Below are 69,506 nucleotides of genomic sequence, written 5' to 3' on the forward strand. Positions count from 1 at the left end.
TGGTCATATCTTTACTTTCTTTGGAGTGGGTACTGCTACCTTGGCAAGACACCCCCACACTCGTAAGTATTGGTAGGAAGGACTTCTACCTTTCCATAACTCGTATGGACTTTTATCTTGCTTTTTCCGGGGCACCTTATTTGAAAAGTAATTTGCTGTTAGAACAGCTTCCCCCCACATGTTCTGTGGTAAACCAGAACTTAATAACAACGCATTCATCATTTCTTTTAAGGTACGATTCTTTCTCTCTGCAATGCCATTTTGCTGAGGAGAATAAGGTGCAGTTCTTTCATGTTTAATACCGTGTTGAGCACAAAACTCAGCAAATGGTGATTCATATTCACCTGCACGATCACTTCTTAGCACCTTAATTTTCTTGCTAAGTTGGTTTTCAACTTCACTCTTATATTGTACAAATTTGTCAATAGCTTCATCCTTACTTTTGAGGAGATACACATAACAAAATTTTGTGCTATAGTCAACAAAAGTAATGAAGTATTTATTTCCACCACGAGTTTGTACACCTTTTAAATCACATATATCCCTATGAATTATATCAAGTGGTTCAATATTTCTTTCAATAGTTCGAAAAGATGATCTTGTTAGTTTTGCCTCAACACAAGTTTCACATTTGTGTTGTTTATCAATTTGGAATGCAGGAATGCTTTTCATGTTAATTAGTCTACGAATTGTGTCGTAATTAACGTGTCCAAGTCTACCATGCCATAAACAAGAAGACTCAAGCAAGTAAGCAAAAGTTTTATCTTTATTCATCACGGGCTTAACAGCCATAACATTGAGTTTAAATAACCCATTACAAACATAACCTTTGCCAACAAACATTCCACTTTTCGACAAAACCACCTTATCTAACTCGAAGAAAATGCGGAAACCATGCTTGTTAAGAAGCGACCCAGACACCAAGTTCTTACGGATGTCAGGTACATACAGCACATTGTTCAACGTCAGTTCTTTTCCAGATGTCATCTTTAGGACAACTTTTCCTTGACCCTTGATTTTAGAAGTGGCGGAATTTCTCATGAATACCTTTTCCCAATTCATAGATTCATCAAGAGTAGCAAACATCTCCTTGTCGGAGCAAACATGGCGAGTGGCACCAGTGTCGATCCACCACTCCCTTGGGTTAGAACCCACCAGATTAACTTCTGATATTACAGCACAGAGATTCATGTTCGAAACCTCCTGAGAAATGTTCTCTACCACATGCGCCTCTCGGTTTCTCTTCGGCTTCTTACACTCAGAGGTCTTGTGACCCATACCATCACAGTTGTAGCATTTCCCAGAAAACGTTTCCTTCGAAATGCCTCCTTTAGGTCCCAGGTTCAACCTTTTGGAGGAGGAAATGGTTCTTTTTTTCGAGCTTTGACCATGCTCAACAACATTTGCTTTAGCAGCAATAGGAGAAAACAATCGTCTTTCCAAACTCTTGTTGTCTTCCTCGATGCGAAGTCGAACAATGAGCTCTTCAACATTCATCTCCTTGCGCTTGTGCTTCAAATAATTTTTGAAGTCCTTCCAAGCTGGTGGTAGCTTCTCAACAATAGCAGCAACTTGGAATGATTCGCTCAAAGTCATCCCCTCACAGTGAATCTTGTGAAGAAACACTTGGAGTTCTTGAACTTGGCTGATAACCGGCTTTGAATCCACCATTTTAAAGTCCAGAAAGCGGCCAACAAGAAACTTCTTGCCCCGGCATCCTCGGTTTTTTACTTTCTGTCAAGAGATTCCCACAGCTCTTTAGCCGTTTTCTTTTCGCAAAACACGTTGTAGAGCGAATCGACCAATCTGTTTAATACATAGTTTCGGCATAAAAAATCAGAATGATTCCATGCCTCCAACGCACTAACAGATTCAACATCTCCCTCACCCTCTGTGAGTTTAGGAGCATCCTCAGACAAGAATCCGGCCATGTTCAGCATCGTCAAGTAGAACAGCATCTTCTGCTGCCAACTTTTGAAGTCCACACCAGTGAACTTTTCATGCTTTTCACCGTGACTGGCTGGGACAGCAACCGCAGCAGCACGTAGGGTAACATGAGGGACAACTTTAGCCACAGTAGGGACAACATAACCAGGTTCCCTTTGCACGCTGGTTTCAGTAGCCATATCTGAAACAAACCACGTAATGAGTAATCTGTTTTAAGTTTGTTAGAAAAATTGCTAACTACAATAGCGTAGAAACGAATTTGTAGAGATAAAGCAATAATCGAAACAGCTGTGATGTTTACAGTATGACTATCGTGTAAAAGAAAGCAAAACCAAACCGAGACCTGTAGCATGTACAGTTTCCTTAAAACAGATTCTTCTCCTCCTGTATATGCTTCGAGGATCGTCTTGGACGTCTGTTTCCCAGGATACAATGGAACAATCAGCAGTGACTTAGCACGAGACACTACTACTGCGAACTGAAAACGTACCTTTACTTTATCACCGAGATTTAACGGAGTCCAAATGAAAAGCTAACAATATGAATGAAAGAGAAAAGATTTTCATGTACTTAAAATGAGGAAATGAACACCACTATTTATAAGTCTCAAAATGCACATCAAGAGTCATGCAAGATTAATTAACTCAATTAATCTTCCCATTAACTCAAGAATATGAAGAGTCAAAACTCTTCAATTAACTCAAGAATGTGAAGAGCCAAAAGATTCTCTCACATTCATTAGACATAATTTTTATTCATTCTTTTAATTTATTTTAAATTTCCAACAGCTTATCCTGAATTGGAGTCAATCCCTCCAGTAAAAGCTAAGTGAGCAGATCTTGAACATCTGGGAAAGATTCTAGAACTACTGATTAATGATAGCAAGTTCGGTGTTTCTAATAATCAAACTGATAAGAAAATTGCAGAACACGGATTGTTCGTTAGATAGATCATATTCATGTTGATCTTGTTTCCTTACAAAAACAATTCGTCCAATTCAAGGGAACTTGATTTATTCTAAAGCTATTATAGTGATTAATTACAATAAACTAGAAAACAGTCAGCAGAAGAATCATCAATAACTTTCTGAGAAGATTGATAATGCGTAAGACTCCTTCATTGCTCAGATCTTAAAATTATTTAAGTATGTAAAGGAGGTTTATGCCAAAAAGGTGGAAAGACCTGAAAATTCAAATGCAAGGGACGCCAGGAATATGCATCCTAATCCAGAACCCCCAGAATTATTTTTAAGATTGAGTTGTATTTGATTTCTAATGATTGGTTTAAAGCGGATTTAAATTATATTGTGCATAATTACGGCATCGCAAAAAAAGATGAAATTGTTAAGTAATTATAAGTTTTGGTTATGTGTCCTAAGTAAAAAAAAATGAGATATTAAAATTCATCAAAAATGAAATTTCATTAATCCTAATTTCACCAGACCCCACACACTTATTTCAGAAGATCTATTAGGGTCTACCGAATTCAGAAACACTGTTTTTTTAATGACTTATCAATATATTTTTGTTTTCTACTTAATAGCATTATTGGTCATTGACCGAAGATTTCGGTTGGAAATAAATATAGAAAACGGATTAGGTCAAATTATAGTAAATGGATGATGAGTTAAGTATCGATCCCACAAAGACTAATATTTAATTAGTAGAATTTTATCACTTAACTTAAGCTAGACAAAACAAATAATAAAAGATGATATATGAATTATTAGTCTAAACTATTAAATAAAATAATTGCAACCAAAAACGACGGATTCAAAAATTAAGGAGAGATTCAACTTCAAATAAAGAACTAAGACACACAACGGTACCAAACTCTACTATATTGACACGTGTGAAAATTCAATTAATTATTTAATTTTTTACAATTAGGGTGAAATCCTCAATTTATTCATTAAACGATTCCTCGAGTTAATAAACTTATTTAAATCTAACAGTCTAATTATTTTTAATTGAATTTAATTAGATCTGAATGCATTAGATCTTTGTAAAATTTCAATTTTCACCTAAAATCACACACTGAAATTGAATATTATTTTGTAGTCAATTTAACCATGTGTTGATGATGTATTTGTTGCTATATTTAACCAATCAGGGGGATAAGCTTCATCGTCGAGAGGGAAACAGCCAGGATCACCAGCTAAGGCCCCTAAATGATCGCTCAGTGATAAAGGAGGTAGGGGTGCAGAGACAGCCAGGAGGTTTGCCTAGAAGCAGCCACCCTTGAAAGAGTGCGTAATAGATCACTGATCGAGCGCTCTTGCGCCGAAGATGAACGGGGCTAAGCGATCTGCCGAAACGCTCGGAGTTCGCTCCCAGAAATATAGCCATCCATGCCCCCTCACGTCAATCCCACGAGACCATCCCCATGGGGGTGGGGAAGGGAGAGCCCCAAAGCCTGCGCGTGAGATATCCAGCATCGGATGTTTGTACAGCAGTATCCACAACCACATATCTTTCCGGCTAAGGAATGGGAAATCGTCCGGTTCATGATTAATCAACAAACATGTAAACAGTTGATCAAACTATTAACAAGAAATATTAAAATAACATTGATAAATAATTAAAATCAAAAAAAAATTTGAAAATAAACCAAATATCAAACAAATTATTGTTTGGCCCTATTGTGGTCTTAGTATAAAGAAATTTATTCCATAAAATTAAAACAAAGCAAAGACACAATATTTGAATTCATAAGAATAAAATCTACGAAGGAATAAGAAAATCTTAGCGTGATTGGCATAATTCTTCATTTGAAGTTGTCTTCCTCCTCTCTCTCAAATTCTAAATTTCTTCTTCCTCCAAGTTCTTAAGGGAAAGTTTTCTACTGTCTCCCGCGTAGTCTTCTGCTTTCTCCCTTCCATTCTCTCTCCTCTCTTTCACTATTGCTCACTTCTCTGCCTATTCTTCTGTTCTTCTCTTCTCTTTTCCTCGTGTATGTTCTTTTATCTCAACTTAATGGGCCTAACTCTCCAAATCTTTGAAGCCTATGTCAAATTCAAAATTGTTGATAAGATTGTATATATTTTATTTTTAAAATGTGAAGCTTCATCTTTATCAAGATGTGCACAGATTTTCTTCCAAAACTTCAATATTTTCAAGGTAATAAAATATGAGGTATTTTGTTGACTTTGAAGTCTTGTAAAATATCTTATCTCTAAAGCTAGACTTTTCCCTCTTTTATTCAAATATATTAATATTAATTCAAATAAATACATAATTAGGGATAACTATGACAGATAAACACAAATATTATAAAATTAAATCCCTAAAATGTCTATAAGATTTGAATTTATCAGTCGTACAGTATCACATTTGTTTCCTTAACAGGTGAATACATATTATCAGAATCAGAAAATCCAAATATCAGAGATGTTTAGAGTATACAAGACAAAAACTTATGACAGCTGGATATCAGTGTTCCAGGTATTTATTGATGCATAATATTTTTGAAATAAGGCAAATGACATGTGAGATTCAATATTATTTTTGTTATGGCCTTAGTACAAATGAATTATAGTCGTTCAAATACGAACATTGCAAATCATCTATAAAAAAACATCTCAAGATTTAGCAAATTTTCTCTACGCTACTATGATATGTTATCTATTCTATCTGAGATTCAAAGTTTTTCTGAAAAACTTAAAATCACGTGCATAAAATAGATATCCGATGTATTTCAGAGATGTTGAATCTTTACTCCCAAGTGTTTCAAAGTTTGTATTGTATTTATGTGAGTTTTGTATTTGAAAAGAGTTTTCTGTTCAGAATCTTGTCAAGTTATGAAAATATTTTGCTAAGACTTTCAATAGATAGTGTGTAAGTCATACTGAAGTATACCCTTACAAGTATTGTAAAAACAAAGTCTTCTATTTGAAATCTTTTGGAAACAGAAGGAGATAAGTAGAAGATATTCATCCTTCCAATTTCTATAAACAATCTTTGTGTTATTTACTTTCAGTTGTATTTTTCTTTTAGTGATTTGTTGTTCGTGGTTTACTGATTTTACCTTGGTTCGCAAAGTTCGATTGGACTTTTTCAGCACTGAATTTTCAGTTATCTATTGAACTTGGAAGACCAAAATCCAATTTCATCTACTAACACCAGTTAAGATCACTGTTATTCAGAAGAAAAAATTTTTTATGATGTGTTTATTCACCTTTTTCAAACACGTTCATCGATCTTAACACATAGCTTAGATTGCATTTATAGAATATTTTAACAATATTCTCATCTTTTAATCTTCGTCGATTCTATCCAGCTCGAGTTCATCTTGCCCAGTCACCAGCATGTATAAGGATAGAACACATCTCTGTCTGAGAAATTGTCTTATCCAACTCACTCAATTTTCCCCAGCAGTATCAAATAGATATATACACGCATATATGTAATATACTACGTTATTATGCATCAGTTATTTAACATAACTATTTTGGTAGTTTTGAGCGGATCGACAATAAAATCAGTATATTTAATTAACTTAAAATTAGTATATTTATAACTCACCTATAAACATTACATCTCAACATTCTTGTTTTTCAAGATTCTCGAAATTCAAAAGTATAAGACAATTCATTTTTAATATTAATCATATTAAATAATTAAAAATGTTAAGAATTAATTAGATTGAAACATATTGTCTGTAGATGACTGAATGTTTTATTACTTTTCGATGTACACTGAGTAAACCCATAGAATAATATAATAGTTTGCAAACTACGTTAATCAGATAAATCGCACTGGATAATCTGTGACATGCCATGTAAATCGAAATCGTGGGCAGAGCATTATTGGGCCACCGGCTGTGTGAATGGCCACTTCGTTCACTTCGGCTCGAAGGGACCTTAGCATGGTGCTCGAGCAAAAACGATCCACTTCATGTGGTTCGCAAATATTAAATTTACAACAGGACATTAGACGACACAACTAAAAGAAAATGAGATTAGCCATTTTTCTTATTCAAAGCCACACAAACATTAAACTTTTCAATTTTGGTTCTGATATCACCAAGGGAAATTTTACAAGCTAATTATCGAAAAGTTCAAGAGTCCATACTAAAACTGAGATCTTCTTGGACGATTTGTTCACATTTTACCACAATACCCTGTGCTTAATCGGCTGATATTTTGGATTCACCAACTTTAGAAGAGGTTGAAAAAACATGCCGTGTACAGATCCCTATTCATCTTTCCAAGAACAGAATGGAGGCGTCTCCGAGTTGAAAAAAGTGCTTCCCATGAAGGGACTTCTGTCTCCCTTGACCACATCAGCTAAAGAATCGAGCTCAGACATCTCTTGTTGAGTTAATATCACGGACAGAGATCCAAGGTTTTCGTTGAAGTTTTCGATCTTGGTAGTGCCTGGTATAGGGCAAACATCGGTTCCTTGGTGTTGTACCCAAGCTAATGCTATTTGTGACGGGGTGCAACATTTTCTTGTGGACATCACACAAATCCGCTCGTATACAAGCTTGTTAGCTTCAAAATTTTCTCCCTGGAATCTTGGAACATTCTGCATAATAGGATGTTACATTATAAACGCAGGTAGTTTTAGCTATTTAGGAGAGCTACCTTTATTCTTTAACACGGCCATGAAGAATGTAAAGAAATATGACATCAAGAATAAACTTGAAACATCCCACCACAATCAAATTGTAGATTAGACTTCCCCATCAAAATGTTGATGAAAACTCAAATTATCCCATCAAATGCATCATTTCATTGAACATGTTATAGGTCACAACACTAGTAAAATAATTGCCATGAAATAATGATTTATACAAGAGTTACTGCACCAAATCACCTTTACAGAGTACCCTAAATTATGAAGGGGGCTAATTCTCCCCATTACAGTAAGATATAGCACTGTCAGGCCAATAGATCGTGTACCTCCGCTGGGAATTCAAAATACGACAAAATGTTTTCTCTGTGCAGAAGACGGATGGATGGACTTCTTAGAATGGTTTCCATCCATTTTGGATCAGGAAAGTAGCATTATTATGAACATTAATGGGCCCCTCGACACTACCTCAGCGTAAAAGTATCAAAACGAACACTTCTTATTCTTAACCCATCAATTTGAATTTTTACTACCAAATCGTGCATTTTAGAAAGTTTATGAGGGATAAATCCATTTTCAGTGGGGCTAAATTGGTCTATAAGAGTTTAATACGCCCATATGTGACAGTCAGTCTACTGGTTCACAATACAATTTATAGTCATGATTCTTACTTAAGGTCATGCACTCATGTTAACTGAAGGATTGAGAAGANAGGAGCATGAGTTTGCTCATTCAAGTAATTAATGTGTTAAGATTTTTTCCATTCAGACTTGGAAGAAACCTTAATTGTTTACCTTGTAACAGTTTAGGAGTTTAGGAGCATCCTAAACTCTGTGAGTTTAGGAGCATCCTCANCCCCCCCCCCCCCCCCCCCCCCCGAGATTTCAATAGATAGATTTGGTTCCTTAGCAGTTAGCAGTTAACTAAGCATTGTGAATTCAAATGATTTAACAAGAAACAATAGAGAAGCTAGAATTAGGAACAAGTTGATGGATGAAAAGACCATGATTCTAGGAAAATTTTTAATGCGTAAATAATCAACAACGTCGTGGTTTTCTAAAGGGTCCCACAGTTGTGGGAATGCTCTAACCTTGCGGTAATCATTCTCTGGTAAGTTCTCTACCAATTTAGGACCCAATGAAAAGAAACCACGTCCAAGTGGACTGTATGAGACGATACCGATTCCCAGTTCACTGGAATTAATAAAACAGAGAGAAAACCAAATCAGGTTATTTTCTATACACTAGAACATTAGAAAATACGTGGACAGTAGCACACACAACATGTGTGTTTGTATCTGTGCGTGAGAGAGAGAGAGAGAGAGACGGGACTCACCGACAAGTTGGAACTATTTCTTCTTCTAAATCCCTAGACCACAAGGACCACTCATTCTGAACAGCGGTTATGGGATGAATGGCATGAGCTCTTCTGATTGTTGAAGCAGACGCCTCAGAGAGGCCAACATATTTTATTTTCCCTTCTTCAACAAGTTTCTTTAGTTCTCCCATCTTGAAAGGCACGCAAAAGGATATGATATCAGAGACCCGCCACAAGATACAAGGCGAATAAAGCTTGGCCATAAATTTCAAAACAAAACACTGTGATATCAAGTTAAATTACGGATATCGTATAACTTCAATTCCTTGACACTCGAATTTGCTAATCCAGGGCTATGATGTTTATGAGTGAATGTAGGCCTATAAAGCCAGATATATCCCAAGACTTTTATGAATCATAACCCATCATTATCTTGGTTATTTGTTCACACTTTCCATGGCATCAGTGAAACTGTGAAAACATGACTATCACGGGAAACAGAATATCGAAAAATGGAAACAGAACATATAATTGGCCATGATCAAAAAACAAACATAAGTAGAATTATTCCAAGGTTGTGGCTAAAACAGGCAAAGGTTTTTGTTCATCCCCAAAAATTATGTCGTAGCTAAAGTTGGGTACTCTGAGTATAAACTATTGGGTCTACATCTCTTTCACTAATTATTTAGCCCCAAACACATACAACATCTTGAATTTCTTCATTATGCTATTACTTCGGCATATGCCAATCCTGCTTAATGCAAGATTTCTGTTCTTCCAACAAATCCAAAAGCTCAATCAGCGTACCGAAAACTATCAACAAAAAACACATAACTTGGAGCAAATCATCTTACTTACAAGTATATATAACAAAAAAGTACGGAGAGACAATAGTTGCACATTATACTTGTAAACTTTCCTCTTAAGATATCATCTAGTTAACATTGCTCACCGTGACTTCAATAGGCAAACGGGTATCAATCCGATGAACATAATAGAGATCAATGCAATCAATATCAAGACGCTTCAAGCTCGCTTCACATGAGGCTCTAACATATGCAGGATCACCACGTGCTTCCATCTTCCCATCCTTGAATGTTATCCCAAACTTGGTAGCTATCTGCACTTTTTCCCTCAATACTCCTTTCAGAGCCTACACTTGTTAAAAATGCTCAATTTCAGACAATTTATGATTCAGTCAAACCCCAAAAAAAGAAGTAAGTTGGGCAACACTGCGTTTTTAATCTTGAAAAAAATTATCATAATATTCTATGCAGCAATCTGCACCACTACAGTTTAAATCATACAAAAAACGGCAACTTTGAAGCCTGGTTGTGTCACAAATGCAAACCAAATATATACCAAGCTTTTCAAATACCAATTGGTTAGTAAATAACTCCATTGTTGAAGTAAACAACTCTCTCCCATTTTTCAAATTGATAGCCAAACCTAAATTATATACGCAAATTGATGATAATCCCACAATCAGACATATTAAAAAATAAAACAAACCCAACACCATGTGCTTTTCAACAAACGAAATAGCAAAAACACCAAAAGCGAAGGAAAGAAGAACACAAAACCTTGCCGACCAGAATCTCGTTCTTGTGGGGGCCATAGATGTCTGCGGTATCAAGAAACGTGACGCCGGAGTTGATGGCATGGTGGATGACAGAAATCATTTCGGGCTCGGCCTTCGGTGGCCCGTCACCAGATGACATTCTCATGCAGCCCAGCCCTTGTTTGGATACTTCCAATCCCTGTGAACCCAGCTTGATTTTGTCCACAGTCCCTGCCATTAGATCTCTCGTCCTTCGCTGGGAAGAAATGGGATGACTGAGCTATGGAGTAGGCGGAGACAGAACCCACTTCCTCTTGAAATATATATTTGTCTCTGAAGAATTGTTTTCATCGACCAACCATTTCATAGGTTACAATGACGTATATTCGAGTTCGATAATCATTGGAAGCTCAAATTTTTTAATATTTTGGATCGTATTCAATTTGATTTAAGATTAAGGTTAGGTTCGAGGTAGATTCGAAATATTAAAACATGTTCTATTTGAAAATAAATAAAAACTTAAATATATTTATTTGAGTCATCTCTGTAAAATTCATTTCTCAATTCGAGTCAAATTCGAACAAAAAAATATTAAAATTTTCATTCTTTTAATCAAACTCGACCTCCATTTTACCTAAGTTTAGCCTAGTTGGATCCTCAAAACTTTATTTATATTCACTTAGATTCAATTCGATTACGCATTACTTAGGGCATCTCCAACCGTCCTCCATAAGAGGAAGAAATCTTCTCCAACCGTGCTCTATTTGTTTTCTCTATTTTAGATTATGCAACAGTGATCCTCTATTTATTGAGTATCACTGTTCATATAGAGGATTGAAAACGAGTGAGAAATAATTACAAAATAGATATTTTAAAAATTGCAATATAGTCCTTTTGAAAAAAAATTGAAAAAATATCATTGTTCTCGATCGACTGATGGCTTGAAGAAGAAAAGATCGACCAACACACAAACTTGGTCGACTCACACACCCACACTTAGGTCGACCAAAATAGATTTGGTCATGCTTTGGTCGACCAACCAAAGCACCATCCCAGATGTTGAAATGGCACGTGATGAGCATGCTCGATTTCAAGAGTTTCTTGCACGCCATCGTAAAATAAAAGATAAATCGGCTCACTGTGCACTCCGAGATGCTCTTATTGACCATTTGTGGGTGGAGTACAGTAATTCAGAATATTAGTAATTTTAATGGTCAATTTGTGTGTTGTTCTTTAAATCATATGTGTCGTTTATGTTTATCTTGATATCTATTTTATGTCCCCGTATGATGAATGTTGTCTCTTGTTTACAATTTGATGAAAAAATAAATGTATTGTTTTAAATATATCAAGTCGAATACACATGTAGTTGTGTTATGTTTAGCGAATTAATTAAGTTTAGTTAAATAAAAAATTATGAAATTAATTAATTATATGTGTGTGTATGTGTATTCGAAAATGAAATAAATTAAAAAAAAGTATTTGATAATATTTAGAGGATATCGGTTGAAAATGAAATAAATTAAAGAAATAGAGTATTTGATCATATTTAGAGTATATGGGTTGAAAATGAAATAAATAGAGTATTTGATCATATTTAGAGGATATGGGTTGGAGAAGTTTTTGAAAATAGAGATCATGGATCTCTATTTTGGATGATAGAGAATGAAAAATAGAGAATATGGATTGGAGATGACCTTAAGCATCTCATGTGAAATTATTCTAATGCATGCTTGAAAATTGGAATTTTTATTTTCATTCTCAATTGGTCCAAAGATGTTTCAATATAGACAACGAACGTGAATGAATCGAGCCATCTCATGATAATAAAAAAAAATATTTGATTTATTATAAAATAAAAAATTTTATGAAATCGTCTCACATGTATATTTTGTGAGATGAGTTTACTACCTAAACCGATCTATGAAAAATATTGTTTTTTTTTTTTATGTTAAATGTGTTGCTTCACATATATATATATATATGTTTTATATATTTTTATATATTATATTATATATATATTTTTTATATATATATATATAAGTGAGTTCGCCTCACTTGAGCCCAATGATTAATTAAGAGCTAAGTGAATTAATTAAGATTTTATTAATTGAAATTGTCCTAATATTTGAGATTTGGTCGAATGATAAAGGAAAATGGATAGTAGTAGACACGACGGCCCTGAAATTTGGCAATCATTTGAGGATAATTTTGGGATAATATAAAAGTAAATATTAGAGCTAAAATAACCCACAAATATTGAATCATACTGGACTGGATCAATTTTAGTAACTCGCATTGTTTGGATCAAATTTATTTAAATAAACAATTGGAGTTTATTACTTCAAAAAATAATCAAGGCATCCTAAAATATTTTGGAAGTTGATATCAACTGAGATACAATGATAATGGACAAAGAAAAGCTCGGAAACAAAGTCAGAAACATCAAAATAACGTTCGGGTTGCCCAAGTAAAAACTCGGACAGTAACCCAATCTCAACCTTTTTTTTGGTTGAAGCACGTTTTGAGACTCCAAGTCAGATCCCATCACATTCGCCCCATCGAAATTCAGATACATGTATATATTGTGATCCTAGCCAAGAGAGCTACGTTTTGACCAAGTATTTCAAGAAATTATTGACTTCTTGTTATGATCGAATTAAAAATGAATGTGATCTAGAAAGGGTGAATATACTGTTATTAAAAATCAAGGTCTTGCACTAATGTTTTATACTTAGCTGCATGGACTCAAGCCTATCTAGAACTCTTTCTATAAGGTCGATTGGCTTGGACTCTCCAATCCCTTGTGTCTTGAGTCCATCACAGTGGTCTCATCATAATCTTCATCGAGAAACGATGTTACCGATGTAATGAGTTTAAATAGCTCGTTATTATGATGTAAAATCTATTTCTGAACCACTTACTATATTTATGACAATTGTCTATTTTGGAACACTTTCACGTAATTTAGGTGAGTGCACTCTTTATTATAAGTCGTACTTACTCTTTGAACTTCCATGTTAGGATCAACAATGTATTTTCGCAGCAACAAAAGTTATCTTAGTCGTGCTTGAGTGTCGTGAGTTAGCAAATATCTTAATGTGCAGAGACAAGCTCACTGAACTCGGTTGAACGCCTGTTATTCGTCCTTCAAAGAGTGAGTATACTCTCATAAATTCCTTCACAAGCTAAAATATTTGATCAGTTCAAACTTCAATTACCAAATTCAACTCTTTGAATTTGGTTATCTCAACAAGAACATGGAAACTAGAGCTTGTGTTATCTTCGATTGTTTAGAGATACAGCTAGTTGTGGGTACATGACTGTTTGTGATTTATAACAATATTTGTTACTTATACGAGCTTACCCTAATCAACTTTGTTGGCCAAATAAATTTTCGTGACTGAACAAAAAGGCTACTAAAATAATAAGGATATTTAATAAATAACATATACGGACGAATTCTTAAGAGAAAACTGAAAACTCATGAGAAATGTTTTCCCAAACAAAACTGAACTAAAACGTAACTGATTATTGGTAGTCAACTGAATATCAAATGTCACTGATTCACAAGGTCTAATGATTGCTCTATCAAACTGAATCAGTTAGGCAATTCGACAAACATTCTCTAAAGTTTTTAGAACTTTCCTTTTGAGGATCAGAGCCCAACTGACATCATCAGATGAATATCCTCCGTACTATAACATCTTTTTAATCGATTAAAATGTTAGATTTCATGTTTACTACTAGAATTAACCTTTTGTTAAAAAGGACGATGATGTGGCACAACATTTACTATATCTGAAATGGATATCTGATTTAAAAGTTCGACCGTTAGATCTTTGACTGTAAATAGATTAGCTGCGTGGACATTCAGACTCTACGTTTTTACACGAGCCCGGTATAACTTGTAAATTATGTGATCTAAGTTTTCAGAGCCTAACTAATCAAGTATATTTTGAAGAACAAAATAAGTGTTCATATCCCATCTTTGAGAATCGATTGTGCTAAGTGTTTTTTGTTCGAAAATACTTGTAATTGACAGTAAGAGTCTTACTGACCAGATTGTATAACTTGTGAAATTAGCTAGGAGTTTCAGTAAGCCAAAGATAAACTCTTCTGAAGTGTGTTGTAGTAAAGTGTTTTAATGACCAAAATCTTCTAGTGTTATCCTTTCGAAAACGAAAGAAGGGGAAAAATATAATTATTTAATTCTCCGAACTTCCATAAATAATTGTGTTGCGTATTTTATTTCAGTTTTCCTATCATTACTATCTTTGAGCATTATCGATTATATTTTTCAACCAATTCAGTGAGATTACTTTTGCACAGTTATTTTACTTCTTCCTTAAGCCTAAACGACAAGAATTAAAAATTCAAAGTATTTCTAACCCAACAGAATTTCGAAGATTTTGTGTAGATTTCTTATTCACCCACATCTAATCAATCTCTTGATCCTAGTAAGTGGTATCAGATAGGTTAATTCTTGTCTCGAAACATCAAATATATATAATGGTCTCTTCAAAAAGATTCTCATGTTCTAGAGAATATTTCGATGACTAGAAGATAAGGATGCATACTCATTTAGTTGCTCAAGATGATGATATATGGTACGTCATAATAGACGAACCAATGAAGATTTTGGTTGTTGCAATTATAGAAGGTGCGCCAAAGATGTTGAAAAACCAAGGATGGAACTGACCATTGAAGAAAAGAAGTAAGCCAATTTAGATAATGTGGCTAAGAACATTCTATACAAGACACTGGATAAGAACACATTCATCAAGATTAAAATGTGCTTAACTACCAAGGATATTGAGAAAAGGTGATTCAACTATGTGAGGACAATGATCAAATGAAAGAGAACAAACTTTCTATTGCAATCATTAGTTTGAAAATATCAAGATGGAGAACAAACTTTCTATTGCAATCATTAGTTTGAAAATATCAAGATGGAGGTCGGTGAATCAATGTTTGATTTTTATGAGAGATTCAGTAGCGTAATAATTGAATTGGATTCACTAGGAAATAATAAGGAAACATGGAAATAACCTTGAAAGTTATGATGGCACTCCCAAGAGAATGTGATGTCAAAACAATGGTCGTGTGAGAATCAGAGGATTGAAATAAGCTAGAATTGCATGATCTGTTTGCATTTCTTAAAGATTATGAGTTTGGACTTGAAATCAAAACTAATGGTGAGTCCACTTCGAATGTGACTAAAGCACTTGTTGTCGAAAAAATCGAGTCTCTTGTTTCAAAAGAAAATCCGTAGAACAACTGAGGAATGACGTCATGTCATTATTCATAAAAATTTTGTCAAGTTTTTAAGGAAGAATCAGGGCAACTTTCAGAGTTCTAACCAAAAAAATTGTCACCAGAAAGAGCCCACTTAGGAGGACAATGTTTGTTTTAACTGCGGAAGCTGTCTGCCCCAAACCAAATAAGGACAAGAAGAGGTCAATTGAAAAAGACAAGAGGTCCCATGAAAAAAAAAAAAAAGAAAAGATACAAGGATGACAAGAAGTCATTTTGAAAGAACAGGGATTAGAAAGTGTTGGTGGTAAAGGAGAAAAAAAAGTAAGTGGACAAACTCTGTGTCTGATTCATCTGAATCAGAGAGCTCCAGTAGTGGCAGTGATGAAGAAGATGTCCAGTGCCCCATGGAAGATGCCGAGACAGAATCCACCATTGAAGAGGTAAATGATTTTAACTCAACTAAATTTACACGAGATGACCTTATTACAACACTTCATGATATGGTTAATGAGTATAAGAGGCTATCTCAATCGTCTGAGAAAGTTAAGGCTATACGGAGCCTTACTAAGAACAAATATGGGAAGTGTCAATTCTAAGGGCAGAAGTTGCAAAGACGAAAACCGAGATTGAGTGAGTACAATTTGAGCATCAACAACTAACATACGATAATAAGAAATTAGCTGAACTGATCAAAATGTGGAACAAGTCTTTCGTCAATCTTGAGAAAATGATATAATTACAAAAGTCATCTGGAGACAGGGCATGTATCGGCTTTGGTAGTAATGACAATAACCTCACTAACAGTAAATCTCAAGTGAGTATAGACAAAGGCTAAACAAAATTCATTAGTTTTGTAAGATCTTATGCAATATATGAACATTAGGATCCTACTTCTCAACTTGAGAAACCTGCTGGACTAATGAACATAGGTAGAAAGTTAGGTATTGGATATACACCTGAGAGTTCTTTTACCAAGTATAACTGGTCTGGTTACAAGTACAGTTTGGCAAGGTATAGCTCCACGAATGGCAAGCATCACCAATACTATAACAACAAGCCTGTTCAAAAGAGATACATGCTGGAAAATGAGGCGAAAAAGGTGAAACAACATTTAGTCAGTAACACAGACAGAGCACATCACGAGCGTATTTATGCACAATCATTTGTGAACAACTAGAGTGGTCAGTCAATTAGGTTGATTCAAGTGTGTGTTCCAAAAAGACTAATACAATTTGAACGCAAATATGATTGTACTAGTTAATAATATTTTTGTCCACAAAAAAGGAGAAAATTCAGTCTGATACTTGGACAATAGATGTTCAAGATACATGACTAGTCAAGCTCAAATGATGATTAGATTTGATCAAATGTGAGGGACCCAAGATCACTTTTGGTGAATGTTAAAGGGTAAGACCGTGGGTAAGGGTAAGAATACTCACAAAAATGTTGTGATTATTGTTGTTTTACTTGTTGAAAATATGCATTATAATTTAACCATTATCAGTCAATTATGTGATAATGGTTACTTAGTTGAATTTCATAAAAATAACTGCTTAATTAAGAATGCTAATAATCGAACTTTACTGACTCCAATCAGAAATGACAATACATATAAAATTGATTGGAATATCGATTATCTAGTTTCACCGACTTGATTTGTAGTTGTTAATAATGATAAACGGTGGTTATTACATAAATGACTTAATCACTTTAACTTTAAATAAATTAATAATTTGTATAAGAAAGATTTGGTTATTGGTCTGACAAATATCAAGTTGTAAAAATAAGGTTAGTTCAGCTTGTTAGTTAGGCATGCAATTCAGATATTGTAGGACCAACGCTTGCCACTTTACCAAAAGCTATAGCTGGTGGTAATGGTGCAACTCAAATCTTTTAATCCGCATAGCAGCTCAAGCACCACAGTTCGATCGCTCTACCAAGTAGGGACAATTATTGCACCCAACAATCTCCCTCCCAATAATTGCACTCCTTGCAATCAATGAGAATCGATCTCGTGACCTTGGCTCTGATACCAATTGTAGGACCGAGCGCTCACCGCTTTACCAAAAGCTATAGCTGGTGGTAATGGTGCAACTCAAATCTTTTAAACCGCACAGCAGCTCAAGCACCACGGTTCGATCGCTCTACCAAGTAGGGACAATTATTGCACCCAACAGATATATTTTTCAGAACAAATGGAGTAAACTGACATCTAGATGCTTAGAACTATTGCACATGGATCTTGTCGAAACCATATCAGTACTAAGCTTATGAGAAATGAAGTACACTATTGTTATTATTGATGATTTTAAAAATTCACTTGGGTAATCTTCCTAAGCGGTAAAGATCATGCCAGTGTCCAGCTGAACAGATTTCTAAAACTTATTCAAAATGATAAATGTTGATAGGATTTGAAGTTATCACGACACTGAGTTTACAAACAAAATTCTTGAATCTTATCTAGATGATCTGGGAATCCAGCATAAGTTCTCTGCAGCTAGAACCCTTCAGCAAAATAGTGTTGCTGAGAGAAGAAATCAAAATTTGAAAGAAGTTGCTAGAACAATCTAGTTGATTCTGGATTTCTCAATGGTAATGGGCATAAACTGAAACGTCTACTAGTGTTAAAAAGTGGGGAAATTTTTTTTTAAAAGCTCGCATTTTCGAAATATCATTTAAACGTTTCGCATGCATGCGCTCTACAAAAAAATATAAGATTTAAAAATGATCTTAAATATTTGACAGTAAAAAAAGCGCATTTTAAAATAACCAAACTCGTCCAAAATCATACGTAAATATAAACGTATAAAAATATTAAAATCATCAACGTAGGAAAATGTTCGTATGCTCTCAAAACTCGTATATCATAATGCGGAAAACATGCGGTCTTCGGGTCATGTCACCGCACCAGAGCTGCCTACTCAGAGTTCAGTATCTCCAGTCTCCTCAGCATCAAGCTCACCTGCATCACACACGTCTAGTGAGTCTAAAGGCTCAATACACATGTACCAGTAATAACAAGTACATATATGTAGCACATAGCAGTGAAAAATAACATAATCAACATACATTTCGTGTCTGCAGTAAAAATCGTATAAGTAAACGTGTCCTTTCAACACATGGTAATAATCATAGCATGTATCATCGTGTCAGCATATACGTGTTAAATCATGTCATCTCATGTCATCATAAATGTATACATTTTATTTTAATTGAATTCAGTTCATTAGTTATGACTTTCATATCAGCTCTATCGTATTCGATGGATCCATCTATAAAACCGTGGTGTCCGACGATGGGGACATCAGCGACATCATTACCTATCCACTGAGCCTTGGTCTCAGCTCATCATATCTCATGTCATCGTATACATATATATCATCAGTCACAACCAACTCTCATCCTTCAAAAACATCATCATATTCACCACTTAATAAAAATATTCATATACGTAATTTTTCCTTTAAACCAAGCATTCAACGTATCGTAATTACATAAAAATCATGAACGTGATGCATAAACATTTAAATCATGATAAAATATGCTCAGGGCGCTGCAGGACCAAAATTTCACCCTGGGCAAAATGACCATTTTGTCCCTGGAAACTCAAAAATTACCGTTTTGCCCCTAGACGTAAAATTTCACATTTTTGACATTTTATTAATTTCATTGACTCTAACATGTCCCAAATAATTATTTAAGCCAACATGAATTTTTCCATATTTTTATTTGGATTAAATCGATGACTTTTAAATTAATCTTGAAATATAACATATTAATATGTTTTACTCTCGAATTAAACCAAACCTTAGTATAAAATTCTCAAATTAAAAACTTAGATTTCTAATAATCATCTGAGCTTAAATATAATTTTTTGTTGAAAAATAATATTTAAAATGTGTGTATTGAATATTTGAATGTTGAATATTTGAATGTTGAAAATTAGGTAAAATTAGGTGTTGAATATTGAAATTTGTGTGTGATGATGAAGGTAATGATGTAATTTAATTTTGGATTATTTGTAAAAATTTTCTATAAATAGATCTCTTATTTGTGAAGAAAATCACAATTGAGTTGAGAGAAAAATATTATAAAGTGTGTAGTGTGATAATTTTGAGAGTTTGAGATTTTTACTTTTTACCGTAAATTTTTACTTTTTCACAACACGTTATCAGCACGAAGCTCTAAAAGTCCTCCATATTTTTCCAAGCTCCAAAACAGAAGAAAAAGGTAACAAAAGTAATAATATTTATTTTATTGTTTATTTATTTATTGTTTATATATTTACTATATAATATAATGTTATTATAAATAATAAAAATAAATTTTTCAAAAAACTTGTTATAAATCCTGGGAGGATGTTAAGACGACATCCCACACTCCCGGTAAGGGATACGACAAGTATAAAAGTCTATAAGGTTTTTAAACAAAATATCTTATGACACCTCATTATAATATTGTGATATGATATACATAATTATTTAAAACATTACTAATATTATATACACCATATTATTACCATAAAATTATACAAATACATACATTTATTTTCTTGTACACCAACGGTCATAAACGGTAACAAAACGGCTAGTTTTTGCCCTATAAATATGATCTCACAAACACATTCAATCACTCCAACTTTCTCTTCTTCTCTAAAATTATTCTTCATCAAATTTTTGAAGAAAAAAGAAGATGGCTTTCACAAAGTTATTTTTAATTATTTTGGTTATAATACTCACGAATCTTGTACTTATCGGAGAATATCCTCCTCATGTGTTTTCTTTATTTTTACGAATGCTTGTATTTGTTGTTTATCCATTACTTTGTATTGCAATATTCATTAACTAATAAAATGCATCATAATTTTTTTTAGTACCACCATGTCAAACTTGACAAAGCTCGAATTTGTTGCACTCGACATTACGGGGAAAAATTATATGCCATGGACTCTCGATGTAGAAATGCATCTTGAGTCATTGGGTCTAAGCGAGACCATTAAAGAAAATGGTATATCTTCATCACAAGAAAAAGCAAAAGCTATAATATTTTTGCGTCGACATCTCGATGAAGGTTTAAAATGTGAATATCTCATCGAAAAAGATCTCATGGCTCTGTGGAAAGGATTGAAAGAAAGATTTGAACATATAAGGGAAGTTATACTTCCGACCGCCCGTGATGAATGGAATATGTTAAGATTCCAAGATTTTAAGAAAGTCAGTGATTACAATTCAGCGATGTATCGAATAATCTCGCAGCTAAAATTTTGTGGACATGAGGTCACAGAATCGGAAATGCTTGAAAAAACATTTTCCACGTTTCACGCATCAAATATAACTTTACAGCAACAATATAGAGTGCGTGGATTTGCGAGATATTCTGAGCTCATCGCCTGTCTTCTTGTGGCGGAAAAAAACAACGAGCTACTAATGAGAAATCATCAGTCCCGACCCACTGGATCATCAGCATTTCCAGAAGTAAATGCTGTAAGTAAAAATGAATTTAAACCTGGAAACCAAAATCAAATTCAAAGACAAGGTTTTGGTCGAGGTCGAGGTCGAGGTCGTGGTCGTGGACGTGGACGTGGACGAGGAAGTGGTCGTGGTCGTGGACGCGGCCGTGGTTTTGAAAATAATCGAGATAGTTATTTCTATAACTCATCTCAAAATAACGTCCCAAACCATCCACAGAAAAGGCATCAAGAAAACATGAGTGTTAATGAAAATCACTCGAAAAGATTTGAAAGTTCTTGTTTCAGATGCGGTACTCCAGGACATTGGTCTCGTATTTGTCGAGCCCCTGAGCATCTTTGCAAACTTTATAAAGAATCGATAAAGGGGAAAGAAAAGGAGACCAACTTCACTGAGCGAAGTGACCGTTTGAGTGATTCAACTCATTTTGATGCTGCTGATTTTATGAATGATTTCTCTGGAAATGATCAATATGTTGGTGGGATAGAAATGAACAATATTGATGCTGCAGATTTTCTCAATGATTTCTCTGAAAATGAACAATATAGTGGTAGAATATAAATGTACAATAATTTATTTTTCATGTATTTATATGATAATGTTTTATTGTACAATTATGATATGTGTTATATTTAAATATGTATTGTCATTAATTTTTTTTCATTGCATATTTTTTGAAGTTCAAATATGGAAAATGCTATGAGCAAAGCTGAAGTTTGCATACCCGATAGTGGTACAACGCACACTATCCTCCGAGATAAAAGATATTTCTTGGAACTAAAACCAACAAAAACAACGGTGAATACAATATCAGGTCCTGTAGACTTGATTAAAGGATGTGGTAAAGCACAATTTTTGTTACCTAATGGTACAAAATTTTTGATCAATGATGCTTTATATTCACCACAATCGAAAAGAAATTTGTTGAGTTTTAATGATATATATTCCCATGGGTATGATACTCAAACAATGAATGAAGGGAATGAGAAATATATGTGTCTTACCACATATAAATCAGGAAAGAAATATGTGATTGAAAAACTACCAATGCTCCCTACTGGATTGCATTATACACATATACGTCCCATTGAATCAAACATGGTAATTGATAATTCTTCAATATTAACCAATTGGCATGATCGATTAGGACATCCTGGTTCAACAATGATGCGAAGAATTATAGAAAATACACATGGTCATCCATTGAAAGACCAGAAGATCTTTCAGAATAATAAGTTTCAATGTAAAGCATGTTCTCTTGGAAAACTTATTATAAGACCATCACCAGCCAAAATCCAAACTGAATCACCAATGTTTCTTGAACGTATTCAGGGTGATATTTGTGGACCAATCCATCCACCATGTGGACCATTCAGATACTTTATGGTATTGATTGATGCCTCCAGCAGATGGTCACATGTATGTTTATTGTCAACTCGAAATGTTGCATTTGCAAGATTACTTGCTCAAATAATAAAATTGAGGAATCAATTTCCCGATTATACAATCAAGAAAATTAGACTTGATAATGCTGGTGAATTTACTTCCCAGACTTTCAATGATTATTGTATGTCTATGGGAATCATTGTTGAGCATCCTGTTGCTCATGTACATACTCAAAATGGATTGGCTGAATCATTGATTAAACGTCTGCAAATGATTGCTAGACCAATGATTATGAAAACAAAGCTCCCTATTTCTATATGGGGACATGCAATTTTACATGCTGCTTCATTAATTCGCATCAGACCAAGTGCATATCATAAATACTCCCCATTGCAGCTTGCATTTGGTAAAGAACCAGACATTTCTCATCTGAGAATTTTTGGATGTATGGTGTATGTGCCTATTGCACCACCTCAACGAAAGAAAATGGGACCTCAAAGAAAGATTGGAATTTATATTGGTTATGATAGTCCATCGATCATTCGATATCTTGAACCACAGACAGGCGACGTGTTCACAGCACGTTTTGCTGATTGTCATTTTAATGAGGAAATCTTCCCAATGTTAGGGGGAGAACAGAAACATACCGAAAAAGAAATTACATGGTATGTATCATCATTGTTACATCTGGATCCAAGAACAAAACAATGTGAAAAAGATGTACAGCAAATTGTGCACTTGCAAAGAATAGCAAATCAAATACCAGATGCATTTGCAGACACAAAAGGGGTAACTAAATCATATATACATGCTGCAAATGCCCCTGCTCGAATTGAAATTCCGAAGAAACAAATTGAAGATAGTCATGATGTCATTAAACGCCTGAAGCGTGGAAGGCCAGTTGGTTCCAAGGATAAAAATCCTCGAAAAAGAAAATTCATAGAGAAACACAATGATCACAAAATAGAGAATGATGTTCCTGAAGAAACACATAATGATCACAAAATAGAGAATGATGTTCCTGAAGAAACACATGATGATGAAAATGTTTTGTCAGAACCACAAACTGACGAGAATCATGAAATCTCTATCAATTATATTAATACTGGAAAAATATGGAACCGAAAAGATATAGAAGAAATTGATGATATATTTTCTTATAATGTGGCAATCGACATCATAAATGATAATGAAGATCATGAACCAAAATCTTTTGGTGAATGTAAAAATCGGCAGGATTGGATAAAATGGAAAGATGCCATCCAGGTTGAATTGGATTCGCTAAATAAACGTAATGTTTTTGGACCTATAGTCCTTACACCTGAAGGTGTAAAACCTGTTGGATACAAATGGGTTTTTATTCGAAAGCGAAATGAGAAAAATGAAATAGTAAGATATAAAGCTCGACTTGTTGCACAAGGTTTTTCTCAAAGGCCTGGAATTGATTATGAAGAAACGTATTCTCCTGTGATGGATGCAATTACGTTTCGGTATTTGATTAGCTTGGCAGTATCTGAAAATTTAGAAATGCGTCTTATGGATGTTGTTACAGCCTACTTATATGGATCACTTGATAGTAATATATATATGAAAATCCCTGAAGGATTTAAGATGCCTGAAGCACAAAGTTCAAAACCCAGAGAATGTTATTCTGTGAAATTACTAAGATCATTATATGGGTTGAAGCAATCCGGCAGAATGTGGTATAATAGGCTAAGTGATCACTTGATGAAAAAGGGATATGTAAATAATTCAATATGCCCTTGTGTTTTCATTAAGAAAACAACATCCGGATGCGTAATTATTGCTGTATATGTTGATGATTTAAACATCATTGGAACAAATAAGGAAATTCAAGAAGTTGTGTCATACTTGAAAGAAGAATTTGAAATGAAGGATCTTGGAAAAACCAAGTATTGTCTGGGTTTACAAATTGAACAAAAAGAATGTGGAATATTTGTTCACCAGACAAATTATACAGAAAAGATCCTTAAACGTTTTAATATGGACAAATCAAATCCTTTAAGTACTCCAATGGTTGTTAGATCATTAAACATAGAAAAGGATCCATTCCGTCCATGTGAAGATGATGAAGATATTCTTGGTCCAGAAGTACCATATCTAAGTGCTATCGGTGCCCTTATGTATCTTACAAATTGTACAAGGCCTGATATATCTTTTGCCGTAAATTTATTGGCAAGATTTAGCACATATCCAACAAAGAGACATTGGAACGGAATTAAACATATATTCCGTTATCTACGAGGAACGACAGACTTGGGACTTTTGTATTCAAAAGATGCTAATCCAAGTATAATTGGTTATGCCGATGCTGGATACTTATCTGATCCACACAAAGCACGTTCTCAAACTGGATATGTATTTACTCGTGGAGGCACTGCAATTTCTTGGCGTTCACAGAAACAAACACTTGTAACAACTTCATCAAATCATGCCGAGATTATTGCACTACATGAAGCAAGCCGTGAATGTGTGTGGTTAAAATCAATGACTCAACATATCCAAATCTCATGCGGATTATCATTCGACGAGAAGCCTGTGATACTATATGAAGATAATGCTGCATGTGTTGCTCAAATGAAAGAAGGATACATAAAAAGCGACAGAACTAAACATATTCCTCCTAAGTTCTTCGCATTCACCAAGGAGCTTGAGAAGAATAAATGTATTGATGTTCGTCACATTCAATCAAGTGAAAACTCATCAGATCTCTTCACAAAGGCACTTCCTACGACAATATTCAGAAAGCACATATATAATATTGGGATGCGCAATCTACGAAATTTGTGAAGAATTGTTCGTGTCAACATGAGGGGGAGTTTACGTGACTGCACTCTTTTTCCCTTACTATGGTTTTTATCCCAATGGGTTTTTCCTAGCAAGGTTTTTAACGAGGCAGTATAAAAACACGTAATGAAGACAATCATTATGATCATCATCACAAGGAGGAGTGTTGAAAAATAATATTTAAAATGTGTGTATTGAATATTTGAATGTTGAAAATTAGGTAAAATTAGGTGTTGAATATTGAAATTTGTGTGTGATGATGAAGGTAATGATGTAATTTAATTTTGGATTATTTGTAAAAATTTTCTATAAATAGATCTCTCATTTATGAAGAAAATCACAATTGAGTTGAGAGAAAAATATTATAAAGTGTGTAGTATGATAATTTTGAGAGTTTGAGATTTTTACTTTTTACCGTAAATTTTTACTTTTTCACAACATTTTTCATAATTTTATTAAGCTTAAATCTATGCGTTTCAATTAATTCTTTAATTAACGTTTCGTGTGGCGATTAAATCCCAGATAAATCCAAAACTCATTATTTTAATCTGAAGCTTACCAAACTCTTAAAAACGTCCCAAAACATATTTAAAACCATTCTTAAACGTAAACCCGAGCCTATTTCATAACTTAACCGATTCGTTTTAAAACTTGGATCGATGTCTCGATTTTATGACTCGAACTTCCCAACTTAAAACACCACTTAATAACACCAAGGTGGCCCTAAAACTCCCGAAATTCGACCCACCCAATACTCCTGACACTCCGCTGCACGCTGCTGAAATTCCAGCACCTATTCCTACAAAACCCATTTGCTCAACTCGGTCCTAACTTGCTAGCCACTCCAACCAGCCCCGAACCAATCTACTAGGGACCAAGACCAGACCCTAAGGGACCCACCAGACCCACACAACCAGCCCCATGCAGCCTACACGGCGGAAACGAGCGCTAGAACCCGAAGGAACACTACCGCGACCGCTTCTCATTAACCCACACTCGATCGCCTACGGGGCTTGTTCCAGCAGCGCTCGAGCCTTCTTAGGCCGTGGCCCAGACCCACCAAGGTCTGGTCCATGCCTGGGATCGGCCCTTGGGCCGCTGGTTCAAGCAGATCAGCCAAATCTCCTCACCAACGAGCCTATGCTTCAAGGAACGCGCTCAATTCCTTCTTGATTCAACACAACCTAGCATCCAGCTTACACTCCCTTCTTCCTCGATGATTACAGACCTACAGCATCACCAACCAGCAGCCCTTTCACAACAGATTATCAAGAACGTGAGTGAATAGGAAGAAATACATAACCGAAGCAAAGAAAACCGAATATCCTTCATGCATCAAGCTGGATCGAAAATTATCATGCATAAACACATTCATCAGCATATAAAACGTGTATGATGCGTAAAAATGATACAAAACATGCTTGATGATGATAGAAGAGCAAGATCGAGGCGAGGGAACCCGGCGGGATTTTTTTCTTTGCAAGAAAAGTGATGGCAGATGAAGTTTCAGCTGGAAATGATGAAGTCGAGAGTGAAAGGTGGTGGGGGAGGGAAGTGTCGGTGGTGGGTGGAGAAATAAGTGTATGATAGGTTTAGGTTTCGTTCGTAGTGTAGGTTAATTAAAATGTATATTAATGGACCTCAATTAAAATAAAAAGGGTTTTAAGCTCAATTAATTTAAAACTAGGCTCATTAAAGCCAAACATACTCACAAAAAATATTTCGTGTTAGAAAGTTTTTGAAAATATTAGCCGAACCCTCAAAAAGTCCTCTGATTCGATAAAATTTGCGTACCGTTAAAAATTAAAATCCTACGGATAAAATACCCCAAAAATCCTATTTTGAAAAATACACTTAAAAACACCTTATATTAATTAATAAAAATGAATCATGTAATTAAAATAATTTTCTTGAAAATTCTCCGGTCTCTGATCCTCGTTTGAGCGCGAAATAAAACTTAAAAATCTTTAATACATAAACCTTTAAAATTTCTTGAAATAAATTCTATCATATATGAATTATGCATAAAATGCATAAAAATAATTAAACACATAATTTATGAAATAAACATACATTTAATGCTTTAAAACAAATTAATAAAATACCAAAAAAATTTAATAACTTGTATGTATATGGTTCACGTGAACTTTCAAATTTTCGGACACGTTACATAAACAATAAACACTGACACACATAATAGGACTATGTTTGTGGGCTCCCCTATCATAACAACACTATTATCAATTTAACTTAGAGTATTGGAAGCGCGTATCATCCTTAACTTTATAAAATAAAAAAAATACGAATTTAATATAAAAGTCACAGTCTTGATAAGCCAGCATTTCAATTCTCAATTTCCATCCTATTCGAAGTCTTGAAATTATGTATATGGAATTTAAAATAAATAGAAACAAAAAAAATTAATTCTTTGGAGACTTATGAGGAAATAAACTGGGCTTATATATAGTTAACAAATCAAATATTAATATTTCAGTGCAATTTTTTAATATGAGATGATATTTATCAGTAATAATGTATAGTCACAAAATATCTTGTCAAGTGAAATGAAGTGACTTTTCAGGACACTGAAAGTGAATATCATGTGATAAAGAGGTGTCTCCCACAAACATTCGGTATATCACTTTTCTTACGTACTCAATTAGGATCCGTACAATCGATCATTTACAAGCCAAGTTGAACTCACATTTCGGGACCAAATTAATGTTGTTCAGAAGAACCATATACCAAGTCTTAAACACGTTGTTCATTGGACTCTCAATTTCAGGTCGAAGTTGTGTTGTATAGTGAACTACCAATCCGAAACATATACCGTTGTCCTGGGCTCCAATCATTCCGTCACTTAGTCATTTAGTTATTCAATCATAACCAACCAGGAATCAATAAGTTTAAAATTTCAATATGAAATACAATATGACCAATAAAATAAAAGATGCATGATATGATGCAATAGATATGTGAATAAATAAGTAGTTTATGAAACTTTATTGTAAATTTCAAGACGAATGCTAAAATAGCCATAATTGAAGAAAAAAGGGTAATAAACTTGACGGTTGAAACCTTACGATGGAGAAATATAACCTTGGTAGCTTACTTTCTTCTCGGTTTCAATCCAAAGCCAAGATAATTTCCTATAAATTTAATTTTAGAGATTTGAAAATCGTTCAAAAAGGACAAAACTTGTTGGAAGTGGCTACTTGAAACAAGTTTCAGGAATTTTTCCAAAAACTATTATTCGTTGATCTTGATTTTTTGAGCAAAATAGTTAATGATTTTGTTATATCACCTACACACGATATTTTTTGGATGAAAGAGGATTGTTGTGTAAATGTTTCGGAATTTTTGGAGATGATTTGCTAATTTTCTTCTTCTATTTTCTCTCTTTCTTCCAACGTGAAACTGATGTTGCACCTATGTGACGCTTACGTAACTCCGACATGATAAAAAGAATAAAATTGTAAAAAATTAAAATTTACATGAGTAAAAGTAAAATTAGACAATAAATAACAAATAACCAAAATTGCAGTTTTCTCACTATCTTTTAATATTATGAATATCCCGATGTCATTCCAAGACATCAATGAAAGAGACTAAAAGAGAAAAAAATCAAGTGACCAAAACCAAATTGATAACTTGTGGGATTAAAATTAAAAGCAGACAAACTTTTTCCCAATTGAAAATTGTGTATATGCTGAGTTATGGTGTGGTTGATAAAAATTAAAAAAGTATGATGAAACAAAAAATTATCAACCAATCATCATAAAAATCATTAAAATTAATGGAATCAATCAATCCAGTCGTCATTCAACTTTTATTTGATTTTTAGCAAAATCAAATCCTTTGTATTTCATCATATTTCGTTAGTTTTTTTTATTCTCAATCTCTTGTTATAAAAATGTTTGGTGTAGATAATATTCAAAACAAACTAGTCGAGCTCGAACTCGGGCCACATAAACGAGTCAGCTTCAGGTCGAGGTCCCAAACAAACTCGTGAGCTTACGAGCTAGATATCTTTAGCTCGAACAAATTTACTGAGCCGAGCACTGCATAGCTCTCGAGCAACTCGACCGTTTAGTTCCTAATTGTAATTATAATTTTCCAGACTTTTGGAAACGACGTCGTCTTTGCTCTAAGTTGCCTCCAGTCAAGAGGAAACTTCAAAGAAGATTCGATAGTTCCTATGTATTCAGTATGATTTATTAGGGCCAGTTAAAAAAGTAGGAGTGAGATAGAAAGTATTTAAAAAATACGGACTTTGACTTTTTTTTAAGAAATAAGAGTTGACTTTTGATTATTATACTAACAGCAATTAAACTTAATTAATTCTCCTTTTTTTCTTCTCGATCGACACACATCTTCTCTCAATTAAAATTTACGAGTATTTTTCCCCAAATCGAGATATTGAATAGACTCAACAATCAATGGTCGACCATGAGTCGACCATTAAGCTTTGGTCATGGTCGACCAAGCGGTCTTAGATAAATCCAAAAGTGGATAGATGGTCGATCTAAGTTTGGTCGATTCACGCTTGTGTCGACTAAAACGTTGTCAAAATTTTCTTTTTCAATCAGTCGATCGATCAACGAAAATAAACAATAAATCGAAATAAATGTTAATATTATCAGATTATTAGTCATTACGTCGATTTGTGTTGAGAATTATAATCAGAAAGGAAATGAAAATGGGGTCGACGGAGAGGATTTAAGTTAAGTCGACTGATGAGAATAAATTACGTATTTAAAATAAATGTATATATATAATCAAATTTAATGATATATTTACAGTTAAAACACAAGAACATTTAAGTAAATTGAGTCATAATAGATGCTTTTTTTTAAATACTTCACAATGCACCCCTTTTACCCAAATTTCCTGATTTATTATCCATCCCAAATTTTGATTTTTCTGTGATTTTCAGTTTATTATTATTAATTGATCGATAAAAGAATCGATCAAAATCGCCTCCCATAAGCGTTGAGGATCAAAGAATCTGAAAATTAACCGAAGAAGCGAGTAGGGAAAAGGGGGAAGATGTTGGAGAAAATTGGGTTGCCGCCGAAGCCATCTTTGAGGGGGAATAATTGGGTGGTTGACGCCTCACATTGCCAGGGATGTTCATCGCAGTTCACTTTCATCAACCGCAAGGTCCCTTTCGTTCATCTTCCTTGACCCCTGGGCCTTTTGATTTTCTTGTTTTACGTTCTTGACTTGAGTCCCATGTGATTCCTTTCGATGATTTTGAGTTTTGTGTGGTTTTCGTATATTCTGATGGATCAAAGTCTTCCTTTCTTGTGGTTTTCTCGGATACCCATGTCTGAATAAGTCTTTTCCTGCTGGGGTTTAGTGGTTCTTGGTGTATGGAGATATCATTTATCAGAGGCTGGTTTAGTTTTTTTCCCCTAGCTGGTCTAGGGGCAAATCTAGATCCGTGGCCAAGTGTGCGCAACCATGGATTGTATTATCACATCATACAATGATATTTAAGTTGGAAGTGGATTCGAAAAGGTCTTGTTATCCCTTGTATATATTAAACATGGCAAATTTGATATAGCTAGGTAGCTACCTAGTATCTCTATAATAATACATACAAACACCTGGCCACCAAATTATTTCTTCTGGGTTCTGTTGAATGATCGCAAAGTGGTGATCTTCATATTTTTGCTTAATACTCGGTCATGCGATGTTCTGCACTGGGCTCGGTGGTAGAATTTTGTTGTTGAGGTGAACTATGCAATCATTCATGGTTGCTGAACTTTTTCTGATTTCAATGTTTTCTTATAGCATATATTTTCGAATATCTTGCTAAATATAATCTAGCTTGACATATATTTCCAAAGAAGTTGGTTTAATGTACTGTAAAGATCACATAACTTACTTTGATGTCTTTTAAAGCGTGTTATTATTCTCCTTTTGTAAGAAATACCCCATGAATAATCTGAATTCCACTCAGTGTTAACTATTGAAGTTCTCAATGAATTTCCAGCACCATTGCCGCAGGTGTGGGGGCCTGTTCTGTAACAGTTGTACCCAGTCAAGAATGGTGTTACGTGGACAAGGTGATTCACCGGTGCGTATTTGTGAATCTTGCAAAGCATTAGAAGAGGCTGCACGATTTGAAATGCGCTATGGATATAAAAATAGAGCTGGGAAAGGTATTTTTTCAAACTTATCTTACTTTATTCAAGGTTGTGATATCTGTTCTTTGATTATTTTAGTGCTGTAATTTCATGTATCCACTATTGGCCTTCGATTGGGGATCTTTTTTATATCAATTTTTATGGAAAATTTGACTCTTGTCATGGAGGTTCTCCTGTTGATTTGTTGTTTGTCCTTGTTTTACTTGCTCTGTAATTTATTCCTTGGATTATAGCTCTTTATATTACGAGATTTATTTTATGTTAAAGCATAAGATCATTTCTTGAATTTATTTAAACAAATGGGTTATGTAAATGGCATAATATATTCTCTTTACACCATTGGATCAGTTTTTGAATTGCTATTTTCAATACACTTAACTGAGTAGATTATTTTTTTGCTCTATTACTATAGAAAGTTCTTGAAAGTGATGCAAATTATTGTGTTTCTAAATAAATTTACTCCATGATTGTCAGTAGATGACGTAGTCTAATCTGTGCTAATGATTTTGGTCGAAGTTTAGTCACATGAGCTCTTTTTGTTACTTGACTGGGGCCAAAGCGACTTTCTAATTCTTCTACTAATTTAATTACTTTGACTGTTAGATGAGAAAAGTTCCAAATATTTTTTAGATTACTCATCTTTCAAATTTATGATAAAAGATTTTGTTGAAATCTTTTGTCTTGTGAGTAAAACTGGGAATGAATTTTGAAAACAATGTATGTCTGCTGTTCTAGATTCCTTTCAGCTGATGAAATAACAGAAATTAAGTACCAAATCTTTATGTCTATCCTGAGTGGGAAATGGAGTTGTCAAGATTTTTTAATTCCCAGGTTGCAGTATATGCTAAATCTTGCAGATTGTATCTCATTGTACTATGTGTCTCTCATTGCAGGAGGCTCCAAACTCACTTCAAAGAAAGAGGAGGAAACATTTAACCAAGTTCTGGGTGATGACAACACGGCTCCATCATGCTCGAACATACAAGAAATAGTTTCTCAGGTTGAAGGAGATATAGTTAGAAATCTCTCTCTTGAGCAGCCTGCTCGATCATTTTCAGATGTTGGAGCAGCTACCCCTGAAGACTTGCGTCACCAAGCTCTGGTTGAAAAGAATAAATACCGAACTTTAAAAGCTGATGGAAAATCTGAAGAAGCAATGAGAGCCTATAAAAGGGGAAAGGAACTTGAGAGGCAGGCTGGAGCGCTGGAGTTATCTATCAGAAAAAATCGCAGAAAGGCTTTATCTTCGAGTAGCATGGATGATATTCAGCAAAATAAAGATGATTTTAAAGCACCTATTGAAAAGAATAAGTCTGTTACACGGATTACTAAAGAAAAAGATGATCTTTCATCCGAACTCAAAGAATTGGGATGGTCAGACTTAGATCTCCGTGACACTGAAAAAAAGCCTGTGGCTTTGACTTTAGAGGGTGAGCTTTCTACTCTCATTAAAGAAGTCTCACAGAAACCTCATCGAGAAAACCAAGCTTTGAGTGTTGAAAAGTCTCAGGTTATTTTTCATAAGAAAAATGCTCTTGAACTGAAGCGTGCGGGGAATCTCGTTGAGGCCAAGGAAGAATTAAAAAAAGCAAAAGTTCTCGAGAGAAAGATAGAAGAGGAGGAACTTTTGGGTCAGGCTGATGATTCTGACGATGAACTATCATTACTGATGCGTGGTATGACCACTGATGAAAATGATGATTTTTCTGCAAGATTTAAATCTGATGCTAATTTTGATTTAGATCAGTTTGTAGTCCTTTCCGATGATCTTGGTGTTCATGGTAATTTTGAAGTGACTGATGAAGATATGGATGATCCAGAAATGGCTTCTGCTTTGAAATCACTGGGTTGGACTGAAGATACCAATGGTGGGGATTTTCTGGACGATAATGTGATTTCTAACAGGGAATCATTAGTAATTGAGGTTCAATCTTTAAAAAGAGAGGCTGTGATACAAAAAAGGGCTGGTAAAACTGCAGAGGCAATGGCACTGCTAAAGAAGGCAAAAGTACTTGAGAAGGAACTCGAGGGCTCTGATACTCACGGATCTTTCATAGTTAACCAAGGTTCTATCTCCCAATCCGTGGGTGAACCATCCTTTTCAACCAAGGAAACTGTCGAAAATTTGAACCCCTCGAACAATACCAGCAGTAGTAAACTGGCTGTCCAAAAAGAGCTTATATCCCTGAAGAAGAAGGCTCTATCTCTCAGAAGAGAAGGCAGATTCGATGAGTCGGAAGAAGAACTGAAAAGGGCTAAGGTTCTTGAGGAGCAGCTTGAGGATATGAATAAAACTCCCTCTATCACACTGCCAAGTACCGGAAACAGGCAGATTCCTGACAAGGGGAATATGACTTCCGGTGACAGAGATGAAGAGGAAGTGACTGATCAAGATATGAATGATCCGTCTTATCTCTCTCTTTTGAAGAACATGGGGTGGGAGGATGAAGATAATGCGAAAGTTCCATCTGATACATCTAAAGAAAAAAACAAGGGCTCAAAGTACAGGAGTGGATCCTCTATTATAGAATCTATTTTTGATGTCCAAGCTGAGAAACCTAGAAAAAGTAAGAGTGAAATCCAGAGGGAATTGCTAAAATTGAAAAGAAAAGCTCTCACTTTGAGACGCCAAGGGGAGAACGAGGAGGCTGATGAAGTGCTGAAAATGGCAAAATCATTGGAGGCGCAATTGCAAGCATATGAAGAACCAACACAACCAGAAGTTTCATATGGAAATAATGAAGGAAGTGCATCCGTTGATGCCCTCCAAAATACCGTATTATCGCTTCGGGTCGATCCGCATAAGAACAAAATTGGAGATTCAAGAAACCTTGAAAATGTTGGACATGACAAACCTGAAGAGATACCTCATGAGAATGAAGAGTCATTTACTCATGAATTGACTTCCTCTCAGGCTGCAGATACTCAACCGCATTTTAGTTCCCTCCAAACAGAAATCTTGGCTCACAAGAGGAAGGCAATCACCTGTAAAAGAGAAGGAAAATTAGCTGAAGCAAAGGAAGAGCTTCGGAAGGCAAAGCTCTTGGAAAAACGTGTGGAGGAGGAAACATCTCATACAAGCACTAAATTTAATAATCCTTCAATAACTGAAGTCTCTTCCTCGGATAAGAAAGAGGCTAATACTAGTTCCGCAGTGAAACCATTATCCAGTCGTGAACGGTTTAAATTACAGCAGGAGTCCCTTAATCATAAGAGACGAGCACTGAAGCTTAGAAGGGAAGGAAAAACAACAGAAGCTGATGCTGAATTAGAATTGGCGAAAGCCCTTGAATCTCAGTTGCAAGACTCGGAATCTTTGGATTCTTCTAAAATTTCTGAACCAGTTGATGATGTTAGTGTCGAGGATTTCCTTGATCCTCAGCTATTGTCTGCTTTGCGGTCACTTGGATTGGAAGATTCCCAAAATACATATCGTGATGCAGAAAGACCAGAGCCACCCATGTCTAACGTAGATAATAGTAACAGCGAGAGAGATCAGTTAATGGAACTGTGGAAGGCTGAGAAGGTAAAGGCAGTGAACTTGAAACGTTTGGGAAATCAAGCTGAGGCGTTGGATGCCCTTCGACGTGCCAAGCTTTACGAGAAGAAGTTGCAGTCCTTAACTTCAAGATGATGGATTGTTGGTATTTCTTTCAGCGGTAACAGTCCAATTTATTTGGAGCATTACTTTAAATATGAGCTTGAGTTAGCTGCGGTTTGTTCTTATTCCAGAAAATAGATCTGAAATGTGCTTTAAGCAATTTGTGCCATGTATTTCGTGAAGTTGTATTATAGGAGACACTGTATTCTTTTTCACGATCATGAAAGGATTGTTGTTAGCTAAAATCTAGACATGGATTCCACGTTGTGTTTTTGTTTTGAAAAATGTGTTGCCTTTTTCTTCTTTGCATGTAGAGTGTGATGTTCTTAATATCGATTGAGGTTGTGCAAGCTAATTCACCTGCAATGCCTAAAGCTTGAACTTGTGCACTGAATCTACCTGCTGGGGTAAGATGTGGACTTGTAGCTTCAGTCATCTAATTCTTTTATGTTCGACTTTAATATGTATTTATAAAAGACGTGCCAGTGCACGTTGCATGTGAAGAAAGAGAAACACACCCCCCCCCCCCCCCCCCCCCCCAACTATGAACAATACAACTTGTGCGATGTAGATGCAGAAACTAAGCAGATACTGTAAAAACTCCCATCCACGCTGCCTACTCAATGGTCCTGTCCAGATTGGGATAAACATCCCATCCCCGAGCTCAATACAAATGTTTAATTTTTGGGATGGATTTTGAACCCGTAAAAGGACAGATGACCGAGTGAGCTCGCAATGCTCAGTTTGTTTTCAATCACTACTATACTTCTTCAGAAGCTCCATTGGTATATGATTAAAAAGAAAAAAACAAAAGTTACATTGGTATACAAAAAGAATTGGTTTAAAAAATCGATCAGACCATCAAATAAAAAAATTACATCGAAACATATAGCTGAAGGGGAACATATAATTTTTGACAGGCCTTGGTAATCAATATTATAATACATCCTGAATGAACATGCAAATATAAATAACAAAATTAATAGAAACCAGAAAATCAAGTCGAAGATTTCTTGAGTTCTTAATTGGAGCTATTTTTTGATGTCATATTTCTTGAATGTGACTCACTTGGTGATACAAACACAATTGATTGTCTTGACCTTCACGTGAGCTCATAAGGTAATGGTACCATGCATGTCTGCAACATAAATAGTTTTGTTTTCTTTTCACAGAGTGATCAACTTGAAGATATTAAGGCGACCGAAAATTCCAGTCTCTTGTTAACAAATGTTGCATGGTATTCTCTTCTTCTTTTCATTTCTGATCCTAACAACTCTGCCATCCAATAGATTTCCTTACACATCGAATGAGACTTATCACCCGACGAAAATCCATGCAAATATGCTGAATCATCGACATGGTCGATGTCTGCCCAACTAAAACCTATTTCTTTTGTGACTCTCCTATCTCTCATCGTGGCCCTCAATTTTGCTACCTTTTCCCACTTCCCTTTCTCAGCAAATAAGTTAGACATTAATACGTAAGAACCAGATTCATTGGGTTCCATAGCAATCAAAGCATCGGAAACCCTCGTAGCCATCTCCACATTTCCGTAAATCCTACAAGAACCTAGCAAGCTTTGGAGCACAGATAATCCTGGACCTCCAGGAATCTGATTCATGAACTGTTCAGCTGCATCCAGCCTACCTGCTCGGCCCAACATATCGACAATGCAAGAATAATGCTCAGGAGTAGGTTCGATAGAATGGTCATTGATCATTGAACTGAAAATTTCAAGCCCTGAATCAACCATTCCATTCCGACTACATGCTGTTAACACTGAGAGGAATGTGATTGAATCAGGCTTCACATCTTCCATAACCATTTCTTTGAAATGATTCATGACTGATTCATAGTCCCCGTGCCTACAATAGGCTGAGATTATTGCAGTCCAAGAAACTTGACTTCTCTCTGTCAACTCACTGAAGATCTTCTGGGATTCACATATGTTCCCACGCTTTGCATACATATCGAGGAGTGCACCAGAAACGACAGGATGGGTATTCAATCCTAGTTTTCTTATAAAACAGTGACAAAGTTGGCCCTGCCTTAGAGAAAGTGATTCAGAAGAGGCAATTGCGTGCAAGACGCTTCCAAATGTATAAAGATTTGGTCTTGACTCAAACGAAACCAATAAAAACACCTGTAAAGCTTCTTGATACTTTCCATTTAGCGAATACCCGGATAATAGAGCATTCCATGATATAATATCTCTATAGTTGAGCTCTTCAAAAACCATAATGCATTCTTCCATGAAGTTAAACTTACCATACATAGTAATAAAACAATTTGCGACATTCAATTCTGAGAGGAAATTTGACTTGATACATAATCCATGTACCACTTGGCCTTCTCGCACCATACTATTTGTTGTTATGGCATGGATTAACCCAACAAAAGTAACATCATTTGCATAAATTTCATGTCTTCTCATCTCCCTAAATATGTTCACAGCATCGGCCTCATTTATGGTAAGCATTGTGGTCCACGAAACTACATTCCGGTCAACAATATTCTCAAAGATCAATCGGGCATCTTCAACAATCGCACACTTTGAATACAATGACATCAGAACATTACAAACCGAAACATGTGTTCTGTACCCTCTTTTCATTGACAAAGTATGCACTTGCTTCCCAAAATCCAAGTTTCCTTTCTGGCTGCAAGCTGTAATTACGCTAGTGAATGAGACATGATCCAGAGAAATGCCCCCTCTCACCATTTGAACAAATGCTATAATGGCTTCCGATCCGTAACTCCCCTCCTGAGCATAGCCCGAGAGGATTGAATTCCAAGAAACTAAATCTTTGTGAGGCATTTCAAAGAAAACTTTTTCAGCTTCCAAAAGTTTTTCACATTTTGAGTACAATGTCACTAGTGCATTTCCAACAAAAATCTCATTGTTCAAACCAAACTTGAAAACAAGACAATGCAGCTGAATCCCAAAACCCAGCTCATAACAATCAGCGCAATGCGCAAGAACACTAGTATAAGTTATTGCATCAAAGCCAATAGCTGCCGAATGCATATCACAAGCAAAAACCAGTGCATCTCTGCTATCTTCAAACCCTGATATAACCGTATTATAAGAAACAGTATCAGGGTGCGCCAAGTCCTCGAAGATAGATAAAGCCTTGCTCAAGTCCCGCGATTTACAGTACATATTCATCAGAGAGTTACACACAGAGACATAAGACATATAACCAGAAGCTGTAACAAAACCATGGATTTGCGAACCAAGTTTCGTGTCCCCACGACAAGCCTTAAGGGCGACAGTAATGGCAACTTCGTCAATATTGGAGAGACCCTTTTGATTCTGTTTCTTGAAAACACTAATCGACTCATCATGGCGATTCTTGTGTATGACATTGTGAAAAGATGAAAGGCATGGCTTCGGAATTTCATCAAGCAGGTAGTGCCCATGATAAAACAAGCCAAAGTTCTTGCGACATCCAAATCCTTGTATCGGTACTTCGTTGAGGATTTTGAGTTTCAGTTGGCGGGGTATCATCAAAATCTTCTGTTCTATGGTCCAAGAAAACTTTATTACATTTTTCAAAATATATTTTGTATAAAATCTGAAAATTTATAATTAGTAATTTAAAGCAAATAAAAAATTAACGATGCCCTGATTTGATTTTAAACTAATTTCATTTGGATCTAACATAAGCAGATGAAAAGAAAAAAACATGCGGTTCGATGAAATTTAAAGGAGAAGTGAATAATAATAATATTGAAAAGAGACGAAAAAATGTATTATCAATAATTTACGTAAAATTAAGACAAAAAATTATGCGAGACGGTCTCACGGGTCGTATTTGTGAGAAGAATCTCTTATTTGGGTCATCCATAAAAAAGTATTACTTTTTATGCTAAGAGTATTACTTTTTATTGTGAATATGGGTAAGGTTGACCCGTCTCACAGATTAAGATTCGTGAGACGGTCTCACATGAGACCCACTCAATTTATCAATCAAATAATTTTAAAAGAGTAGGTCTCATGTGAGATCGTCTCACGGATCTTAATCTGTGAAACGGGTCAATCCTACTGATATTCACCATAGAAAGTAATACTCTTAGCATAAAAAGTAATACTTTTTCATGAATGACCCAAATAAGAGATCCGTCTCACAAATATGATTCGTAAGACTGTCGCACACAAGTTTTTACCATTTAAAAATATATTTATTTTTACAGAAATATTTAATATAAGGAAATATGTACTTTAAATAGATGTAATATATCATATATGATGTATATTACAACTTTAACCGGAATATATTTTAATGGTTTTTTAATTAAAATATTATAAAAATCAAATAAAGTATATCAAAATATGACAAATTGTATGCTTTTAAAAATTTATATAATTCCTTCACATATTTATATAAAATTTATATTTTATATGTTTTCTGGTTAACCAGTTCAAATTGAACAAGTTCACTCGAAAAATAAATTTTAAAAAATAAAAAAGTTGGAATCCGAGAAAAAAAATATATCGGATTCCAAGTCATTTTAAGGGCAACTTTGTAAAAAATACTTACTTTTTTTTAACTTTTTCTTTACTCATCTTCACTTCTAAACTTAGTTTTTACTCCCCATTCTTTTAAAATTCCCAATAATGCCCTTATCTTTTTTTTTTTTAATGGTACATGACATTGTTTTTCCTATCGAGCCTGTTCTGAAAGGCATGTAGCCTAAAGATATACAACTACGCAAGGTTTCCAGCTTATATACCTTATTCATATGATCGAATTTTTTTAATGGTCATCATGCTCCCGTTAATAAATTGAACAGTTTATCTCTTTGACCAGAGTGCCGTCGGGTTATATCCATTGGGTTTACAGACTGCTCCTCACAGCCTAATCACGCAATCGCAACATATGGTTCCTGACGCAGATTCCTTCAATAGCCCTTAGCACAACCCTGTTTCGTTTCCTACCTGATGTATAGTAAAGTAGTTCAATTTGCAATTAATACATGATAGGAGCAAAACCTTAGTTCTTTTATTCAAACATAACAAATTATTATTACATAGTAACATTTTTTTTTTAATGAAATATGATTTCCATTAAATGGTAAAAAAGATAAGTTCGGTACAATAATAATGAATGAAACACAGACCCTACTATGTCGCTAAATACAATACACAGAAACATGGGGTATACCCCAGATCCTAATAGAAGCACTATATCAGTGAGACGAGCATGCATCATGTAGTTTTGTTTGTTCGAGGGCACCATTGCAGCAGAGAGTCTGTACTTCGCAGGCACATGGCACAAATAACTAATAAAGGTTAACCAGAGCATACACTGAGAATGCTATGTCTCCATCTCACTCAGCTCTAGATTGAAAGCAAACTTGAAGGGTGTATTATATATGAAAAGCAGGTAGAAAACATGTGAACAAGTACACGGGGCATACCCCGGAGGCCAGAACAACTACACGTGGCATACCCCGGCCTATAACCAAACGCAGAACACGACACCCATCACGAACCCAGTTGATAATGAATTAGACAACAAGGGCAAACGCCACAAACCATAAGACTGAACAAGAGGTAAATCCCACCGAGCATCACAGCTTGAGAGCCACCCCCTAGCTTTGGACTTGACAAGATTAGTATCCAGAGAAGGATTGGCCAGATCCCAAACATGGGCGAGAGCCTGGAGTCGATTGTGAGTATCCATCCCACTCAGCACATAATCAAGACTTATCGTTAGACCAAGTACACGGGGCATACCCCGGAGGCCAGAACAACTACACGGGCATACCCCGGGAGTCTAAACTCAAAGAAATGTAACAGAAACACAGACATAAAAATAGCAACAACTACAAGGGCACACTTCTTGAGTCAACACAAATGAAAGGCTAAAACCCCAGATTCTATCAAGAATTGTAGATAAGAAAATCCATTAGTGTTTTCATAATACGAGCAACGAAGCCTACTGAACCTGTTAACTCCGATTAAACAATGAACCGAAGACCAGCAACATAAAAAGTGCAATCTCCAGAACTCTTTGTGTCTTAACAGAGAGGAAAGCGCAGTAGTCGCAGCATCGCAATAGAATCCAAGCGAACTGAGCAACCCCACTCCGAGTAATGTCGCTTCATCTTCTAAGTATCCAAGCCAACCTAGCCATCTTCCATGGAGTCCCCTGCAAAATGCAACAAAACAAAGCCAGCACCCATTCCAAGTAATAAATGAAATACATTAAGCATTGAAGAAGGGACATGGAAACACAGTAGGTGTCACGAAAGCCAAATAAGTTATCCACACACGAAGCCCACCCCAACGCTTAACAAAATTGAGTACACTAAAAGCACTTGGCCGCTGTCCCATAACATATCCAACAAGACAATATCCAAATGTTTTTTCTACCGATTCAATCTCCCCACATACAATAACGACCTCACCAACTGGAGGTTCAATATATTTCAGCAAGGAAGATTCAACAGGAGCTCTATTGTCCTTGAATAGACTAGCAAAAGATTAGCTGAAATTAAAACACACATAAAGTAGATAGAAAATATTATAATGTTTTGAAAGAAAATGAAGAGGTTGAATGATGCATTCATCTTCCTTCTGTCTTATTATTTATAGATGTCTTTTGCGGATTTGTTTTTCGGACTTCAAACTTTTTTCCATAACTTTTCTTTAATGCTTTCTAGCTGTGTTTGACACTATCTCTTGAGTGGGTCGAGTGGGTAGTTGAGTAGTCCCTCCACTTTTCTTGAGTTATCTTTTTCCTAGATCATTAATCTAGAAACAGCTTGTTCTTTCAGTTTTATCTCCTGGAATAAATAGTAAATATGGGTCTGGATCATATCAGCTGAGATTTCATTACCCGCTTCTTGCAGAAGTTTGTATATATCTTTGAAAATTACTAGTTGCTTTCTTGTTGCCCTAATCCGTCTTTTGGAAACCTTGAGATATGTATAATGTAACGTCCGAAAATCAACCTACGTAAACCACATGCATGCAAATTATTTTAATTACTTAATTGTTTTATTTAATTTATTTTAAATGCCAGCATGATATTTACTATATGATTAAAGGTATGATTGCGTGATTAAATGATAATATGACATGATTACATGAAATTTGAGGATTTTAACCGAATATTCGATAATAGACAGGGAAAAAAAGACCGAGGACAACCAAGACTAGAATAAATATTTTTCACTAAATATTTTCAAGGATTCCTAATATGATTAAAAATGATTTAATTTTTTTAAAAATGTTGGAGTTCGAATAATTTTACGAGTCGAGCTCGATTTTTTTCGAGAAGCCGGTTTTGGGCAAACAAGAAGTTTTAAAAGATCAAAAATATTATTTTTAAGAAACTAATTTTATAAAATTTTATGTTTTAATTAAATAAGTGTTATTGGACTCAATTTAATTATTTAAAGTAGGCCTAATTGCTCTTAAGCTTGGAAGCCCAAAACCAAAGCTCATTTACGGGAGAAGGCCTCAGAAGGAGTCCATTTATGAGAAAAGGCCCCAGAGAGAGCCCGTCTATGGGAGAAGGCCCCCGAGAGAGCTCCGATGATCGTATTTTCACGATGAAGCCTACTGCCCACCCCCATGGATCATGTGGAGCTGAAGACCGATCAGTCGACCAAAGTATAAATGCTAGTCACTTTCGATGATCAAACTTCACCCAAAATGATAAAAGATTGAATGCTTTACGATTAAATGATTTTATGATATATGATTTATGCTTAAAAGATATTTAAATGATTTTATTATGCTTAAATGATGTTTAAATGATTTTAAATGGTTTATTTATGCTCAAAAGCTATTTTAAATAAAAGTATGATTTTTAAATGCTTGTGATTGTATATGTATTATTTGTTACTCATGTTTAGAACGCGCCGAATCATTAGACTTAATAGGTTTGTATGATGCAGGATTTGATGATTTGAGGAGGCGCTGACGCTTGAGTGGATCGAGTGAAACAGTACACTCCTGAGAGACCCTTTCATTTTTCGCACTAACTTGATAGATAAAAGATTTAAAGGATTATTTTTAATGATTTTATTAGAGATTTTTATGCTTAAATTTTATGTTAGTTGATCTTTTTAAAGGTCGACATAGGATTTTTAGTTAATTGATGATTTAGGGATGTTTTGTTACACTTGAGATTTCATATGTTAAATTATTATTATTGTTATAAATGTTAAGTTATTTTAATTAGTATTTTCGAGTTTAATATTTATTTTTTTTTAAAAAAATAGAGGTCGTTTCATATAATACATTTTCTTTAGTTCCAAATTTCGTTTTAATTATTGTGTGATTTTCTTGTTCCCAAATACCCTATATTTATAGGTATCTTTGGGTCCAAGTCCTTTTGTTAGTGGACAAATCACATGCCTACTTTGCTTTTGTCGGGGAATCTTTATCTTTTGTTATCCCCATGGAAAAGTTATTAGGGTCACATGTCTACTTATTTTTGTCGGGGAATCTTATACTTTTGGTGTCCCCGAGGAAAACGTGGTTGTGGTCCTCACCACTTAGTCCTGTTTCTGCAGGATGCTTCCTGTCTGATCTAGGTCTCAAGCCCTTGCCAAATTCTGGCTCCTTTTGATTTGAGCATTCTGGGCAGATTTGTTCTGACCATCTTCCCACACGAGCCATGTTGCAGAATTTTCCGATGAGTTTCTTTACTCCCCGGCAGCTGCTATTAGACAAAAGATTTATTTTCTTTTCAAATAGATCTTCTGCAAAACTTGTTGTTTTTACTGTCATAGTGTTTAATAGGAAAGATCCGTTTACTGAATTATGATAAAATTTAAACGAAAACCTGACTTTGTCCATCTCGGTTAGATAGACCCATAGACCCCATGTTCTTCTGGTGGAAATTTCATATTTAGTTATTGAAGCAACAAGGGGTGTTTCTTCTGTCGGAGGATCTTTAATGAATTTTTGAACATTAACATATGGCCTTTGTATTACATACCATAGCTGAGTATAAGCCTGTAGATATCCTGTGATTCGATCAGAGACAATTCTCTTATCGGCTTGTTGTAGTCTACCCGCAACTTCTGCATTTAGGGAAAGTTTATTGAACTTGTTTTGAAGCATTTCAAGGTGTTCTCTCAAATGCCTCTGCATTTTGATGATGACATCGATATCACCGCTGTTCATCTCTTGTTAAAAAATCTGTAAGAATATTTTCATGAGATTTTATGATCACAATATCAAAAATATAATTTTGATATAACGCTTACCATCTTAATAATCTGGTCTTCTCGGGTTTAGATTTTATTCTATTCCTCAAGAAAGCTTTTACATGTGTATTATCAACTTTTAAAGTAAATTTCTTTGCAAGTAAAAATAATGGTCATTTTTCAAAAATCATTTTTACCGCATAAAATTCTTTTTCGTTGATATGCAATCTTATGACTTCTGCATCTGAGAAGAGTCCACTGCTATATCTGCATGACTGTTCTCCTTCTGGTGTGAACTTTGTTAAAACTGCCACCCACCAGTGATCACTGACATCTGTATATAATACCAGAACATCCTCGTCCTGATGAATAGCCATTTTCGGAAGATTTTTACAAATCTCCTTTAGTTGACTAAGTCCATGCGTGTGTTCTTTCGTCCATATAAATTTTGCATCTTTTTTCAGTAATGGAATGAACACTTTCATGTGTTTTGTTAGGTTTTGATAAACATCCCAGCAAAATTAACAACTCCTAGAAAACTTTGAAGTTGTTTCTTTTCTTTTAACTCGTTTTGAAAATTTTGCACTTTTTTTTACTATATGATCTTGCAAAAGTATTCCAAACCCATCGATTTCTATTCCGAGAAATTCAATTTTTCTTGTGGCAATTTCTGCTTTCTTTTCAGATAGAACCAATCCTTCTTTTCTACAAACATTAAAGAAAATCTCTAAATGCTTAATATATTTTTTTTATATTTTTAGATCCTATTAAAACATCATCAATATAGACAAATATAAATTTGAAATAATCTTTAAATAGATTATCCATTTTTCTCTGAAATATCTGAGGTGAATTAGCCAATCCCATTTGTAATACCTTCCAGATATAGTGTCCATGTGGTGTGGAGAAAGCTGTGAATTTCTTGCTTTCTTCCTGCATCGGAATCTGATAAAAACCAGACTTACAATCAAATTTAGAGAATATCTTCGTATTGCATATGCAACTAATTAGATGTTCTCTACTAGGTATAAAATACACATCAAACTCTAGAATCTTATTAATTTCTTGGTAATTAATAACTAATCTGAGTTTGTTACTTTTTATTTCACAATGATTTCTTACAAGAAATCTTGGGCTACTGTATGGTGAAATTCCTGCTTTGATTAAACCAAGGTCCAGATGTTCCTTGATTATAATCTGCATATCCCTTTGATCTATTATATTTATTGGGATAGGCTTGCATCAGACAAATTTATACTCTTTTCCTTCCTTAATTTTAAAGCAGGCTTTGAGTTGATTTTTATCCCACCATGCCAAGGGATCTTCATTGTAATTTTCTTTGATCTTTTTATTGACATCTTCTAATGATACCCTTGATTCAAACCCTACCTCATTCTGATGCAGAACTATCTTGAGGCATTTTATTTCTTCTGATTGGAGCTGCTTATCTGCGCTTAATTGGAGCATTGTTTCTCTAAACCGTCTAGAATCTTTCATTTTTGGGTTCAGAAGCTTTCCTTCATCACCACGCTTGCTGCGAATTTGAATTGGAAATTTTCTGTAAAATGCCTCTCTTAATCGCTGAACTATGATTTTGTGATCACAAAGTGTTGTGAACACTAATCTTCTAATCTCATTTTCTTGCGTATAGGACTTAAACATTTGTAGAAAATTATTTTCTAGCAGAATGTCAGCTCATGTATCATGAAAATAAATCGGTGGTGTTTTTACCTTATACCAAGGCGTTTTTCCAGCACCACCGATAACGATTCAGTCATCTTAATTCTTTTACATAAGATTTAGATTCTTTTGGAGAAATCTCTTCCTGCAATCTTTGGTAATTCTTCTTCCAAATTAGTTGAGAAAACTCCTCTTTTTACTGTACAGATTCCAGCACCTGAATCAATATAAGCAGAAAAATGTTATGCCTTATATTGTTCGTATAACATTCTTACTGGAATGTATATCGAGAATGAGCTTGTGGTAATTGAATTTTCCACATTTTATCCTCAGCCATAAACTACATTCCATATTCTAGACGTTTCCAAGGTTTATGTTCCTCAAGAAACTCTAGCCCAAGAACCAATCGATCTGATTCTTTTACTGGAATTCCTTTTATATGAACTTTCAATTCTCCGATATTGATCATTCATTAGTAAGTTCTTATCATAGGTTGTTCTAAATAGTATATGGCATTACAAGGAAATTGATTCCTTTGTTTCTTAATATCAAATACTATTTCTACTTCCTTCCACCCTTCTAGACATCTAAGCTTTCCTATTGTAAAAAATCTTTTTAGTGTCTGTTGGGTTTCTTGGACAGTTGTTTTTCCTCACCTGTAGCTCGTAATTCTATCTCTTTGAAAAGATAGTATTCTTGATTCCAATCTAAGAATTTGATTCCTCTGTAAAATCGGTATTGTCTTGTATTTGGATATCTATTTCTTGTATTAAAGGAAACCCAATTCTTTCGGGATAAATAGTCTGGTCACTTTTTCAAATATTTCAGGTATTTCAATAAACTCATTTCTAATAAACAATTCTGAAGGATATGTATTAGATAGAGCATATGAAATTTGATAAGTAATATAATATGGTCTATTACCCTCTTTCATCAGCTTTTTTTCATTGAAGTTCTGATGCAACGTCAAAGCTCAGCTGAAGTCTCGATCTGTCAGGTTGTAGGTAATTCTTGGATAAATTACTCTTACAATTTTTCCTGCACAGAGATTTCCTGAGATTATTCCCAATACTGAATCTTGAAGGTTACCCATTCGTTTATCGCATTAGCGATATCAATGGGTGAATCTATTCCTTCTTTAAAATTAGCTTTTATCATAATCTGGATTGCTCCGATATGAATCCAGGACATGGTTCGTGCTACTTCTATCTTGAGTTTTTGTAATTCCAACTTAATTTCTTCGGAAAGAATTGGTTGTATCTCCATTCTATTTCCTGTAAGTTCCATCGGAATTGCTATTTCCCTTCTGGAAACTTTATAGATTAGATGATGCTTTCTATTTCTTAGGCCAAAACTTCCTAAGAATTTTTCTACATGTCCTGCAGAGATTCTCTGATATCTCTGAAGACTATGATTTTCTCTCATGATCCTTTAGACCATGTTATGGGATATTGTTGTCTGGCTAAAGAAACCAGACAAATATTCATGTGTTTCGTGTCGAAATACCTCGTCTTCAATCAGATTCTGATTCTGTTCCTTCAGATCCTCCCTGACTTAAGATTTCTTCTTCTTCATAAATACTTTCGTCATAGGCAATATCCTCGAATTGGTATACTTGAATAAGATATTGATAATAAAATGCTTCTTCAATATCCGGGGTTGGATCGAAGTGTTTAATACCTCTTTTCATTTTCTGGACTTTTGGTTGAGATATGACCTCTTGCTCCACATTTCCGGCACTTACAATCTTTAAAACTTTCATTAGCTCGAGTGTAAGCTCTTCTGAAAGTTTTCTTTGTAGGTGTTCTTCCTGTGCTTCGACATGTACTCGATGCTTGAGATGATGTCCTACTTCTTGATGGTCCACTTCTTTACCCAGATTTGTAGGATCTGGCCTTTTGTCTTGACCAAACTGTTCTTGGTTTCCAAGAACTTCTTCAACTTCTGGCATAAGGATGAGATCTAAAACCCTTCCTCTTTTTTCTTTGTGGTTTACTTCCAATAATTGTTGGAAGATCATTTTCTTTACAACACAAAGAAGTACTTTTGTTAATATTTCTTAAACGTTTGTAATTCTTTTGTAATGCTACCAAATGACACCATTCTGCCAATTTTTCATTAAGGAAAGAGGCTCTTCATGTCAATGTATCTGGATTGCCAGAGACATATTCCCTTATTATCATTTCTCTCCAGGGACTTGGCATTTTGGCGAAGAAAAGTTGCATTACTATATCTTCTTCGACCCCTGAATTCCATCTATATTTAGTGAATAACATAATATATTCATCCCCTAAACATATGTCATGTAATATAAGACTATACAGAGCTTGAGTATATTTCTTTTTCTTCTCTGTATCTTGAGTGTTAAAATAATCTATCCCTATAAATTGTGCTTTAAAAAGGGTAGTCATTCTTCCGGCTATCTCGCTAAGAGATTCTCCGGCTAGGACTGATGCTTTGGTTTCTACTGAAGTCATGTACCAAGCAATTTTAACTGATCCCATAAGACGCATTTCCAATAGTTTAATGAATCCTTCTCTATTGAGATCGAGTGTACCTGTTGCGATTCTCATAGTGGATGTCCAATCATATATGAGATCTTCTCTGTTTTTAAAATATAATACATCTAGGTTAAGCATAACCCCATAAGGATGTAAAGGTTCTAAAACAGATTTTCCATAGGGTGTTTGGTGCAAAGGAATTTGATTCTTCCTTGACTTTGTTCTTGCTGGGTGTGATTCTTCACCAGTGTAAAAGTCTGTTTGCGATTCTCTCATATTTATATTCTGTGATTCCACACTTTCTCTTGGTGGTTCTTGCGAAGATGACCAGGTTATGGTGGGTTGTTCGCCTCCAGTTGTGTTCATCTTTAGATCTACAACCTTGAGATTTGTAAAAGATTCTACAAGGTCTTGGAGATCCTCTAGACCAATCCTTTCTAAAATTGTTATCAGATTAATTTCTTTTATGAGACTGTTTTGATTAGATTGGTCTTTTTTTCTTCTTCAGTTAACGGTTTTGGCATCAATTTGGCCTTCTCTCTTTGATGTAATAAGGTTTTAGTACCAAATGATGGTGGTAACCTTCCTTCTGATGTCTTTTTACTGAACTTGGTTGTTGTTCAAGGTTTTGAAGTCTTGTTTGAATATCCTTAATATTTCAAGAATTTCTTCCTGGTTCTCAAGAATTTTTTCTACATTTTGTGGTACATAATACAATATATTACTGTCTTTTGAATTTCTCTAAGATCTCTGGAAAGTTTAGAGGAATTCGGTACTATTTCTAGGAACCTGTTATTTTCAATCATAAGTTTACCTTAGGACTCTGATAATTTCCCCTATTTTTATGATATCTGACCTTGGTTAGATCTTACTACTTCGAATATTCCAAAGATTTGGAATATGTCCTGTAAATAATTAATCTCGAACCTGTGTTTGGATTCATGTTATTTGAGAAAATTCTCCTCCTCAAATATTTAATTACTTTATACTAATAAATTTGTATGTTTGAAATAATTTTATCTTGACTCTGATGTCATTTTTGGCCTCAGGAAAATCAATCATTTGAAATTAACACGTATAAGGGTGATATTGTCTTTTTTAATGGTTTAGGGGTTTAAACAAAGCTTCTTGGGTGTAGGTTGTTAGGATAAAGTTGAAGTTGGGTTTCGGGATTTATTTACAAATTATCCTTATTTTAATCCGAACCTAAGTATAAATATGATTTATTCTAAATAGTCAACTAAAAAAATAAGTTAAATTTTAATTTTTTGATTTTGATACATTGATCACTAATTTTTAAAAATATTCTTAATTTATTTTGATTATTATTTTTTTCTAAAAATTTGAACATGTTTTATGTGTCGTAATTTTTGAAAAACTACGTTTTGTTATATAATTTTAAATTTTAGTTATTTCTGAATATATGAATTTAATTTTTTTATCTGAATCAATTAATTTTAGATATTAGTATTAATTTGATTATATTTTATTTAGTTGGAAAAAAGGTTTGTGCTTTGTATACTTAAACACCTAAAAATAATATTGTTAAAAAATTATTATTACCCAAAAGTATTGGTGATCGACAAAATCAAAATAGCACTTGACTATTTCAGGAAACAACTGCAAAGTTTCATGTATAGCAGGTAACGGTTCAACCGCTTACAGAGTTCAGACCGCCTATCAGCTCAACCGTTTAAAGCTCTCAACAAGCTGTTCGAAGAACGTTATGTCGAAGTCATTAAAGAAGTCATTTATTGCTCACTTAATGAAAGACATTCTCTGACCGGTGCAGAACACTCAAATAGGTTTGTACCGCTACAAGTCAACCGTGTTATTCACAAGTCTCAAGATTGATCTGCATTTAAGTCACTATCCCAAAAGAGAAAAATTACTTATGTCCTACAAGTTCTGATGGTAAAAACAGTTGCTATAAAAGGACACCCAGCAGTAACTCTTCAAGGAACGAGATTCAAAGCTGTGCTAGCAAAGAGAACATTAAATGTATTGCTGAAGAACATTTAATGTAGTTGCAGCTGATAGTGACACATCATTCCAAGGTTTCAGGTTAATGTTGCTCATCTTTTTCTAACCATTGGATTGACAGCTTATATAAGTGAAGCTGGTAGTATGCAAGACTAAGACACGATCACAACGTGAGACATAACCATCAAGCTTTCAAAAGCGTGAATCTTTCAAGTCTTCATACTTTAAGTATCTGAGCGCAATCAAAGATCACACATCTCTATCGCTCAAGGACGCATTCAACAGAAAGATATCCGATCTCTCAAGGATCATATTTCTTCCGCACATCATGCTTATGAGATATGAATGTTTTTGATATTTTCATACTTTGTCTTTTTATATGTTGATGGTCCAGCAAGAGTTTTGGAAATATTTTTAAATGTAGTAATTTTTCAGTATGGAATTCTTCTTATTTTAAAATGTGTGAGTTTTAGCAGTTATTGCATGCATGCATTTAAATGTTCATTTTCGAGAATTAGCTTTCAAAAAAAAAATAAAATTTCTAGTAGCATTTTAAGTAGTAGACGTTTCATATTCAATTATAATGAATTTTAAAAATTATAAGTATATTCAATAAAATTATGTTTTTCTCTACCTATTTTTTAATTGTTAGGAACAAAGATGCGTTTAGAGTGAGTAAATAAACATTTTAAATTTTTTTATTAAACATTGCCAAATAATGTAACCGGTCTTGATAGGATTAGCTATACAAGACCTGATTTTACAACTCTTAAGAAACGGCCAGAACACAAATTGTGAGTAAAACAGTCTGATGATTTTTATGAATTTATACCTTCAAATATAGCAAATAAGAAAGATAAGTAAATTCAGTAAAGGAAATGAAAAAAAAAATTTGTGGATTTTCGGAGACTCAAGCTTTTATGTCATCCCTTCTTCTACTTAAAAAGGATTGCACTGAAAACTTTGACTTTATAACTCTTTGTAACAATCCGATTGTTAGGACATAGCACTTGTCGCTTTACCAAAAACTATAGTTGTTGGTAATGGTACAACTCAAATCTTTTAAACCGCACATCAACTCAAGCACCACAGTTCGATCGCTCTTCCAGCAGGGACAATTATTGCACCCAAAAATATCCCTTCCAATAATTGCACTGCTTGCAATTAATGAGAATTGAACCCGTGACCTTAGCTCTGATACCAATTGTTAGGACCGAGCGCTTGCCACTTTACCGAAAGCTATAGCTGGTGGTCATGGAGCAACTCAAAACTTTTAAACTGCACAGCAGCTCAAGCACCAAGGTTTGATCGCTCTTTCAGCATGGACAATTATTGCACCCAACACCGATTCAACCTTAGGACTTATCCAATGCATAAGTTGAAACTTCAAGTTAGCTCAAATGGTTGAGACACACAGTCGGACAACCAATACAACACAAATGAAACAAAGAAGTGAATCTTCAGATTCAAAGTATCAAACAACTATTCAAACATTCCAAACAAAAACAATCGATTAGTTTGACAGAAGTCCTTGATGATCTAATAAATAATATTTGTTGCAAGAGCTGTTGAGCAGCAGTGAATATCAAAGTGATGAGTGCTCAAAAATCTTTTTAGAGAATGCTTAGAGTGTCGTCTGCATCTTCTTTTCTTATCATTGAAACTCTTCTTGGAATTCTATTTATAGTGTTCTTTGAATCTTCCTGTTCAATGTTTGACTGGAGCTCATTAAATGAGCATTAATGCAAAAGTAGTGTTGTCGTCGTCCTTTCCTGTACGGGCCACTGACAGCAAAAAGTCACTAGCTCTACGCATATATTTTTAAGAAAAACAATTTTATCTTCTGATATCTTTTTTGTCGTGCATTATCAGTGTACTAAATTTTCTCATAAAATAGGTGAAATACTTGTAAGACATGTGGCTTGAATCAGAAGATGACTTACTCAACCGTTTATAAATGTACTTCGATATGGTGAATGACCGAGTAATTTTTTTGCTACAGACGATAAAGCACTTAGATAACTTTGCATCTCGAGATCGGTTGAAGAATTCTTCTGAATTTTCAGTGAGCAGTCGAGTACCTAAAACACATTGCAAAAAAAAAATTGATTTAATACAATGAGTTATTGTTTATTATCACAAAAAATAAGGGATCTAAAAATAATTTTAAAATCATTGTTTTTAAAAAAAGGACAGACCTGTTCGATCGAGAACTGGCTACGGATCCAGTCCAGACCTAGTCTAAAAATTATTTTTATGATCAAATCAATCAGAATCGGTCAAAAATGGTCAATATCCAATTAGACAAATCAAAAACTGGTGAATATGTTAAAACCCGTCCGACCGGTTCACCAGATTTTTTAATATATAATTATAATACTATAATATGGATAAAAAAAAATAATATTAATTTATTATATATTTATAAATATGTTGTAAAATATATTATATTTGAGTTTATTATTTATCCGTTGGAATATAATTGTATTACTTAATAATTCTAATATTTTAATACAAAGAGCGTGATAATTATTTATCATAAAATTATTTTTAAATAAATATATTATTTTGAAAAAAAATTAATCAATAAAATGATTTTTTTAATAAAAATATATATCTAATTGAATTTAATAATAATTGGAGTTAAAATTAATTTATGTTAAAGGTAAAATTAACTTTTTAGTTGAATCATATACGAATTAGACTATTTACAATAATTCATGTATCAATTTATTCATAGCTAATGTGTCAAAATAGTTTTTACTCATTCTTAAACTATTTTAATTTTAAGTAGGTCTCATGTACAACGGTCTCACGGTTGTATATCTGTTAGACGGGTCGATTCGGTACATATCTATAGTGAAATGTTATATTTTTAACTCAAATCAACATATATTACACAATATTTTTTTTAACATAACTACAAAACATTCGTCGTTACAATACAAAAATTGTTATGAATTAAATTATAAGATATTTTTTTAAATAAAAAATGAATATTTGTGGATACTGTGCACTGAAAAATTATAATTTAGACATAATAAATAATATATTTTATGAGTCGGATCAGATATCTATCTCATAAAATTAACTCGTAAGAAGTTTCACGTGATTTTTTGTGCATAATTTTATAAAATAATTAAACATATGTAAGATAATATGAAATATATTTAAATTTTGTTTGAAAATTTGCACCTCCCAATTGAGTCTTGCCTTTGCCAGACATGCACAAACTTCCTCCATATTGCTGCCTCAAGAGAAAATCAACTCGACTCCTAACTTTTAATATTATTGTAGATATTTATTTACAATAGACTTTCATATCACATAAATGTTTATGAGTAGGTCTCATGTGAGACGATATCACAGATTTATATCTGTTAGATAGATCGATCTGATCCATACTTTGAATGAAAAATAATATTTTTCAAATAAAAATTTTAAAAAAAGTATGGGTCGAGTCGGATAAGATATTTGTCTCACAAAATTGACTTATGAAACGACATCATAGGAATTTAACTCTTTTGGCCACTTATATTAATTAATTATTAAAAACTAATTAAAAAGACCAAAACAATTATGGTCCCGAACAATATGAATAAAAAAATTTGCATATCTTGTTTACAGAAGTACACGGCTTGTTTTTTTTTTAAATTTTTTTTTTCTGTTGATAATTCTTTAGGGATGAATAAAAAAAACTTGTAAAATCATTGACCGATTGATCTTTTTGGCAAACTGCAAACAAGCGAGATCAAAAATATTTCCAGGAAAAGATTGATTACGAGACCCGCATGTCCGGCCTTGTGTGGTAAATGATCAATTAACCAATGATGAAGAGTTCGATTTTCCCTTCCAACATCTTCTCGGGTGAGGATGTCAAACTCGATATGTCCAATACAATTTATCTGACTAGCGTCATTTGCAAGCTATTTCAATAACTTGGAAATTTACCGAGAGCACAGAAAAATAGCGGTAACGGAATAATAAAAAACACAAAAAAAAAAAAGAAGAAGAAAACCAACTTAATATTTGTTGGGAAGACATCAATTCCTACCTTGTAATGGACCAAAGTGATGAAATTTTAATTCGTTGCTTGAGTATTCGGACAACATACATAGAATAACCTAATCATCAAGAATTAAATATGGCTAAAAAGAGACCTAAGTTGTGTCCCACAGTGATTATTTTATCTAACGTAGTCTACAATAAAGAGTCCAATGACTTTGAGTGATTAAGTTGCCCAAGTATCCATGTTATTTAATTCACTCTTGTCCTTTAATTTTGGAGCCAATGTTGGACTTTTTTAGTTTACGATGTCCTGCTCGAATTCGATAATTTTGAATATAAATCAAATATTTTTTGAAGCAGTCAACCAACTCAATTTGTTCGTACCCTTGCCCCCCTCTGTTTTTTTAAGCAACACCTTACCCTTTTACCACCTATATATATATATATATATATATATCGATGATATAAACTGCCATCTATTATCAGATAAATCAAACATGAATGAGCAACATATGAATGAAGATGATGCTTCACTGAATCATTTCTTTAAACTTACCATGCGAAAGCAATGGAAAGATGTGGTTTCATTTTACATCACAAATTCCTGGGCTCAGAAAGCTAAGATCACTAAATCTGAAGACACAGCTTTGCATGTAGTCATCTCAAATTACCATCCAGGGCGCGCTGGTCTTTCAGCAAACTTTGTCAAGAAAATGTTGGATTCGATATCCAAAAACGAAGCATTTGATGTACTGTCTATGCAAAATGACAAGGGAAACACACCTCTCCATCTGGCAGCAAGAGTTGGATGGGTGGCTGTATGTGAATCCATTGCTTCACAGCAGCCAAAACTCGTCACCATTCGAAATGCAAAAGGTGAGACTCCATTGTTTGTTGCAGCTTGTTATGGAAAGAAAGAAGCTTTTATTTGCCTTTACGAGATCTACAAGGCCAAGAAAGAGAAAGATCGAGAATTAGAAGAATCGCAGGCCAAGAAAGAGAAAGATCAAGAATCAGATGAATCGCTTTGTAGAAGAAACAACGATGGGAATACTGTTTTACACACGGCTATTGCTGGAGCATACTTTGGTAAGAAAAACCATCTCTTTTTATATAGTCTATTTTTTCACAGTGATATGATTTCACTGAGCTCTTAGCTGTGCAACCAAACGAAAAGCCTATTATGTATCTTCCTAGCTTTGATAAATTTCCCCAATGCAGTGTTGTTAAGTTCCAAATCCTATAAGAGAACTTTCATGTATTTTCTTCAACAGGGCTAGCTTACCAGATCATTAGCTACTTCCCAAAGCTGGTGGATTTTGTGAATGTTGATGGAGAATCGCCCATTCATGTACTAGCGAAAAAGCCTAGTGTGTTCAAAAGCAGCAGTCATATTGGACTCTATGACTCAATTATTTACCACTGTATGAATTTTTCACAACTTCATGCAAAACTTCGACTTTTTACTGAGTAAATCAAGTATTCAGAAATTATATCATGCACATTTTTACCGAGTGGAATCATATGCTAAAACAAGCTCTGGTTTCTGATCAAGGTATTTTTGTTGATGAGCTGAAGCTGCAGAGATACAACCCCGGGGCCGAACAAAATGTGTTATCTCCCATAAGTGGTGTCCATTACCCGGAGAATTACCAGACCTGTGTGGACATCTTCCTATTTTTATGGAACCCAATTTATAAGAGTTACAAAGGTGCAAAGCTGTGTGTGTAAACAAACTTATTTTCTATAAATCTCAAGATTTCTGAAACTAAAAGTCAGTCTCCCTTCAGCTAGTCTTGGAAGAGATACTGACAACCTGGAACATGGCGGTTCCAATGACATAGAACATCAACGGACAACAAGAAATGAATCGCAAAGTATGTACTCTTGTCACATTGTTCCATAAGTTACCATACCAATATATTCTTGCCATCAGTTCAATTCCTCTAAACCATAAAAACTGCATTGCTTTTGACTAGATTTTCAGAGAGAAGCGCACTATGACATCCTGTTACACAATATGAAAGAGTTTTTTAGAATACAATCCTCATGTTCACTCTTATATTCGAAGGATTCCTGATATGGGAACTATCACTTTCACACTAGTTTTTTACCCTGGATTTCTTTCATTGATATGAGCTACAAAGACGCACACCATTCTAGTTTCTTGTAGTTTTTATTATATCATTTGAAGCCTTATTATAGTGAAAAGATATCATCTACCACCTCAATTGGGATCATTCTACATAAAATTTTATTATCATCACTTGTTGTGTCCAAAATTACGACATGATGCATTGTTATCATGGGAATCTATCATTATCTAACAGAATTACTAAACTGCATGTCCATATTTATGATTTTAGGATCCATGCTTTAAAAAAATTTACTAACCTGTTCAATGTACATCCAGTTTCAATCAAGTCAGCAGAGGAAAAGAGCAAACTCCAAAGTTACTTTCCAGCCAATTATGCCACTGCTATTTTGCTTTTTAAATTTGCAGTTAAAGTCATCTTAAGTGTTCTGGGAGTCGGTAAGTATTATTTTCTTTTTCTTTCCCTACAAATATAATTGCAATCTTTGTTCTTGAAAATCTTCTTTCGCTTCTATTCCTTTCTCTCACTCTGGGTTCATAATATGAAACCAATGATTGAATTTTCCTGGGACAGATAACAATAACTTTCAAGTGAATCCTATTGTTGAGTGCAGGCTTTTGGAGGATAAAAAAGATTCAACAGAAGAAACTAAGATACTCACACGCACTTCAGATTATGGATATAATGATCGATTCTGAATCCAGATACAAGTATGACAGTAATGGGCAAAAACCTGCGGAGAAATTAGAACCTCATTATTCAGGACGAGTTAGGCCTCCAGCAAGCCCACCTCCACCTGATGAACTTGGTGCTCCCCAATCAAGTATTGAAACTAGCGGTGGAATAAATTCCTCAAAGGATATTCAAATCAATCCAGAGAAAGAAAGAAATCAAGTTAAATCAGGTAAACTTCTACTTCCATGCAAGTAATACATGATTTAAGAAATTTAAGTGGGCGGATATACGAGACTTCTTATCCAATATCGCAAACAAAAGTGATTTCAAAATCTGCAAGCGCGATCCATCCTGGAAACTTTGTGTGCAATATTCAGTATAACTATCTATCCCACGAATTTAACATGCCACTATAGACTAAACCACCTCCAAGTATTTATCTTTCAGTACAGACAAAACCATCTTACATTTATCTGTTGGAAATATTAATAGACCTCACCGTAGCACAGTGACAAAGCAAATAGAGTTTTGCCTTAAAGTTAAGCCTTTGACAGCACCTGCCTAAAACTAAAATTATACTTTCGAATTGGATGGAACTGAAAACTTATGAAAAAAATTGAAAGAAGTTCGTTTATTTGATGCAGTGAAAAATGACATTAGAGGTGTGGTTAAGAGTACTGAAACCCCATTGTTAGTAGCAGCAAAGATGGGAATCCCAGAAATGGTAGAAAAAATCCTTACCACATGCCCCGTGGCCATTCACGACCTCGATTCCAACGGGAAGAATGTGTTGCTGTTAGCAGCTGAAAACAGGCAGACCACAGTGTTTAACTTGCTGTTGAAGATGAAGCCCACAGAAGACATGTTCCATCAAGTGGATAATCGAGGAAATAGCATCCTGCACCTTGCGGCAATGATGGGACAATATCCGCCGTGGCGCATTCCTGGCGCAGCTCTGCAGATGCAATGGGAGATCAAATGGTACAAGGTACATATACTTTGAACATCATTTCGAAAAACATATTGACATTGGTAGATATTATTAAGTATCAAACATTTACATACCCTGATGCAGTATGTGAAACACTCCATCCCCCCACATTACTTAGCTCACCACAACATAGACGGGGACACCCCTAGGCAAGTCTTCACTGAAAAACACAAAGACCTGGTGAAAGAAGGGAACAATTGGCTCATCAAGACTTCAGAATCCTGCTCATTCATCGCTGCATTGATAGCTACCGTTGCATTCGCCACATCGGCCACAGTGCCCGGTGGACTAAATGACAAAACGGGGCGTCCCGTACTTACGGACAACAGAGCATTCGACATTTTCTCAATCTCCTCGCTCATAGCCCTCTGCTTATCCGTGACCGCCCTTGTTTTCTTTCTTGCAATCATCAGTTCACGGTGTCAAGAACGCGACTTCAAGGGAAACCTTCCCGGAAAGCTCTTGAATGGGCTAACTTCCTTGTTCGCTTCCATAGCTGCCTTCCTGGTATGTTTTTGCGCGGGCCATACTTTCATTCTGAGGGAAAAGCTGAGGGTTGCTGTAGTTCCAATATATGCGTTTGCTTGTGTGCCGGTGACGCTCTTCGTATTCGCTCAGTTACCGCTGTACTTCGATCTTCTGCGGGCCAACTACAGAAAAGTGCCATTGCGCAGTTACAAGGCGTTCTACCAGTAGATTGATTCCATTGTCTTTTCCCCCTTGACACTTCGAAAATCTGTAGTTCTTCTCTGGTAATTAAAAAAAAAAATTAGAGTGCGTTTGGGAAAAATGATTTTCTTGACAAAATTATATGATTTGGTCAAAGGAGTCCGGGTGTTCAAACTTCGAATAAAATCAAAAATCCAAACCGAAAAAACTGAACACTGAATGGAACCGAAAACTGAATTTTATAATTCGGATATAAATGTTAAAATCGAAATTTATTTGGTTCAGTTTCTGATTATATATGTCAAAACCGAACCAACCGAAAAAACGAAATTTCATTAAATTAATAATTTTATTTTTATTATATAATTTTTGATATAATATCAGTAAATGATGAATTATTTTGAATAATATTTAGTTGATTGTTGTTTATGTAATTCATTTATATTTTATATTTAAATGTTTTACTAAGAAATAATTAAAAAAGATAACATATTATATTTTACAATATATTTATCTTATTAATTTAAATAATTATATCAAAACCGAAAAAATCGACCGAAATAACCGAACCATTTCGGTAGAAAACCGAACCGAAGAAAAATGATTCGGATATCGGATTATATATTTGTAAAACCGAAAACCGAAATAAAAAACCAAAAATCGAATCGAACCGACCGATTAACATCCATAACCGGAGCTGCCTTAGAAAACAGTGTAAAAAGTTGCCTTTTAAGGTTTATGCGGAGGATGAAAAAAAAATTGCAGAGTGCAAGTTTTCAAGATTAAAAAATTATATATGTTTTAAAATAGAATTTATGGTTTTTTTCTACTGTTTTTTTATATTTTAAATTAAAAATAAAAACACTCTTCTGTTGTTTTGTAATTTCCTAAATATCCCTTCATGAGTTAATTAATATGTTTTTAAAATTATTGGGTAAATTATTAAATATTTATTTAAAAAATTATTTATAATATGTTAAATAAATACATTTTAAAAAATTATATTAATCATTACATGACAATAATTAAACCTTTATAAATAATACTTTTGCCAATGGATTTAATTAACAAAAACACAAATTTATAAACATTTAGTTTCATGATAGATTTGTTTTATACTATTTACTTTACTGATTGTAAATAAAATATAATTTATTAATGTAGATCTGCACAGATATTGAGGTTTATCTTTTTCCTTGATTTATTTTTCGAAAATTGAGTTCTAGTTCATATATTTCTTCAAGGCTGAAATTAGTTTTATGTCTTTTAATTCTCTTAAAAAAATAATACAATACGAGAAATTTGTTAATGTTTTGCTTACCTTCGATTCCTCCTCCTTAATGGCTTGGAGATTTGTAGAATTGTCCTCGTTACTATGGGAGGAGGTGTAGTTTTTACGGTGGTTTAGTTCTCTTTTCGGAGATATATCGTTCTTATAGGAGTTCTGTTTTGATTTGAACGGATGCGATGAATTTGAAATGACATTCATTTTGAGTGTATTTTTAAATATATCGTATTTAACATTGCATTTACATGGATTAGCAAGATGGTAGATTTTAAATCTCACCCAACAAAAACTCATCCATAGTTTCAAATCCTTCAATCCAATCACGACCTTATAGTTAAGGATTCGATCACGTGATAATCATGATGTTAATTGTTTTCCTTGATTGGTTCGATAATGGATCTAATTTAATTGATTTCCTCCGAATTTTCCCTATGTTACAAGATTATAGGAGAAAGATAGTAGGAGGAGATTAGGTTAGAAGATTGAGGGAATTTTGGAGGAAGGGAATGAAATTAGATCAGGAAATCGACCAATTTGGAGAAAAGGTGGTGGTGGATTCTAAGCCGGTTATCAGTTAAGTTCAAGAAATCCAAGTGATTCTTCACGATATTCAAGCTGAGGGAATGACGTTGAGCGAATCTTTCTAAGTGGCTGCTATTGTTGAGAAGCTAACACTAGCTTGAAAGTATTTCAAAAACTATTAGTAACATAAGCGTAAGGAGATGAATGTTCAAGAACTCATTGTTCGACGTCGCATTAATTTTTATTTTAAAACCTCCCCAAAAACTCATGTCCTATGATACTGCAAGTTTTTTAGGAGAGCTTTTTAAAATTAAAAACACCATTGTGGATGCTCGGGGTCCAATACATTTGAGAAGATCATTTTCTTAAAAAAATAGTTGATCAGATTTATTTTACAAATTTCCGTTGGATGCTCTTAGTTTCTAACATTATAGTAATATTAAAAATCCATTTTAACACATGAAAAAGAAGAGATTAAACGGGTAAAACCACTAAGCTATGACAAAAAATTGTGTGAGACGGTCTCATGAGTCGTATTTTGTGAGACAGATCTCTTATTTGGGTCATCCATGAAAAAATATTACTTTTTATGCTAAGAGTATTATTTTTCATTGTGAATATCGTAGGGTTGACCCGTCTCACAGATAAAGATTTGTGAGACCGTCTCATAAGAGACCTACTTCTAAGCTATTACAGGTATTAAAAATGGCTCATTGGCTCTCAACATACTTTGAGGTCCTATCTTGTAAATTTTTTTTCCACTTTAAATTATTTTTATTTTAATACCTTTATATGAATACATATTTTTCGTATAAATAAAGACTATGATATTACTATAATACATATGAAAATGTGGTTACATAATAATTGGTAATTATGAAATTCATTTGTCTAGAATTTTGTTCCTAATTAATAATTAATCTAATAAGAAGGACATAGACATATTCGCGTAAGATAAGGTTACTGAACAATTCTTGTAGTGGAAGAATCTTTAATATTGTGTTATATTTGGGTATATTTCAATTTCATGCAATTGTTAATGGAATCTTTAACCGTGAAACATAATATCTTTTTAAACAGTACAACAACTCAAACCCTACATTTCGATTGATATATCAAACAAAGACAATTATTGCATCAAACATTATTCAGAAAGTCATTCTCGTTAATCATCACCATTCCCATAAAAAATATCACTCCCAGAAGTTCAAAATTTTAATATATTTTCTCAGTAATTTATATATTAATTGATCTAATCCCTTAAAATTATTCAACTAAACAAGAACACAACAAGCTAGTTTTTCTAATGTTAGAAAAATGATGTATACCAGTAGTCTTGTACCAGAGTGCACACATTGCATAAGCATGTATAATTATTATTTTTTACGATTATTTTTGGAGTTTATTCAATTTTTATATGAAATTACGAACAATTATATCTATAATATTTGTTATTATTTTATTATAATTTTTATCTATAATATTTGTTATTATTTTATTATAGTTTGCAATTATAGTTAGATAATATGTAATATTTTTTTTAGAAAAATAATGATATATCTATATTAAATATATTTATAATTTGTATAGATAAAGTGAATTTCTTTTAATTTTGGAAGGCGGATGAGATACAAAAGTTCTGGGTAAGTTCTAATTTTACTAAAATAATTTTTTATAGTATTTTATTAAATAAAAAATATAGTTTTTTAAGTTGAATAAAGTATTTTTGAAAAATTCATTCAATCCATGTTACAAAGTCAGGCTACCGACCACTGAGGACGTCTGGCTTTTATATCTAGTATAACATAGACATGCAGACACACAACCAAGAATAAAAAGAGAGCTCCGCTACTTCGATCACCATCACCTAGGCACAAATAACACCAACAGAGAAGTATACGCAGGAAAATACCCAATGCTTTGCGGATACATATACTTCTTTTTACATTAATCCAAGAACAGAGAAGATTTACATGAGAACAATAATACATGCAAACAAAAGCGTATACAAGGAATACAAAATGTTTATTATGAGGGACTAACTTCTTAAAACACAGGCAGAATTCTAAAATAATATGGCTGCACACATTTCTAACAAAACAAGCAGGCTTCTGTCAGCCCTATAGTTCCTAATCGAGTCCATTACCGGAAGTTTGGAGCAACTTCTTGTAGCAGCTAGTATCATCTTCGTGTTTAGGCATCGTAGACATCACAAAGCTAAATGAGAGAAAAAAAATCCACCTGGAATAGTTTTACTCATTATTTTGCACTACTGTAGCAGGACAATGTATATGTGAAAATAAACATGTTGGTTTCTCGTTTATGAGTGAAAGCTATTCATCATACCTCAGGAGCTTCTTTGGTGTCCCGAAGAAACACTTTTGCACCGTTTTTTCTTGGACAAAGTCTGTGTAATAGTATTGTCAGTAGCACGACTTCAAATATGTAATGCTTGAAACAACCAAGAAAATATATCTAATACATATTGATCACAGAATCATCCTATACAAGGACTGCGGTATTTTCCAACTGCATAATAAGGCGGGTGGCTGTATTCAAGGAATGAGAGAAAATTTGAATGATGAGGTTTTTAGCACTATTGATACTTTGCATGGATGCAGGCCTTAGGACCGATCTACGTGATTCTTTTGTGTTGTATTTTATTTCATCAATCTCTCTTTTAATCAATATAAAATTGAAAAACTGTTCTTGAAGGTCAATGCTTCTACGAGAAAATGAAAACAATATACACACATTCCATTGTGATTAGAAACAAGGTAGATAAGAAAGATAGAAACATAGAATCGGAAATTGAAAATGGCAAGGAAAAAACACACGAGCAGCAAACAAAACTTAAATTATAGATAATGAAAATTTTTCATCCCAACAAGTTGTATTGTATCAAAGAATATGAATAAAGAATAATGCTTAGAAGAATTTTTCTGGATATGGTCAGTGCTTAGCTATTCCGAAACATATATAGGGATGACGATTTTATTCAAAAAGAGAGAGAAAAGTCGAATAAAAAAAATTTCATGTGTTCGCTCTTACACACTCTTGTTTTTTTTTTAAAAAAAATGGTTGGCGTATGGGGAGTAAAGTTCCACAATATTGGCACAAGAACTAGAAGTCATATTCTGAAGTGAGTAAGAAATTTTGAACCGAATATGTCGATTTTTATTTTTTGTTTATGTGGTCATTTTCTTCTTTAATTTAGAGCCATGCAAATAAAAAAAGGTTTCATCCCAAATAGCTGATTAAGAGAGAACAAACATCCCAACAATTTTCATCTTCTCCAAACTGAAATCAAAATTCATAGCAAGGCTAACAACTTCAAGAAATAAACAAAACGAATAAAGGATGGAAGAAGCAAATATACTTTCTTGTGCCAAATTGCATCTATCAATCACCCCCATGAAATATCGAAAAAGCAAAAACCCCTAACGTGACATCAAAGATCTGTTAAAACCCCATGTCTTTAAACACGGGGTATTTGCATGATATTTTTACGTTTGACTTTTAAAAACATACAATAATATTAATTTTATACCAGGGTTACACAAGCTTTTTCGAGATTTTCACGGGGTGGCTACATGACATTTGCCCCACTTTCTTGACCAGAATCATATTCTTAATTTAACATAAAAAATAGATAAAACATTATACGCAAATAATGTCAAACCTAAGTGGTGGGAAGTAGCAGAGAAACATATCTTACAGCATTTCCTGGTTCTCTTAAGCGCCGAATTTGCTGAACCTGGCTTGCTGTATCCTCCAGATGCTTCAATTGTAAATTTTCCCTTCCGCGATTCTCCAAACTGAAGCTAAGTTTTTCACGTCCTTCCTTGACAATCCGTAATCTTTCAAGAAGCTGCCCAACTTCGTTGTCAATATTTAGCATTCCACTATCGACCATAGACATGGAACTTCTCCGCAGATCAGAGAGCTTGGATGTAACCTTCGGGATGAGTGGTGGAAGTCCGTGATATGCATCTGATTTGCTCCTTTTGACATTGACTTCAGCATGCAGGCCACTAGTACTTGGACAATCCGTCGTGATATCGACAGTCTTCGTCACAAGGGCTTCAAACGGGATGGAATTTTTATCATTAACTTTCGACGAACCACCTACTGAAAGCTTTTCACTTTTGTTTATGTTTTCATTGTTGCAAATGCTACTTCCATCACCAACAACATGAACATCGTAAACGTGAGAGTCTTTCTCTAAAGTTTGATCACCTGAACTGTTAAATTCATGACATACTTCTTCCTCTTTTGACTTAAAACTCTGCACATAATGTAGGTCACTTGTTCCAGTTCCATTGACAATTTTAGAATTCTTTTCATCCATTGGGACCAGGTTCATTTCCTCATTTCGTTCTAGCCCTTTCCTTTCAATAGAGATAGATTTCTCGAGAAAATTACTTTCTTGAGAACCATTTGAAGTTAAACACAAGTTACCATCAGCAGATATAATCTCTTTCTCCTGAAGATCAATGTTTCCAACATTAGCACTTCCCGATATTTGTATCGATTTCCCCCCAAGGTTTTCTTGATTTTTCGAGATATATTTCTCGCCCTTGTCTTGAATTGGAGATTCATTCACAGCACCACTTAAACTTTTATTTTCAGTCATTAATTTCATCTCAGTAGATGATGAAAATTGGCGTAGCATCAGAAGAGGATCATCATTCGGATCAATCAAAAGTCCAAAAAGTTTTGGTGGAGCACCACTCGCATCCGGACCATCATCTTCCAATTCTTGATTTCCTAGAGTAATCATCTGCCTATACCCATCAACTTCCTTCTCCAACAAGTGTTTCTCCATCTCCCTTCTCACCAAGATTTCTTTTAAAATCTCCATTTCTTCAGCGTCGTAAGCAGATTTTTCTTCAAAAATCCTCTGATGTTGCCGAGCTTCCATTTCTGTGGATGCCTTCTCTTCCTGCAGACGAAGAATCATAGCCATAGCCTCTTCTGCAGCAGAAGCAGCTGCACTTCTCTCTTTTTCAAGTTCAATATACAGGGCATCAAGAGCAGCACGTGCTTCTTCAAGTTCTTGTTCCAAGAGTTGGATTGTATTTCCTTCTAGGCCAAAGAAACATTTTGACTCTTGTAAGTCTTCAACGGACAGCACATTTTTCTTAATTTCTGTATCATCATCGGAACTATTATTCATTTGGACACTACTGAGATTACTTTTCCTCCTCCCTGCTACTGAGGAAACCTTCTTATCTGTAAGAAAGAAACAAACAGAATAGCGTTAGAAGCTACACACTAATGAAAGAGATACTAAATAGTGTACCGGATAATTTTTTTTCTTCCAAAAAAGAACATAATTTCCAATAAATTGAATCATAATGTGATATCTCAAAATAAATTGAAAACGTGTTCAACTATATAGAAATACCGAAAATATATAAAGACGAATGCAATTGGCTGGAAGATGGTAATATACCACGAAACTGAGTAACGATACGTAAATGCATATCCTCAATACCTCTAACAACAATAAGTAGCTGGCATTTTCACATTGTGTATGAAATACTAAACTTTGAGGCCTGAAACAAAATCATATAAAAGACAATTTCCAGGTAAATTGATGAATAAGTAAGTTAAACCGGCAGATATGGACGAGTGGAAGAAGCATGGAAGACCATCGTAATGAAGATGTGATGATGCTCCACCTGTCTTAAGCTAGAAACTTTTATCCAATATCCACTCTTTATTGGTATGCCGTATGCAAGAAATTAATTTCTGATTTGCAGCAAACAAAAATAAATAGTGAAGATATGCACTCATAATCCGCTAACAAATATGAAGACTTGCCTTATCTTCATTGAAAACCGTGGAAAAATAAAATGACTGGAGTTATAATTGAGAACCAGATGCAAATAACTCAATGACCAAATTAGTTTCAAAGACCGGAACAAGCTTCAAGTTTGATTCTTTTTAAAAAAAAATTGAAAATGAGATGTTACCTACATAGCGGAAAGCAATGATGCTGAAAGAAAAGAATTAATCCACAAATATTATATGACTCAACAACATCATCTCATAATTAACTGCCCATATGAAAAATAATAATTTTTGTTATAGCATATTTGGGGTATTTATTTTAATGTACATATTAAATAGTTTAAGCTGCAATAGTGGCTAATATATCACAACAGTCACAGTTTTAGGATGCCATGAAAGATTCGATAATGATATGAGGAAGAATGAGCAATACTTTCACGACCTGAACTAATGAAAAACAGTGGACTAACTTATTACAAAAAATTCTAGAAAAAGTTGATGCGTCTTTAGTAACCAGTAAGTCAAATGGATTTAATATGAAATTAACTCCGGTTGTTATTAATGACTTGAAAAGAACCGCACCAACTTCAAAAATTAGATGAAATGATGAGCGATAACTCTTGCACCACTTCGATCAAATTAGAAAGACTCCGTAAATAACACACATACCATGAGTGGAAGTCTTTATTTAGACTAACAGGACTATCATTCTTGTTGTTCTTAACCATGGTATAGGTCAGGCAAGATGAAATGTCATTGTAAGACATAGAAGGGAAGTCATAAGCATTGTGTAGTATCTAATGTCAAGGAATGAAAAAAGAAATATGTGGTCAAATATAGATAAACGAAATGCATATTTATATACTATGCAATGGAGATGGTGAGAAAAACATTCAATAATCCTACATGGGCAATGATTGAAGATAAAATTTGTGCTGCTAAAGAAGTTACAAATTCCATAACTTGGAATGCCAAAAAGACTAATGATTCACATAATTAGAAGCAAACAGTTAAAGCATAAGAAATCCAGAATTTCTTGCAGCAATTCAGCGACAGAAAAAAAGAAAATTAAAAAAAGATCCATATGGAAGAGGTCCAGAACTCACACTCAATGTGATAAGCACCTCCATAATCAACAGGCAGCGTGATTCCTTGGGTGATTCCATCTCCTCCCTTCTTGCTAGAAGAATGAGAATGAGGAATGCTACCTAGAATCTCTTCATGTAAAGAAGGATCATACGACGAAGCCGCTGAATACTTTCCATGATCGACTCCACCTTTTCTATTTCGCCTATGCAATCTACTCCTTGGCCTATAACTGATGACCCCTTTCCCCTTTACATCATATTCCTCATCCCATTGGGCAAAGTCCCTCCCAACCACATTTCTCGACTGCCTCACATCCGACACCGAACTACACGAAGCGTCGCCTTCGATTTCAAGAATCCCATTTGCACAATTATCTGCACCGATATTATTATTGTGGTTTCTTTCCCATATGGAATCATTGAAAGGGAATTTCTCCTTAACAGAAAGCTGAACATTGGACACTTGCTGAGCAGGGAAATCAACCAATAGCCTATTTAAGCAATTATCTCTACTGGGGATGCTTTTACAAGGGCATGGTAAGTACAATCCAAAGAAGCCCAGAAATTTCGAAGCAAAGAAAGCTACAGCAGATACACACAAAAACAAGTAGGCTATTGCCAGATTAAGAAAAGCAGCCACTAAACCACTCAAACTCCACGTATGCACCTGGCATGCCATTTTTCATCGAATATCAATCAAATTTCTTCCCAGATTCAATCTCTTAGGATAAACTAACAAGTGGCATATTACCTGGAGAAAGGATCACCAAACTCAAGAAAAGTAAGACTATAAAAAAAAAAAATCCGATCTTGATCACAAGAAATTAGCAGTTAGAAACAAAAAAAAAAAGCTACAGGAAGAAGGATCGGGAAACCCCATTAAAAAAATTATAAAAAAATATGTTCTTGATAAAAAGAATTAGCAGCTAGAAACAAAAGGAGAAAGAGGAGGAAAGATTGGGAAACCCCATGAAATCATGAACAAGAAAATGGTAAATAACACACAATTTAACAGCGTCTCCAACTCGAACTCAAAACTAAAATGACTTTCCCTTTGAATCTATTATTTATTTACTATCATTTTCTTCCCCATTTTGGAGTATTCCCACGTGAATCTTGATGTATTTATTTCATTTCGAAATCTTGACAATAATGCGTTCGAGTTCAACTTTACCTTATGAAACCGAGCTTGAGTTGGTTGATCATTTTGCTGGGGCAGTGAGTCGTGAGACCGTCTTACGGATCATAATATGTGAGACGGATCAACCCTACTCATATACACAACAAAAATTAATACTTTTAGCATAAAAAATAATAATTTTTCATGGATGACTTAAATAAAAGATCCGTCTCACAAATATGACCCGTGAGACCGTCTCATACAAGTTTTTGCACTCCTGAAGACGTGGGGGTGGAAGTCGTTGTCCGATTTTGTTTACACATTAATGAATAATTTATTGGGTAGATGATGGATGGATCTTTCACAAAATTAAATACGCTAAATTTTCTTTTTAAAAAAATTAAGATGATAATTTTATTTGTGATATACATAACTAAACAAAATTTGATAATATATAAAAAATAATATCTTTCAAAAATAAAATCGGATTGAAAATTTATCTTACAAAATAGACCATAAGATTGTTTCACATAAATTTTTATGTTTATAAATTATGAGAAGTTGTATATAAAAAATATATTTTTTCAAATGAGCTATATAAAATTTTGTGGATAGTATTAAATTTTTTATTTTTATTTAATTATATTTTTTTATGTAACTTCATCACTTTATTTAAGATAAAAATGTACCATATATAAAATTAGTATATTATTTATTGCACAAAAACTCTCGTGAGAGTCACAGCTCAATTTTATGATATATATATATCTAACTCGACCTGATCAATGAAAAAATTATTTTTCATATTCAAAATATTACTTTTCAATATATATA

The 69,506-nt window shown here is 34.2% G+C and overlaps 5 protein-coding genes across 8 annotated transcripts; 2 read left to right on the plus strand and 3 right to left on the minus strand.

Moving 5' to 3' along the window:
• Nucleotides 1-6,891: 6,891 nt before the first annotated feature.
• Nucleotides 6,892-10,804, minus strand: LOC140961780 (auxin-induced protein PCNT115-like). Its single transcript, XM_073420474.1, has 5 exons — nucleotides 10,424-10,804; nucleotides 9,793-9,993; nucleotides 8,859-9,031; nucleotides 8,614-8,716; nucleotides 6,892-7,475 (listed from the first exon to the last, which is right to left on the minus strand). Exons 1-5 carry the CDS (start codon nucleotides 10,637-10,639, stop codon nucleotides 7,143-7,145), a joined length of 1,026 nt encoding a protein of 341 aa, XP_073276575.1. The 5' UTR covers nucleotides 10,640-10,804; the 3' UTR covers nucleotides 6,892-7,142.
• Nucleotides 10,805-30,221: 19,417 nt separating this feature from the next.
• Nucleotides 30,222-35,352, plus strand: LOC140961248 (uncharacterized). Of its 2 annotated transcripts, none has more exons than XM_073419653.1 (3): nucleotides 30,222-30,485; nucleotides 31,324-31,492; nucleotides 32,371-35,352. In XM_073419653.1, the coding sequence occupies exons 1-3, from the start codon at nucleotides 30,372-30,374 to the stop codon at nucleotides 35,109-35,111; spliced, it is 3,024 nt and encodes a 1,007-aa protein (XP_073275754.1). In that variant the 5' UTR covers nucleotides 30,222-30,371; the 3' UTR covers nucleotides 35,112-35,352. The 2 variants fall into 2 exon arrangements, with proteins under 2 accessions (XP_073275754.1, XP_073275756.1); XM_073419655.1 differs by having other exon boundaries at nucleotides 30,229-30,485; nucleotides 31,338-31,492.
• Nucleotides 35,353-35,944: 592 nt separating this feature from the next.
• Nucleotides 35,945-38,755, minus strand: LOC140960867 (pentatricopeptide repeat-containing protein At4g32430, mitochondrial). The gene has a single exon (XM_073419178.1). The coding sequence runs from the start codon at nucleotides 38,587-38,589 to the stop codon at nucleotides 36,256-36,258; it is 2,334 nt and encodes a 777-aa protein (XP_073275279.1). The 5' UTR covers nucleotides 38,590-38,755; the 3' UTR covers nucleotides 35,945-36,255.
• Nucleotides 38,756-54,878: 16,123 nt separating this feature from the next.
• On the plus strand, nucleotides 54,879-58,943 carry LOC140962024 (uncharacterized). 2 transcript variants are annotated; one of them, XM_073420864.1, is made up of 8 exons: nucleotides 54,879-55,513; nucleotides 55,699-55,848; nucleotides 55,980-56,135; nucleotides 56,215-56,301; nucleotides 56,838-56,957; nucleotides 57,134-57,424; nucleotides 57,822-58,183; nucleotides 58,271-58,943. In XM_073420864.1, the coding sequence occupies exons 1-8, from the start codon at nucleotides 54,922-54,924 to the stop codon at nucleotides 58,880-58,882; spliced, it is 2,370 nt and encodes a 789-aa protein (XP_073276965.1). In that variant the 5' UTR covers nucleotides 54,879-54,921; the 3' UTR covers nucleotides 58,883-58,943. The 2 variants fall into 2 exon arrangements, with proteins under 2 accessions (XP_073276965.1, XP_073276966.1); XM_073420865.1 differs by having other exon boundaries at nucleotides 57,840-58,183; nucleotides 58,271-58,942.
• Nucleotides 58,944-62,562: 3,619 nt separating this feature from the next.
• LOC140961172 (uncharacterized) lies at nucleotides 62,563-68,775 on the minus strand. 2 transcript variants are annotated; one of them, XM_073419497.1, is made up of 5 exons: nucleotides 68,727-68,775; nucleotides 67,571-68,303; nucleotides 64,384-65,900; nucleotides 63,012-63,072; nucleotides 62,563-62,906 (listed from the first exon to the last, which is right to left on the minus strand). In XM_073419497.1, the coding sequence occupies exons 2-4, from the start codon at nucleotides 68,229-68,231 to the stop codon at nucleotides 63,013-63,015; spliced, it is 2,238 nt and encodes a 745-aa protein (XP_073275598.1). In that variant the 5' UTR covers nucleotides 68,232-68,303; nucleotides 68,727-68,775; the 3' UTR covers nucleotides 62,563-62,906; nucleotide 63,012. The 2 variants fall into 2 exon arrangements, with proteins under 2 accessions (XP_073275598.1, XP_073275599.1); XM_073419498.1 differs by lacking the exon at nucleotides 68,727-68,775 and having other exon boundaries at nucleotides 62,563-62,882; nucleotides 67,571-68,710.
• Nucleotides 68,776-69,506: the final 731 nt, after the last annotated feature.

The sequence above is a fragment of the Primulina huaijiensis genome, chromosome 16 (genome assembly GCF_012295235.1).
Source record: "Primulina huaijiensis isolate GDHJ02 chromosome 16, ASM1229523v2, whole genome shotgun sequence".
NCBI classification, from domain to species: Eukaryota; Viridiplantae; Streptophyta; class Magnoliopsida; order Lamiales; family Gesneriaceae; genus Primulina; species Primulina huaijiensis.

Coding starts and splice junctions, on each gene's coding strand:
- LOC140961780 (XM_073420474.1), bottom strand. CDS start 10,639: ATGGCAGGGACTGTGGACAAAATCAAGCTGGGTTCACAGGGATTGGAA. Junction 9,032..9,792: donor GTTTGCCTATTGAAGTCACG/GTGAGCAATGTT, acceptor GTGCCTTTCAAG/ATGGGAGAACTAAAGAAACT. Junction 8,717..8,858: donor GAAATAGTTCCAACTTGTCG/GTGAGTCCCGTC, acceptor TATTAATTCCAG/TGAACTGGGAATCGGTATCG.
- LOC140961248 (XM_073419653.1), top strand. CDS start 30,372: ATGTTGGAGAAAATTGGGTTGCCGCCGAAGCCATCTTTGAGGGGGAAT. Junction 30,486..31,323: donor TCACTTTCATCAACCGCAAG/GTCCCTTTCGTT, acceptor ATGAATTTCCAG/CACCATTGCCGCAGGTGTGG. Junction 31,493..32,370: donor TAAAAATAGAGCTGGGAAAG/GTATTTTTTCAA, acceptor CTCTCATTGCAG/GAGGCTCCAAACTCACTTCA.
- LOC140960867 (XM_073419178.1), bottom strand. CDS start 38,589: ATGATACCCCGCCAACTGAAACTCAAAATCCTCAACGAAGTACCGATA.
- LOC140962024 (XM_073420864.1), top strand. CDS start 54,922: ATGAATGAGCAACATATGAATGAAGATGATGCTTCACTGAATCATTTC. Junction 56,302..56,837: donor AACAAGAAATGAATCGCAAA/GTATGTACTCTT, acceptor ATGTACATCCAG/TTTCAATCAAGTCAGCAGAG. Junction 56,958..57,133: donor CTTAAGTGTTCTGGGAGTCG/GTAAGTATTATT, acceptor TGTTGAGTGCAG/GCTTTTGGAGGATAAAAAAG.
- LOC140961172 (XM_073419497.1), bottom strand. CDS start 68,231: ATGGCATGCCAGGTGCATACGTGGAGTTTGAGTGGTTTAGTGGCTGCT. Junction 65,901..67,570: donor AGGTGCTTATCACATTGAGT/GTGAGTTCTGGA, acceptor TCTTTCTTACAG/ATAAGAAGGTTTCCTCAGTA. Junction 63,073..64,383: donor TAAGAGAACCAGGAAATGCT/GTAAGATATGTT, acceptor ACTATTACACAG/ACTTTGTCCAAGAAAAAACG.